General features: G+C 44.4%; 1 protein-coding gene and 1 pseudogene across 1 annotated transcript; both read left to right on the forward strand.

Moving 5' to 3' along the window:
* Positions 1–479, forward strand: part of LOC142445621 (olfactory receptor 10V1-like) — a 1,248-nt pseudogene extending 769 nt beyond the window's left edge.
* A 17,546-nt stretch (positions 480–18,025) lies between these two features.
* Positions 18,026–57,877, forward strand: PATL1 (PAT1 homolog 1, processing body mRNA decay factor). The gene is made up of 19 exons (XM_075545662.1): positions 18,026–18,223; positions 20,225–20,336; positions 32,890–33,107; positions 33,627–33,707; positions 34,275–34,469; positions 35,350–35,451; positions 36,327–36,416; positions 37,043–37,263; positions 38,075–38,164; positions 40,365–40,545; positions 42,092–42,215; positions 43,015–43,112; positions 43,641–43,700; positions 44,752–44,900; positions 47,591–47,750; positions 54,557–54,712; positions 55,507–55,598; positions 55,867–56,016; positions 56,271–57,877. Exons 1-19 carry the CDS (start codon positions 18,209–18,211, stop codon positions 56,290–56,292), a joined length of 2,316 nt encoding a protein of 771 aa, XP_075401777.1. The 5' UTR covers positions 18,026–18,208; the 3' UTR covers positions 56,293–57,877.
* The last annotated feature ends 14,212 nt before the right edge of the window (positions 57,878–72,089 follow it).

Below are 72,089 nucleotides of genomic sequence, written 5' to 3' on the forward strand. Positions count from 1 at the left end.
TCCAATATGGCTGTTGCAGCCTCATCTATTTACGCCCCAGTTCTAGCTACAACCCAGAAATGGGACGTGCGGTGTCTGTTGTCTACACCTTCGTTACGCCCCTCTTGAACCCTTTGATCTACAGTATGAGAAACAAGGAGCTGAAAGATGCACTCAACAAAGTAATGAAAAGATACACATTGATCTAGGAAACGGTGGCTGTGGTAGTTAGGTTTATTGTGCCAACCTGGCCAATAGAGATATGTGAGATGAATCAGGTCATAGTTGGATTGGAGGGCAAAGAGATAAATGGCTCTGCAAGGCCCATCCCCCTCTCTCTTGCCTCTGGTGATCAGAGCGTGTTGGAGCGTGCTGCTGCATTAGCTAGTTCTTTGCCTCAATCTGTGAGCCAATTAGCTGTGGGTCAGGCCAACCCATGGATCATGTTACTAGAGCTGGAGGCTCCTTCGAGACCCGCTTCACCGTGCTACATCACTTGAGCTTGAGGCTGGTCGATCCTGTCACCTTGCATTGCTTCCATTTGATATCCCAACCAGGTCTGCTTTGCTAAGCTCCCGAGCTTCTGACTGTTGATGATGCACCCTCTGTTTGCTGCCTGTGGGCAGACTGTGCTTGGCTTGCCCAAGGGAGGACTCTGCTATCTGCTTCCTTGACCTTGGACCTGGCAGCCCACAGGAGTTGAAGGACTTCCAGTATGTGAACTGTTCCATTAAAGTGAGTTGAGCTGAGCCCTCTGCGCTGCTGTGTGGACTAATTAGCTGTTATATTCCTTCTCGCTGTATAAACCTTTCCTCGTAATCTACATAAAATAGTACATGTCCTGGCTTCCTTTCTCTAGAGAACCCTGCCTAAGACAGAGGGATTTCTGGACCTGTGGAAATGGTCAGAAATAATTCTTTAGAACATGACAAACTCAGGGATTATAAGGCCTAAATATTTAGGGAACTGGAATTTCTACTTTATCAAACCCAAATTCCTATTTCTAGCTCTCAATTGAAGTGTAAGTTCCTGAAAGGTTGATTTTTTTATCATTTAAAATGAGTGAGTAAAAGTTTAACCTGCAGATTCTCTTTAGGTTGTTTTTTGAGATCCCCTCCCCAACTATTTTGTTCACTAATCCACTCCCAAAGCCTAGAGCTAAGGTAGATAATCAGTATATATTTATCAATTATGCACAAATTCATTCATTCAGGTGAAAAAGAACTTTCCTATTTTTTGATGGAGCGGTTCTCAACTTATGAGCCACGACCCCTTTGGAGGTTGAATGATCCTTTCACAGGGTCACCCAATTCATAACAGCAGCAAAATTACAATTATGAAGTAGCAATGAAAATAATTTTATGGTTGGGGGGTTTTCCACAACATAAGGAACTCTATTAAAGGGTCACAGCATTAGGAAGGTTGAGAACCACTGCTTTGATGCCTTCTCGTAGTATGGTGTCAAGCAAGTGTGGGGATTCACAGCATCTAAGGCTCGTGGAATCATCAAAACCAACTAACATCACACCAGAGAAGCAGTTCCATGTGGTAAGAGTTGGGGGTGCAGCCCCCCACCACTAATCACAGGTTCATTATGCACAATTGTACAGTTGAGATATGAAAGTATATTATATTAAAGTCATTGAGCGCAGGAGAGATGAGATATTGCAATAATGGAGGCAGACACATTTCATAGTAGCATGCTCACCTCAGCCCCGCTTGGTGGTCCACATAGAGAGAGAAGGGAAGGATGAGGGGAAAGGGAAACGAGAGGAGAGGGAACAGGGTGGGGGTTGAGGGGGGAGAGAAACCAGCGAGAGAGGCTCTATTCCTAACCCAGGCTTATATACCTTTGGGGGGCGTGCAAGCTCACTAATTACAGGTAAAGACATATGTCACAAGAAGGGGTTGCACTATAGAGAATACAGTAATGGGAGGGGGTGATCTAGGGGTATCCACGCAATAAGAGGAGGGATTGGGGGTATACATGTGGCAAGATGGGTGGATCCTAGATTTCGAATGGCATCCATCTTAACTTTGGATGTCACAGAGCAGGTTTGACTGGTTCCCTGGCTCAACTGATAGAGACCATTATTCCTGCAGGGTGTGAACTCCACCTACAGGAACCAAGCTCATGGTCACAAGCCTCAGGGAGAAATAGTTCATTGTCCCCAGCAGTAGGGAGCGGGTCCTACCCTGTAGTCTGGTGACTAACTGCCTTCAGGGAGGTTGTCTGTAAGCAGCTGACCTGCCCCAACAGTTCCAATCTTCACATTAGGGCTAAATGAATTCAGTGTTTGACTAATATGGCCCCAAATGTTATAAATAACCAAATAGTCCTTGGCAGAAAATAAAGCTCCCCACCCCCTTTAAAAATTACTATTATTCGAGAGCATCCTGGGCGTCCAGTAAGTCCTCATAGAGGAACTGTGAGAGTGGCCCTGTAAGAGTCCTAATGATTCTTCAGATTCCCACTCAGAAACGTTTCTTTTTCTCCCCCCTATTGACTAAGCCTTGGGAATTGTTTGTCAGACTGAGCAGCGTTAAGAAGTTGTAAAGCCATAATACACAAGTATCTGGTATAGTCTGTTATTTTCAAAAGTGGAGTTGGTAAGACTTCAATGTCTGCACTAGTTTCTTCTCATTAATTATGGGAAATCGCAATAAAGACTGAAGAGGTTAAATGATTGTTTACCAGAAGTGATAGGAGAACTTCCTTTCTCCTTTCTTCCAGCAAGTGTGTTTCTGCTTTTTAAATGGCAACAATTTTCCATTAATCAATATCCTACACATCCATTACAGAAAAACTGGAAAATATCAAAGTAGACAGAAAAAGGCTTTTAAAAAGCATCTCTAATACCATCAATTAAAAGGAGCCTCAGATAATAATTGATTTGGGCTCTTTATATTTTATGTATAATATATTATGAAGTCTTTTTTTCCCCCAAAACCACTTTATTGGGCGGTAATACAGATATCATACCATTCCACAGTTCAATCACATCAAACAGTATTGTACCATTGCTACCACAATCAGTTTCCAAATACTTTCTTCCTTCTTGAACTCCTTGATATCAGCTCCCCTTTACCTCATCCCCACCTTCCCGACTGTACTCTCCAGGAACCCTGATTCTACTTATTGTTTCTATAGGTTCATCAATCCTGAGTTCCATATACCAAGAAACATAAAAACACCTAGCAAAGTTCAAAAAGGCTACCCACAATGACAAAACACAGAATAAACCCCAATAGGAACACACAGAGAGAGAGAGAGAGAGAGAGAGAGAGAGAGAGAGAGAGAGAGAGAGAGAGAATATTGAAAAGCAGATTAGACCCAAAGGGTATTAGAGAGGGGGAATCAAGTGACAAGGTTTTAACCATTCAAGTCAGGTTTATCATTTTAATCTCCTATCCTGCGTCATTATCTAACTTGTAACACAAACATTTGCCATGAAGAAGTAGCCTTCTAAAACATAATTTTGCCATCATGTACTTATTTCCCTTTATTGGCATTTCCATAGGGACTCATTTTTCTCTACTGTAAGCATGACTGTGATCCTTGCGTATGATTCACTGCATGTAGTCCGCTGACTTCATTAGAGTTGGAATATTTTAGACCCACTCCTAGGGACCCGCTCCCTGTTAGTATTTCAAAGAGACTACTTGCTTAAACTCACACAAATATTCATGGAAGCATTCACCGTATAAGAGCATCACCAGCGCTGCCATTCCGTCTTTCTTTCCCTTCTCTTCGTCCTGCTTGCTCTTGTTTCTCTCTTCTCGCTCATCAATTTGATGATTTCACCATGGCACCTCTTGGCCTTAATTGACATTGCTAAGTCCACCTTGCTACAGATTTCATAGCCTTTTAGAAACTATTTTATTAATTTTTCTAAAATCATTAAAGAATTTTAAAATTGGTTTTAAAGTCTTTGTATTTTATGCCAACATTTTCTCTGCAATGTGTGGGAGATATTCTGATGGTTAATGATTTTATGCATATACATTTGTTGTTATATATTTTTATTATGTAATTCAGTATTCAAATTTTTTCCTTTGTGACTTGCTCATTAAAAAAACAATTTTATTGGAGGCTCTTACACTTCTTAGTATAATCCATACATCATTTTCAAAATACTTTGTTTCTACTTGAGCCCTTGGTATCAGCTCATTTTCCCCCCTCACCCTCCCTCCCTCATGAAAACTTGATAATTTTTTTTTCATGTCTACCACCACCGTTATCTCTTTTCATTCACCGACTGGTCTGTTGTTCATCCACTGGGAGGAGGTAATATGTCGATCATTGTGATCGGTTTCCCCTTTCTCCCCCCACCTTCTCCTTCCCCTCTTGGTATCACTACTTTCATTACTGATCCTGAGGGCTTTTTCTGTCCTGGATTCACTGTGTTGCAAGCTCTTAGCTGTACCCACGTACATGCTCTGATCTAGCCCGGTTTGTAAGGTAGAATTTGGGTCACAAGAGTGAGGGGAGAGGAAGCATTAAAGAACTACAGGAACGTTATGTGTTTCATTGGTGCGACACTGCACCGACTGGCTCGTCTCTTCCTTATGACCCTTCTGTAAAGGGATATCCAACTGTCTACAGATGGGCTTTGGGTCTCCACTTCACACACACCCTTATTCACATTGATATGATTTGTTCTGGGTCTTTGATGCCTGATACTTGATCCCATCGACACCTCATGATTACACAGGCTGGTGTGCTTCTTCCATGTGGGCTTTGTTGTTTCTGAACTAGATGGCCGTTTGTTTATCTTCAAGCCTTTAAGACCCCAGACGCTATATCTTTTGATAGCCAGGCACCCATCAAATTTCTTCACCACATTTGCTTATGCACCCATTTGTCTTCAGTGATCATGTCAGGGGAGGGGGAACTTTCTCATTGTTATAGCAAATAAGTTCTAAATATTTATCCTAAAATCATATACATTTTCATCTACCGTCTTGTTCCTGCTGTTTTGATTATTTAAATTTTCACATGCAATAAATTTATCACTCAGAAATTTATTCTATGGATTTTCTTTAACTTTCTTCCAAAGTGGAGAGCCTATTGCCTCAGGATAACTAAACAAATCTTATTTCTTTATGTTGAACTGAGATATATTACTAAATGTACATTTATGGTAAAGTCTGTTTCCTAACAGTTTACTCGGTTCCATAAATTAGAGTCTATATCCCTTCACCAAACAACATCATTTGCATCATAGGTATTTTATAATACATCACATCAGAGTCTATTTATTTTCCTAGGAAATTTTTCAAAGTGAGAACATCTATAATTTTCCTTTAAATAGGCTATTGAGTTAGGTGGCAGTGTTAGGTGTCACCAGGTCAGTTCAGATAGCAACCCTAGCTACAACCAAAAGAAACATTGCCCAGTCCTCTACCATCATCACAATTGTTATTTTTGAGACCATTGTTGCAGCCACTGTGTCCATCCATCTCATTGAGAGACTTACTTCTTTACCAAGCATGATATCATTTCCCAGGGATTGGTCTCTCTCAATAACATGTCCAAAGGCTACTTGCTTCCAAGGAGCATTCTCATTGTTCTTCTTCCAAGAGAGATAAGTTTGTTCTTTTGGCAGTCCACATTACTACCACCATTCTTCGCCAACACCATAATTCAAATGCATCAATTCTTCTATCTTCTGTATAGATATTTCTAAAATGTAAGTATGTCCACACATTCTTTGATACACCTATCTTCATGAGAGGAAAGTTGGTTCCCCTTGTTTGGAGAGTGGGCCAAAGTGAGTGTTAGGGGTTGAGTTATGGCCCCCCCAAAATATGTTAAAGTCCTGTGAAGACAACTACCAAATTTCATTTCACACCCAGGGAATCCCTGAGTAGTACAATAGTTAAATGTCATTTTACAAACTGAAAGGCTGGTGGTTGGAGTCCACCCAGAGATGTCTTGATACAGGCCTGATAATCTGCTTCTGAAAGGTCACAACTTTGAAATGGAGGAGTTCCAGACTGCGCACACCAGAATTCACTTGGTGCCAAACAATAATCTGCACATATCACATGGGGAAGGTTGAAATGATCCCCCCAAAGATGTCCATGTTCTAATCCCTAGCACCTGGAATTCAGGATAAAGGGGACTTTGCAGGTATGGCTAATTTAAAGATCTTGAGATGGGGATATTATCCTGGATTATCAGTGTAGGCCCAGTGTAATCACAAGGGTCTTTAGAAGGAGGAGGCAGAATAATCAGAATGAACAATACGACAGAGGAAGCAGAGAGAGACTAAAAGCCACTCGACTGCTGGCTTTGGAGATGGAGGATGGGGCCACAAAACAAAGAAGCAGATAGCTCCTACTGATGATGAATTAACTCCATCCCTGTGTGAAACTACCCACTGGGATTCCTACGCAATCTTTATGGAAGCAAATCACCAGATCTCTTCTTAGGTGGTTTATGGAAGCTAGAAAAGGCAATCAACGGAATTCTTCCCCAGAGTCTCCAAAAGAAATGCAGCCCTGCAATGTTTGTCATATTTGACTTCCAAACATATCCCGACTCACTACCATGAAGTCCATTTGATTCACAGCATCCAGAACTAAAAGAGAAAAAAATGTTCATTGCTTGAAACTAGTCATTTTATGGTAATTTGTTAGATCAGCAATTTCAAATTCCAAAATTTCACTGCCATCAAGTCAATTCTGACTCATAGCGACCCTATAGGGCAGGATTGAACTCCCCCTGTGGGTTTTCAAGATGTGCTCACTAGTACTCCTAGTGATCCACTTGCAGCATTTTTGCTTCCTGTCCCAGCAACCCTATGTGCTTCAGGCCTGGAGATCTTAGTCCCAAAGGAAGGAACTCTCCCAACTGGAAACACAGCACAGATTCCACTGAACTGCCAACTGAGAATGCCTCCTGGCCATTTGGGGCTTCTCATGCCTTTGGATCAACTGGTTAGGAAGGGTGTCACTGTCCTGATTGGTGCTATCGATCCTGATTACCAAGGAGAAATTGGACTGGTGTTACATAATGGAGGTAAAGAATATGTCTGGAATCCAGGAGATCCCATAGGCCAACTCTTAGTGCTAACATGTCCTGTGGTTAAAGTAAATGGTAAGTTACAGCAACCCACTCCTGGCAGGACATATAATGACCCTGATCCCTCAGGAATGAAGGTCTGTGTCACTCCAACACGCAAAAAAAACACAGCCAACTGAGTTGCTTGCCAAGGGCAAAGGTAAAACAGAATGGGTAGTAGAAGGTAGTTCTATCTAACAGTTATGACCACGTGATCAGTTGCAAATTTTACAATTTATTTTCTTTATATGTGCTTCTTGAATATCTTTCCTTTGTTCATGGATGATGTATGATACCATTGGGCTGTGTTTTCATTTATATGTATGATAGATGTTTGATGTTGAGTATAAGTGTGATTTCATTAATGTCTGGAAATTATGTACGGCCTAAGAATTGTGTACAGGTGCCAAGTTGGCAAGGGGTGGATTGCGATAGGTTTGTTGTGCCAACATGGTCAATGAACACGTGAGGTTAATTGAAGGGCAGAGATAAATGGCTCAGCAAGCCTCCTTTCTTGTCTCTTGTTCCTGGATGATCGGACCAGCGTGCAGCTGCCTTAGCTTGTTCTCTGCCTCAATTTGCTAGCTGCACTCCCTGTGGGACACCTAACCCCTGGACTGTGTCACTGTAATTTGAGGTTCCTTCAAGATCTGCTTAACCATGCTACTGAAGTATACATCACTTGAGCTGGGACTGTCGGACCCTGTCATCTGGCTATTGGTGACCTGCCTTGCAGTTTGCTGCCTGTGGCCAGATAGCCTGAATTGCTCTACAGAGGACTACCCAGCAGCTCTCAAGACCTGAAGGACTACCAGTGTATTAATATACTTGGTCAGTTGACCTACATCTTGACCCAACCTGATTTTACTTTAGGTTCAAATATTTCTTGCTTGTTCCATGACAGAGATTTCTTCTCTGGCTTTTAAAATATTTTTTATACTTTTCTCACTCTTACTCTTTAATTTTATCTTGTTAATTTAAATTTATTAATTTAATTATTTTTGTTTCCTTTTTGTTTTTTATTGTTTCTGCTTTCCAGTTTATGAAGCACAGAAGGATGGATACACAGAGACAATAACTGATGCAATGGTTTATGGGGGACAGTGGGTAGAGAAGGTGAGGAGAACTGGGGAGAGGATAGAGAGGGTGAGGGGAAAATGAATGCAGGAGGGAGAGGGAGCATTAGAGCTTATTATGATTATGTTTATGAAATTCTTTTTAAAAGTGATTTAACCACTGAAGTGTATGATAGATCAATATTACACCAAGAAAACTACTGGTGGAAAAAAGGAAACCAAACTTGACCTATGGTTACCATGGGTATTTGTTTGGGGGCATTAAGTTGATGTTAATGGTGGTGGAATAATTTGTAAAAGGAGATCAATATTGGTTCTATTCTATAAAATGAAGTGTATAATCAATGATATGGAAATATATGTACAGAAGTTTTCAATTGGAAAATGTTTTGTTCTGCATATTTTGCCACAATTAAAAAATAATTATATCAAAAAATGAGTACAAAAAAAGAAAATGTTCTAAAATTGATTGTGGTAATGATTGTACAACTTTTCTTGAAATGAGTGAACTACTAAATTGTATGATGTGAATGAAGTGCCAATAAAACTTTTGGGGTTTTTAAAATCATATTATTGGGGGCTCATACAGCTCTTATCACAATACATACATACATAAAACACATTTGTACATTTGTCATCATCATTTGCAATACATTTTCTTTCTACTTGAGCTCTTGGTATCAGCTCCTCATTTTTCCCCCTCCTTCACTACCCTCCCTCCTTAACAAACCCTTGATAATTTATAGTTTTTCATGTCTTACACAGACTGATGTCTCCCTTCACCCATTTTTCTGTCCCCCACAGAGGGAGTTATGTATAGATAACTATGATCGGTTCCCCCTTCCCTGCTCCACCTTCCTCGTCCCCTCCTGGTAGCACTACTGTCCTGGATTCCCTGTGTTTCCAGCTCTTATCTGTACCCGTGTACATGCTCTGGTCTAACTGGATTTGTAAGATAGAATTGGGGTCATGATAGAGGGGGGTAGGAATCATTAAAGAATTAGAGGAAAGTTGCATGTTTCATCGGTGCTATACTGCATCCTGACTGGTTCATCTCTTCCATGTGACCCTTCTGTAAGGGGATGTCCAATTGTCTACAGGTGGGCTTTGGGTCTCCACTCTGCACTCCCCCTCATTCACACTGATATGATTTTTTGTTCTGGGTATTTGATGCCTGATACGTGATCCCATCGACACCTCATGATCACATAGGCTAGTGTGCTTCTTCCATGTGGGCTTTGTTGCTTCTGAGCTAGATGGCTGCTTGTTTGTTTTCAAGCCTTTAAGATCCCAGACACTATATCTTTTGATAGCCAGGCACCATCAGCTTTCTGTTTTTAAAACTGCTTTTAAAATTTTGCTTTAAAAGAATGCCATCAGCTGAATTAGAATCTCTGGGTTGGGGTCTAACAGTTTGCATTTTTAAAAAACCTCTTGCTATTTCTGATAGAGGTTGTAGTTTTAGAAGGGTACACTAGTAACCATGATATTGAGTCAATTGCACTCATACAGACCCAATGGGGGGAGAGTAGAGCCGCTCGTTTCTGAGGCTATAAATCTGTACCGAAGGAGACAGACTCATCTTAATCCAGAAAGGCAGCTGGGTTCAGGCTACCAACCTTTCAGTTAACAGCTCAACATGTAACCCACTGCACCACCAGGTCTCCTCAAGATGCACATTACTTAGAAATTCTTGTCTCACAAGAATTCAGAGCCTGTAAATAATACTGTTACAGCTTCTGGGAAAATGGCATACCAAAATAATGACAAATAAAGCTTGGTGTGCTGATTTTTTCTAATAGCTTCTCTTAGTTATCTAAAGCCTCTTCCAGCTCCTGGCATTTAATACAGGGCACTCCTTTACCACCCACTCAAACATTGCTCTCAGCAAAGGCATTTTTATTTCTAAAGAATCTCGTGTCCTCTCTATCTTAATAATGGGCCCAGTGCGCAGATTCCCAAAAATTATTCTCTTAAAGAGAATTTCACAATCTCCCTCATTAACATGTATTTATGAGAGAAAATGGGAATTTTGGTTGAACCATCTAAAGACGACTGTGGCTGTTGTGTTCTTTTTTGTCATCTTGTCTTACTATGCCTTGTTTTTTGTGCGTATGATTATTATCTCTGCAGGTCTATCTAGATAAGACAGGTTGGAAGAACAGTTTGGATGAGGAAATGAGACTGATGGTTCCGGAGGGACATGGGAGATGGGGATGTGGGGGTTGACCAGCCCAGGGACAAGGGAACAACAAGTGATCCAAAATTAGTGAAAGGAGGGTGTGAGAGACCTGGTAGGGATTCATCAAGGGCAATGTAACCTAGAGAAATTACTGAAACCCAAATGAAGGCTGAGCATGATAGTAGGACAATAAGAAAGTAAAAGGAAATAGAGGAAAGAACTAGGAGGCAAAGGGTATTTACAGAGGTCTAAATACAGGCGTGTACATATGTAAATATATTTATATAGGATGATGGAGAAATAGATCTATGTGCATATATAGGTTTAGTATTAAGACAGCAGATGGACATTTAACCTCCACTCAAGTACTTCCTCAATGCAAGAACACTTAGTTCTATTAAATTGGTATTCCATGATGCACACCTTCCCCACACAATCGCTGAAGACAAATGTGTGCATAAGCAAATGTGATGAAAAAAAGCTAATGATGCCCGGCTATCAAAAGATATATCATGTGGGGTCTTAAAGGCTTGCAGGTAAACAAGCAGCCATCTAGCTCAGAAGCAACAAAGACCACATGGAAGAACACCAGCTTGTGTGACCAGTGTCGAAGGTATCAGGTATCAAAGAACAAAAAAATCATATCATTGCAAATGAGGGGGGAGTGCAGAGTGGAGACCCAAAGCCCATCTATAGAAGGATCATGAGATGAGCCAGTCACCATGCAGTATAGCAAAAATGAAACAAACAACTTTCCTCTAGTTCCTAAATGCTTCCTCCCTCCCACTATCATGATCCCCATTCTACCTTACAAATCTGGCTAGACCAGAGGATTTACACTGGTACAGATAGGAAGTGGAAACACAAGGAATCCAGGACAGATGATACCGGAGGGTGGAGGGAAGGTGGGTTAGAAAGGGGGAATCAGTTATAAGGCTCTACCTATAACCTTCTCCCTGGGTGACGGACAACAGAAAAGTGGGTGACAGGAGATATCGGACAGTGTAAGACATGACAAAATAATAATTTTTAAATTATCAAGGGTTCATGAGGAAGGGAACAGCAGGGAAGGGAGCGGGAAAATGAGCTGATACCAAGGGTTTATGTGGAGAGTAAATATTTGGAGAATGATGAGGGCAACAAAAGTACAAATGTGCTTGGCACAATGGATATATGTATGGATTGTGAATAAGAGTTGTATGAGCCCCTAATAAAATTATTTTTTTAACTTTTCTGGAGGAAAAAAAAGCATATCCATGTCTACTTTAAAGAAGAAAAAAAGAAGATGGCTGTGGCTTTGGGACTAGGGAAAGATTAATTAATAAGCTGCAATGAGCAGATGATACAGTCTTCCTTGCTGAAAGCCATGACTTGAAGCAATTACTGCTGCAAATGAGAGACTGATGCCTTCAGAATGGATTGTATCTCAATATAAAGAAAACAAAGAATCCTCACAAGTGGACCAATAAGGAACCTGAAGAGACATGGAGACATTGAATTTGTCAAAAAAAGTCCTTTTACTTGGATTCACAGTCAACAACCATGGAGGCAGCTGTCAGTCAAGAAATCAAATGACACGTTGCATTGGTTGAACCTGCTATGAAAGACCTCCTCTCCAAAACTGTTAGAAAAGAAAAACACAGATGTCATTTTGAGGACTAAGGTGCTTTGACCCAAGCCATGGTGTTTGCAATTGCTTCACATGCATCTGAAACTAGGACGATTCATATGGAAGACCTGAGAAGCTTTAGAATTTGTTGGCAGATAATACTGAAAATACCATGAACTGCCAGAACAAACAAATTTGTCTTGGAAGTACAGTCAGAATGCTTCCCAGAAGCATGAATGGTGAGATTTCATCTGGTTTACTTCGGATATGAGGTGTGGGATACAGAAGGATTTCTCCCAAGCTGTCTCCCCCCAAATATATTCCAAACTCAGCTGCTTGCGAATGACTATACATTTGGAGGTCAACAGAAGTAGGTCAGGGGTTATTCTCCCTAAGAGCTATCAGCCATCTAGAGCAAGCAGTCACCACTGTTTATCCCACAAGTAGGGCCCACTCCCTTCTGATAACGATAGTAGTTGTCTGTTTCCTTGTAGGAGACCCCAGAGAGGTCAAACCCGCCCAAGAGTGACCAAGGTTAGGCCGCCATCATGAATCCAGGGTCCGCCCTTGTTGTCACATGTATACCCCCAATCCCTCCTCTTCCTATTGAGTGTATGTCCCTTGACCACCCCCTCATTACTGTATTACCTATAGCACAGCCCCTTCCTGTGATGTATGTCCTCACCTGTAATTAGGGGGTTTGTATGTCCCCAGAGAAGATAAAAGCCTGGGCTAGCATTAAATCTCTCTCCCTCCACGTGGACCACCAAGCGGGGCTGAGGTGAGCATGCTACTATGAAATGTGTCTGACTCCTTTATTTCAATATTTCTCTTCTATCTCTCATGCTCTCTATACCTTTACTATGATCTTTACTTAATTTTCGCTGTACAACTGTGCCTACCGGACCCGTAATGATGTATTACGGGCTGGCTTCCCCTGACAAGAAGGGATGCTCCTTAAAGGAGAACTTCAGCAAAAAAAGAGGAAAACCCATTGTGAAATAGATTAATATAGTTGCTGCAACAATGGGCTGGCAGCTATGTACTACTGTGAGCATAGCATCTGTGGTAGTTACATAATTGGTTATCAACTTGAGACTATCGAGTGAAGGGGTGGAATTTTAGCTGTCAATCAGATGGCAGCTTAATGAACTCATTTGGAGATGCAATAAATAGCTCACTGGAGGCCAGATCCACACACCCTGTTGACAAGCCACATGGAGCTACACTGATGGAGCCAGAGTCCTGGAGCTGGAGAAGCCACGTGTAGACCCACACCAGTGCTGAGATGCTTCCACCACCACTGGATCCACAAGTCTTTCTACTCACTGACCTGTGATCTTCCTGCAGTCAGCATCATTGCATGTGTTCCATTGGTCTGAAGAGGAATTTATAGACTGGTATCAGACTTAAGGACTTGATCTGGACTGGAATGTTTTCTCAATATACAAGTGCTCTTTGATATAAAGCTTTCTTAGACACGAGTGTCTATGAATTTGTTTCTCTAGTCAACCCAGACTAACACAGCATCTAACAACTACAAAAGGGAATCTCAAGATCTCCCCCCATGCTTCTTGAAAGAAAACGGGAATTTTTGCTGATCCTCTATTTTACATCTTGTATACTCCTTTTGTCTTCATCCTTTTTGCAGTTTACACCAGAGGTATTATTTCTGTTGTTAAGGAGAATCGAGTTGGTTCCAATTCACAGCAACCCTATGTACAAAGAACAAAACACTGCCCGGGCCTGTGCCAGCCTCACAATTGTTATGTCTGAGCCCATTGATGCAGCCGCTGTGGAATCCATCTTGCTGGGAGTCTTTCTCTTTGTCAATGCCCCTCTATGTAAGCAAGCAGGTCTTATTTTTAGGCTTCTCTAATGACTGGTATAAATTGTTTTAGCTGTATTCTAAAGGTTATATTCTAAAGGTGTGTTGATCACTCATTTCAAAATATTTTTTTAACTTCTATTATGCTTTCTTCCCATTCCCAGTTCCACTCTCCTCAAGGCTGTCCATAGTTTGTTAAGGTGCACCAGAATACTTCATTATGATCAAGGGGAACCTGTACATGGATCAAGCAGTTGTGCAAACAGAACAAGGCAAAACTCCAAAGTTTATAAATAAAAAATGAAGTGTCAGGGTTGTGTCCTTTCACCTTACTTATTCACTCTGTATGATGAGCAAATTATCAGAGAAGCAGGATTATATGAAGAAGAATGTGGCTTCACGATTAGAGGAAGGCTTATTAACAACCTGTGACAGGCAGATGATACAATCTTGCTTGCTCAAAGTGAGGAAGATGTGAAGCTCTTCCTAATGAAGATCAAGGATTGTAGTCGTCCTCCAGTATGTGCTACAACTTGATGTAAAGAAAACAAAAATTCCTCACAACTAGACCACAACATGATAAAGGCAGACAAGATTGACATTTTAAAGGGTTACATCTTGCTTGGATCCACAATAAATGCTCAAGAGATCAAATGATGTATGTATTGCATTGGATAAATCTGCTACATAAGACTTATTTAGAGTGTTGAAAAGCAAGGATTCTTTGAGGATTAAGGTGAGCCTGGTCCAAGCCACGGCATTTTCAAGCACCTCACAAGCATATAAAAATTGGATATTGAATAAAGAGGACCAAAGAAGAATTGATGCATTTGAATTATGATGCTGGCGAAGAGTATTGAACGTCCCATGGACTGACAAAAGAAGAAACACATCTGTTTTGGAAGAAGTCCAGTCAGAATGATGCTTACATGCAAGGATGGCAAGACTTCATCTCCTGTACTTTGGACATGTTATCAGAAGAGACCAGTCCCTGGAAAAAGGCATCATGCTTGTAAAAGTGTGTGGGGGCAGATGGGGGGGGGGAGCAAAAAAGAGGAAGACCACAGATAAGGATGAATTGACACAGTGACTGCAGCAATGAGTTCAAACTAAGAACAATTGTGAGAATGGCACAGAACTGGGTGGTGTTCCATTCTATGAGGGGGTACCCCAAAAAAACCCGAAGTGCGATGGGCAGGGCAGAGCAGAGCTTTCATAGTTTGCATTTTCCCCGCTAGGTGAGTTAGTGCACCCACTGGTGTTGCCTGGGAAGACTCTCTCTGGTTTTGCTCAAACCTGGCTTTTTTTTTTTTTATGGCTGATTTAAAAGAACAGCATGCAACTGTGAAATTTTGTTTCCAGCTCAGGAAAAATTCTGCAGAAACTTGTCATGTTGAACACAGCTTTCAATATTGCCATGAAGTGTATGAGTAGTTTTCTTGTTTCAAAAAAGGTGAAATGTTGGTGACAAACCTCATTCTGAACATCGGTCACCTTCCTGAATGGATGAAAATGTGGACTAGGAGTTCATTTCGAGTTCATTCAACCCGGGCCAGACTGTTTATCAAGCTTTCTAGTTAGAGGTTCTGAAAAGAATGTATAACCATGTGCGACAAAAAAGGCCTAATGTGTGGCAGATGGGGGACTGGTTTTGACACCACGAAAATGCACCTGCTCACGCAGCCATCTCAGTGCACCAGTTTTTGGCAAAAAACAGCATGCCTCTCTTGCCGCATGCACCTGACTCACCTAGCCACACTCCACTCTGTGCGGTTTCTTTTTGCTTTCACAAATGAAGAGGGACATGAAAAGAGAGATTTGATGATGCAGAAGAGGTAAATAAAAAAAAAAGCAGATGAGTTTGAAAAATGTTTCCAAGAACAGAAGGGCGGATTTAACAAATGTATTCCTGGAGAGTACGTTGGAGGTGATAAGGGTCACTTAGAGTCAGGATCTGACTGGCGGGGAGGCTAACAGCAACAGCATTATGCTTCCTTAATTAACTCACGAGTTGGGACTTTTTTATATTACTGTTCTTAAAAGTATGGATATTTTTCCCCAATCGATTTTTCCAACTGATTTTTAAAATAAATGATGAGCAAATATGGTGCAGAAAATTAAGACTCAGAAAGGCTTATCTTAAAGGTCTAGATAACATTGTAAGCTTCTTTCAGGCAATAGGGTCTCCATTGAGGAAGTACCAGGGTTTTGAATTGGTTCATTTTCGCTTCCACTCCAGATAAGCTGAATCATAATCTACATTTTGAAAAGATTCCCAGGGGACTTTTATAGATTCCCCCAAATGACTATGTATATGTTAAGCACTCAGATCGTCCATTGCAGGGCTAAAGTGGGCAAAAGCCAGTATGTGAATCAATGAATGTGCCCTGACTTCCAATCAATCTTAACTTACTAAAGCAGGCAGGGGACCAGATTCAACCTGTGGGCCATCCCTAACCTCTAATCTATCTAACACGAATTCTTTGTAATTGTTGAGACATGCTATTACCTAGTACTGAGGGAACTTCAAAAATGTGTGGGGAAATTCCAACTGTCTACCTATTCCATTTTGCTGGGAACTGTGTGGAGCTCCCGCCTACGGGAAATTTTTTAACATCCCATGCATGCTTGAAAACCAGTGATGTTATCCCAGACCTGAAACACTTCTTTAAGACTGAGGTCAGGCCACCATAAATATTTACTTTTATCTGGACACACTGAACCACTGATGGGCTTTTGGAATCAGGTAAGATTGTCTCTTACCCAACTACCAACAGGTGACTTGGGGCAAATTACTTAACTTCTCTAATCCTTAATTTCCTCATTAAAAAATGGATAAGATAGCATCTATCTACCTCGTGGGACTGACATGAGCGATGAATTATGCAAAGCACCTTGCAGAGTGCCAGGTAGGCTTCAATCCCAGCCCCAAAGTATTAGGTGCAATCGGGTCATCGAATCACTACTGATCTCAAAAATCTCACTGCCATAGAGACGATTCGGACACAAAGCAACCCTGTCGGACAACTGGAACTACTCACGAGGTTGTTCAAGACCGTAAATCTTCAAAGGAACAGAAAGCTCCATCTTTCATCACGACCCTCCCTCCACCCCACCCCAAGTGGCGGGTGCATGAAAGTGGCTGACCACCTGGTGAGCAGTCCAACTCGAGACCCACTACCCCACCAGGGCTCCCACTACTTGCCCATCCCACCCCAGCCGCCAAAAACAGAAAACAAAACTCACGTACACACACAACTCACTGCCCTCCAGCCAATTCCAACGCAACCTTATAGGTCAGAGAGCTGCCCCAGTGGGTTGTCAGTCTAACAGGAGTAGAAAGTCTCATCCAACAATCAAAGCAACTGAGGTGTGCAGTTAATTTGCCCGAAAGTCTCCCACAACTCTGCCAGAGTCCATCCCGGCACCTAGCGACCCTACGGGTCTTAAAGCTTTGACTCTCTCCCCCTGAGCTAGTTACTACTGGATGCCAAGTTCCCCAGACTCGTTACCAGCAAGCGGGCACTGTGCTCTATGCCTTCCCTGGGCGAGGCTGCATTTTAAGGGACGCCTCGAGAGGGGGACGAGACCCTCAAGAACTGAGTTCCTCGTGGAAAGAGCTGGCTCGGTCAACTGCAACGGGCTCGCCACCCAGGCAAGTTCACTCCGGGGCCTCGGTGACCTTGCCGCCGCCTCCCCGGGAGGCGCCCTCTCCACGTGCCACAGGCGCCTAAAAATACCACCCTGCGCTTTCGGCACGACGAGCGCCGTCATCCTTCGGAACCACATAAATCACAGCCCAGGTTCGTTCGGAGGTGGACGCCGCTGATGGCGGCGGCGACGGATTACGCCCTTCCGACGAGCTGGAGTCTATTGTGAGCTTTCTCTGTCCGCTCTCTCAGGCCTCCGACCGGTGCTGACAGAAACGTGAGCCCCCCCGGTGCTAGAGACCCATTACTGGAGCTTACTTCTCCCGGCCCGGAGCCAACCCGGGACTCTTCCAAGCCATATCCTGTGACAGTCACACGGCTTTTCCCCGCCCCCCGCCCCAGTTGACGGAAAACTCGTGACCATCCTTCAGCGGGGCGGGCGCCGGGAAGCCGGGGGCGGGGCTCCCGGGCCAGCTCCCAGAGAAGCCCCCGACCGGCGGCGCCTGCGCAGTCGACCGCCGCGGGACCTCCTTCCCGCCGCCCAGACTCGGAAGCGGGACGCCCTATCGGCCCCTGCGTAGCCGCCGCCGCCGCCGCCGCCGCCGCCGCGGGGCGCCAAGCAGGGCGGCCGCCCGCCGCCAGGCGCGCCTGCGCACGTTCGCACGTACGCACGCACGCACGCACGCTCCGGCGTACGGCGGCGGCCAGGGGTCGCGAGCCGGTGGAGGACCCGCGCGCGGAGGACCCCGGAGAGTCAGCGCTTCTTTCCCTCCCTCCCCCACTCCCCTCCCCGATCCCTCCCCCCCTCCCCGAGAATGTTCCGCTACGAGGTGAGCTGTTGCGACCGGAAGTGACCCCTCCCTCCCCGCGCCCCTCTTCCTTTTGCACCCCGGGAGCGTCCGACCCACGCTCCTAGGAGTGAGGGGGGGGGGCCTAGACGGACGGAGTGAGCCGCGGGACCGCGGAGGACCACCGGCAGGAGTCATCCGTCTGTTGCGAGGGCTGTGAACTGGCTTGGGGCGGGTGCGGGGGGAGGCTGCCCCAACCTTGCCGCTGTGGAGAGCTGGCCTCCGTTTTGCTCCGGGGAGGGCCCGCTACCCGCGGTGACCAGGCCCCTCCGCCCCCGTCCCAGGACGAGACCTCTAGGGGAGCGCTTTGCACCGATCCCGCAGCCCTTCTTGAGGTAGCCCCCGGCATGCCCACAGATGCGTTTCCCGCCCCGGGATGTGCACCCCCGGTCTCCTCAGATTCACGCCGACCCGCACGCACTCAGTAGCCCACTCGAGGGACCATGGACCTGCCCCTTGACTTGGCTCCTAGCCTATGTGCTAATGGGGGGGGGCGCCTCCAATTTGGAAGGGGTGTGTCCAGCAGAAGTTTTCTGGACGAATGAAGGGTGGCTTGGGTCGGGTGCCGGGTGCCTGGAATGGAGCAACAGTCGTCGGAATTCTGACCCTGTTACTAACCCACGGTGTGACCTTGGGTGACCCCAGATCTCTGGGCCGAAGTGTCTGGGTTTGTAGAATCAAAGGGCATGTCTTTCCAATTCAAAACAAACGGTGATTTGGCTCAGTGGATCCCTGTCCTTTGGAAGGGTGTGTGTGACTGGAAGTTCCCTCTGATGTGGTGGACCTGAGTAGCTAGTGAGTTTGCTTTAAGAAAGTTTGTGAGGTCTTATGGCTGGATTGGATGACCTGCTAGCTTTGAACTCTTAGGAGTTGGTTTTTGCTCTGGGGGGTGACAGCCTTGCTAAGAGGGAGCCAGCCGGGCAAGGTTATCACCAAGCCTACCTCTTAAGAACTTGTGGCGCTCTGATCCTGAGCCTTTGGAAATTATAAGCAGATCTGCTTCATACTTAATAGGAGTTAAGACCAAACCACGCTTATGTAAACATGAAAGATGATGGGGTCCAGGGTGCAGAAACTGCCAAAAGAAAAAAAAACACGTGGAGATTCCGTTGAAAAGGATGATGTAAAAGGAGGAAAAGTTTAAAATTCAACATTTTAATGGAGATACCTATCATGTGTTCAAGTCAGTTACTGTTTTTGATGGCACCAACAACCAGGAACCCATCAAAGAAAGACTGTGACAGCTACATGGTTGCAAACTCCTGTAGGGTCCCCATGCAGCGACTCAATGGCTGTGAGCTTATTGTAGCTTTGGTTAGTGTACTCAGAACTACAGTTCAGGAGACTAAAGCTTAGAGCTTAGCACAGAGCCTGAAACATGATTGTTGCTCTATCAGAAAGAACGGGGCTTGTAAGAGGTGGAACCAGAACTTGAGTTTGCCATGTTACCACCACTTTCCCAGGATTCATTTACCGGTACTCGTTGAAAAATTAGCTTTCTGTTGTGTGACTAGAAATTGGACTTAAAGAAAGGGAAAGAGTGGGAAAATGAAGAGAAAGCTTTACAAGGGAGTAATCGTTTTTAAAACATGGCATGAATATGATAAGGAAGAGGAGAATTTTGTTGGAAAAGATAGATCAAAATCAAGCTAACTGATGTAGTATTTATTTTCATTCTGCTCCAACCTGTGGTGTAAAGGTAGTTGCAGGCCTACTTCCTTGATTTCATGAGGAAATGCTATTAGAGACTTGAAATATAGAACCAAAACACTTGGCAAAGAAGGATAAATGAAGGAACAGAAGATAGCAATTGAAAGAAAGGAAGATCCTGAAATATAGCAAATTGGGGAATGGAGAATCTGCCATCATTACAGGACATTATAATAAAACTATGTTCATTAGAGAAGAGAAAATGAACGTTTTTAAAATGAAGATGCGAGCTAATGAAAAGCTTAGCTCTTTCCTCTTTTTTCTTTCATACAGTCTTTAGAGGATTGCCCTCTAGACGAAGATGAAGATGCCTTTCAGGGCCTGGGAGAGGAAGATGAAGAGATTGACCAGTTCAATGATGATACCTTTGGGTCAGGAGCAGTCGGTAAGTGGCATTTTCTGTATTATCACCTGGGTCGGCACAATTATCTATTCCTGCTTTTAGAATAGTTGAATCTTCCCTAGAAACTTCTATGCTTCTAGACTCCTGTTTGACTCACCTAAAACACCAGGTATTAGCTCTGACCCTTTGAGCTATAGCTTAAGGCTGACAATATAAAGAATCCAGATGGTTACAAAAATAGGCACTTGGACAGGTTTTGAAATTTTTCTACAAGAGGAAGTCTTCAGTGTATAGGACACATCATTTAAGTAAAGGGAATTGGCTGATAACCTCAGTTCAAAACCACAAGCTGCTCCACAGGAAAAAGATGAGGTTTTCTACGTCTGTAAATAATTAGTCTCACGAACCCCCAAGGACAATTCTGTTCTGCCCTATAGGGTCAGAATTACTCTATGGTAGTGAGTAGTAGGGGGGCCTGTGGCTATGTGAGTTTCTGCTTAAAATCTGTCTTATCAATAGTATAATGAATGTGTTCTTAATCTGTCTTATCAATAGTATAGTGAATGACCCTGCTGTTGTCTTATAGTATCTGCAATACAAGTCTTTTATCCCAGAAGAATCCTGATGATAAGACTTGATGAGTTTTGTGCACAAATGAAGTTTTTCATTGCCTCAGAGAAAGTCGTAGAGGCCTGCTAAATATATAGGCAACGCTATAACAGTTGCTGCCATGGGGAATTTAGGGAGCAAGCATGTACGTATATGGTAAAGATTGAGAGCCTAAAGTGCATTGGTAAGGGCCAATGCAAATAGTTTTGCCTCTACTATTGATGTTGGGAAGCACCAATAAAAATGTTTGTGTTGGCTTGAGTGGAGAGGAGGACTCCCCCCCCCACCTCCTCACTGAGGAGGGATTCTGTGCCTTAGCCTCTGCCTTCATCTCTGAAGCTACTCCTCCCTCATCTTTATAGAGAATATTTTGCTGCCTTAATGATTCACCTCTTCCCCTCCTTTTGAGGCATATTCTTTCTACCTCCTCACACACACACCCCAATTTTCTTACCCCGAGGGGTATGTATTGTCTTCCCCTCTTACCTACTATACAGGAAAAAAACAAACAAAACAAGGAAGTATGGTTTTTTAAAAAAAAGAATGTGTTGGAATGCATAAATACGGGTAGCTATCTCTGCAGCTTGTACTTTCTGTTGATACAACCTAGTACACTTACATGTAAGGAAGGAAGGACATTTTAGCAGCAGTGAGTAATCATTCCCAAGATGCAAATGAGAAGTCTTAAAGTAACATAATGGTTACTCACTTTGCAGTCACACAGACAGCTTAAAGCTTTGATTGAATTGGCTGAACTAGCAAACATGGAAAAAGTGTCTTATTGTCCACCAGGTTTCCAGAATTCTTTAGAAACCTCAAGAAAAGGTTTTAAGATAAAGAAGCTGAACCCATTATGGCAGGCAGCCAAAGTCTTGGATTATAGCCATACCTAGGAGAGGAGACTGTCCAAGAGCATGACATGATCTAAGGCCCTGTCATCTCTCCTTGGAGATCACAGGGAAAGGGAAGTAGACTAGAATTACAAAGCAGGGAGCTGATGTGGACTGCAGATTGGATTTGGAAATTAGTTCAGTAATAACTTATGCAACAATGCAGAAATCACAAATATGCTGTACTCCTAGAACTCTCTGTGTTCAAATACTGTAACAAATGTTTCTTAGTTATCTAGTGACAAATACACAAAACATTAGGATTAGCATTACTTTCAGTTATTTAGAGAAGCCCTGGTGCTGTCGTGCATTGCTCACCACAAGGTGCACAGTTCAAAACCACCAGCCACTCTGTGGGAGCAAGACAGGGCTTTCTACTCCCATAGGGTCCCAGTCTCAAACCCACAGGGGCAGTTCCACCTTGTCCTATGAGTTAGAATTAACTCAATGCCAGTAATATTGGTTTTAGATTGCGTTTGTGTTCGTTACCTGCCTAGTCCTGCTGTATCAGAAATACAGTGCGTTTATGTAGAATTTATTCTCTCTCAGTTCTCTCTCCCAAATTCAAAATGCTAGCTCCAAGGGAAGGCTATCTGTCAGCTCTGGGGGAAGGTCCTGTTTCCTTTCAGCATCTATGGACCTGTCACTCCTTGGTTCTCTCCCTGTATGTTGCGATCAACCTTCCCTAGGGTCTAGGAGGAATATGAAGTTTGGAAAGCAGCTGAGTGCTCAAGTTCATTTCTTTCTGCTCACTTCTCCCTCCACTTAACTTTTATCTATCCTCTTATTTTCACACACCAGGGAAACGTCCTTGTGTGGGATCAGGGCTGGGCACTGTGAGTCGGAATGGTATCTTTGGCAGTGAGTTTAGTTTTTGGATCCCTCCCTAATCCACTTACAACTGATTGACTGATCACAGGGGATGATTACATAAATGCCTAACCACTGAGAAGCATCGCCTAGCCAAGGTCACGTGTGTTTTGGGTTTGTTTGTTTGGTTTAACTTTTTATCATGAGTTAGAGGCTTTGCAGATTGAATCATCATTTTTGTACTCAACAGTTTATCAGACCTCCCAATTACTCTACTCTGTTCCCATCATTTCCCCCCCCCATCTCCCTTTTATTGGATATTATCTTCCCCCGACCCTTTAGCCTATGGCTTCCCTTCTGGTAACCTTCATTCTGGTTCTTTTGGTATGGAAGACTTCTTGGTTTTATTTTATTTTTTTAGTAGTAATAGTGTCACAATACTCATCCATTTGTGATTGACTGATTGCACACAATAATGTCCTCCGCTTCCATCTATGTCGAGGTAGTTCACAGATTCACCATTATTCCACTGGGGTATGTGCCAGAGTATCCATTCTGCCATCGGTAGGCATTTAAGTTGTTTCCATTTTCTTGCTATTGTGAGTAGTGTTCTGATGAACATGGTAATTCAGTGGATTTATAGCTGTCGTAGTAAGAGGCAGCCACATAGTGATTGGGGTCAGTTTAGCACCTGCATGGAATGTTGACTTCCATAGTGCTACGGAAAGGCTTTTCCTGGGTTCTACGGCATTATTATGTCAATAGCAGTGGAATTGAAGGAAGACATACAAGCAGCACCATGTCATTGATGAAAACCAAGGTTCACGGAATTGATGGGATATCAGTTCTGGTGTTTCGGCAAACCAATGTAATATTGAAAGCAACTCACTCATCTGTATCTAGAAATTTGAAAGACAACTAACTCTGGCCAACTGACTGGAGAAGATCCCTATTTATACCCATTCAAAAGGGAAGCGATCCAGCAGAATGCAGGAAACCAGTTGCAGCAATACATAGTCAGAGAACTTTTGGAAACTTGATATGAATCTAGAAGAGAACATGGATTGAGGGTATTATTTTTAATGTCAGATATACCTTGGCTCAAAGAGAATACCAGGAAGATACTTTATTGGTTATGCAAAGGTGCCAGGCTGTGTAGATCATAACACAATATGGCTGACCTTGTAAACACAATACGGCCAGAGCTTAGATCAGTAGTGCAGACAAAATGAGTTCTTGTATGGTTTGAAATCAGGAGGTAGGGGCGAATGTTGCATCCTTCTGCCACACTTCATCTATGTACTGAGCAAATAAGCTGGAAAGGTGGCGTAGGTGGAGAAGAATGCAACATCAGCACCAAAGGAATACTCTTAACAGCCTGCAAAATGTAGATGGTACCACAACCCTGCTGAAAGCAAAGGGGACTTCCGGCACTTACCAATTAATGGATATCAAAGACTACTGCCTTCAGTATGGATTACACCCAAACACAAAACAAAAATCCCCACACCTTGACGAGTGGGAACATGGTACATGGTTATAGTTGGAGACATGGACAAGCTCAGTGGCTATAGTTGGAGACATGGACAAGCTCAGTGGCTATAGTTGGAGACATGGACAAGCTCAGTGGCTATCGTTGCAGACATGGACAAGCTCAGTGGCTATAGTTGCAGACATGGACAAGCTCAGTGGCTATAGTTGGAGACATGGACAAGCTCAGTGGCTATAATTGGAGACATGGACAAGCTCAGTGGCTATCGTTGCAGACATGGACAAGCTCAGTGGCTATCGTTGCAGACATGGACAAGCTCAGTGGCTATCGTTGCAGACATGGACAAGCTCAGTGGCTATCGTTGCAGACATGGACAAGATCATAGTTGTCGAGGAGTTCCTTGTACTTGGAGCCACGATCGACACATGGAAGCAACAGTCATGAGATAGTGAAGTGTTGCATCCAGTAAATCTGCATGAGTCCTATTTAAAGTGGTAAGATAGAGATGTCACTTCGAGGACTAAGATGATCCTGACCCAAGTCATGATCCTGTCATTCTCATCTGCATGTAGAAGCTGGACAGTGCGTAAGAAGGATTTATATTTATGCCTTTGTTATGATGTTAGATAAAAAGATTGAATAGACTATGGATTGTCAGAAGGAAACACAGACTGTCTTGGGAGAAGTACAATCAGAATATCCCCTAGAAACAAGGGTAGCAAGACGACGCCTCACTCCGGACACATTTTCAGGAAGGACCAGTGCCTGGAGGAGTACAGCAGACGTGGTAAAGTAGAAAAAGAGGAAGGCGATTGACGCTATGACTGCGGCAGAGGCTGGCACTGGACTGTGCATACTGGGTTACTATGAATCGGAAGCGACTCCACGACACCTAACAACAACGTGTCCTCACAAAGTGGGAATGATCATCCCTTAAAAAGATAGTCGAGTATGGAAGAGGAGGTTGGGGAGAAGAATTGTATGACAATAAAAGTGAAAAATTTAAAAACAGATCTTAGAGTGTGCAGAACTGTACTTCATAAGGCACGGGGAAAGAAAAGTACACCACATTGAAGTGCCTAGAAGCTGAAGAAATAGGTTGTAGGAAGTACAAAGGACTTCTAACAAAGGAAATTAAAAGATGGGAATTTCCCTACAAAGTTTCTTGAAGCCCCTTTGGGAAAGCAGTGAAAATCACATATATTTAGCCCATTTTTTAATCTTAGAGCTTTTACAAAGGTGATGAAAAGGACTTCATGGCCTGCAAACTTTATAATGGAGAAGAGTTTGGGGTTTTATTTTAGAGAAGAGTTTTCTAATGATTGAGAAAACTATAAGCTTGAGATGTGAAGTTAAAATTCAGAATTAAAATCTGAATTCTTCCTAACATCTTAGCATAAGTACTGTGACCGTTGCATATACAAGGGAACTTCAGAAAGTTCATCGAGAAGCTGAAGCGAAAGATTAGCATTTTCCCTGAACTTTCTGAAGCCCCCTTATATAGATAGGTATTATAACAACAACAAAACTCACTGACATTGAGTCGATGCTGACTCATAGTGACCCTATAGGATAAGGTAGAACTGTCCCTTTGAGTTTCCAAGACTTACCTGTTAATGGAAATAGAAAGCCGTCTTTCAACCTACATTTATATACAGACACCAAAAGCCACGGTCATCAAATTGATTCCAATTCAGAATGAAGCAGGGAACTAACAGAGGTCTGTGGGGCCAGCCCCCATCCCAGCTACATTGACCCCCCCCCCCTCCCCAGAATATTGAATTACAGAGGACAGAACTGAATAAACTGCCCAGGGAGATGGCGGGCTTGCCCAGACCACCTGGGAGCAAACTACGAGGGAAAGAGAAAAAATGGTCCGCATTGTGGCCCACCACACCCAAGGACGACACTCCTGCTTGGAGTGGCCAAGGCACAGAAAGGATCAAAGGGCCAGCCCCACCATGAGACATGACGTCCCCTCACTGACCCACAGCATTGGAGAGACAGTGCGGGAATTGTGCCCTGTCTCACACACACACACACACACACACACACACACACACACACACACACACCCCTCACCAGGGCAAAACAAGGGAGTGTAGCAGAGCAGCAAGGGGAACAAAGCAACAAAATCCCTGAGGAATCCTGAAAATAGACTTTAGACTCCAAGGGCAGGGTTTGGCACCTCCTCAGACTCAATTGGAAAACATACGTAAGGGTTAGCAGACAGACCTGGAGCTCTATTGATAGACCCTTTTTTTTCTTCCTTTTCACATCTATATAAGATAGGCAAGATATTTATCCCAAGGAGAAAACGGGACCAGCGGTTCCAGGAGGACGGAGGAGATGGGGAAAGGGAGCAGGAACCAACAAACCCAGGGACAAGGGAATAGCAAGCGATCTAAAATCAATGGCGAGGAGGGCACAGAATGCCTGTGGGGTTCAGCCAAGGGCAGTGTAGCCAAGAGGGATTATTGAGACCGAATAAAGATCAAACAAGATAGTGGGACAGGAGGAAAGTAAAAGGAAATAGAAAAGAACTGGGAGGCAAAAGACATATATAGGGATATAAATGTGGGTATGTACATATATAAATGTATTAACATATAAGCAATAGGGATATAGGCCCATGTACATTAATTATATGTTAAGTATTAAGGTAGTAAAGTGACATTGGGCCTCTAATCAAGTCCCTTTGTCTAATAACCTGGCATTCTGTGATGCTCACCTTCCTCACGATCACTGAAGTCAAAATAGGTACATAGCTTGACACAATGGATGCACGTATGGATTGTGATCAGAGTTGCACAAACCCCCAATAAAATGATTTTTTTAAGTGGGTACATAAGCAAATATGGTGAAGAAAGATGCTGGTGCCCGGCTATTAGCAGATAAAGCGTGTGGGTTCTTAAAGGCTTGAAGTGGTCGTCTAGCAGGGAAGCAACAAAGCCCACATGGAAGAATCATACCACCCGGTGTGATCACGAGGTATCAACAGGATCAGGTATAAGGCTTCAGAAGACCCTAAAGAAGCAATCATTTATGTGAACAAGGAGATCCAGAGTGGAGACTCAAAACCCATCTGTAGACAATGAATGGGACATCCTCACAGAATGGTCACAAGAAAGGGATGAGCCAGCCACGGTGCAATAAAACACCAACAAAACACAATATTCCTCTAGTTCTTTAATGCTTCCACCCTGCCACTATCATGACCCCAGCTCTACCTGACAAATATGGCTAGACCAGAGCAGGTACACTGGTACAGACAAAGAGCTTGAAACACACAGAATCTGGGACAGGTAAGCCTTGCAGAAACAATAATGGGAGTAGCGATACCATGAGGGGAGGGGGAAGGTAGGGGGAGAAAGGGGGAACTCATTGCAATGATCAATGTATAATACCCCCCCTCCCCCAGGGGGACACAACAGAAATGTGGGTGAAGGGAGATTTATCAAGGGTTCATGAGGGTGGGGAAGAGAGGGAAAATAGAGGAGCTAATAGCAAGGGCTCCAGTAGAAAGAACAAATTTGGGAAATGATGTCAGCATATGTATCAGTGTGCTTGATGTAATTGATGGTTGGATTGTTGTAAGAGCCCCCAATAAAATGAGTTATTTAAAAAAAAATTTTTTTCCAACTCATATCAACTCTAGGGCAGGAGTAGAAGTGCCCCAGTGGGTTTCCAGGACTTAGCTGTTAGCGGAAATAGAAAGCCCTGCCTTTCTCCCTTGATTTATGTACGTACAGCAAAACCCACTGCCATCAAACTGATTCTGAGTCATAGCAACTCTGTCAGGCCTGGGTAGAACTGCCTCTGTAAATTTCCAAGGCATCAGATCTTCAAGAGAGCTAGACGCCTCATCTTTCTCACTCAGTGACCAGTGGACTCAAACTGCTGACCCTGTGGTTAGTAGCCCGATGCCTAACTCACTATGTCACCACGACTCCTACAAACACACGCATACACAAGTTACACGTACACATTTCCAAAACAGTACATATAGATGATGATACAGATGCAAAGAGAGAATTGCTTTCTAGACCAACCTATGACTTGTTTGATACACCTCTGATAGTTTTTCATTCAAGGATTGAATGCCTTAAATAACACCTGTTAGTACAGAAGCTTTGATTATGGGTTGGGTTTATATTTTTTGTTTTGATTGCAGTTACTAGCTACAGATGGTGTGGATCATCTTTCCCTAGTCACTATCTTCATGACTTGGCATCATCATTGCCATTCTCTAATAATAAAAACTTCGGTTTATGTGATTTTTTAAAATCATTTTATTGTGGGCTCTTACAGTTCTTATCACAATCCATACATACATCCATTGTGTCAAGCACATTTGTACATATATTTCCATAGTTTTCAAAACATTTTCTTTCTACTTGAACCCTTGGTATCAGCTTGCTTTTCCCCTTCCCCCACCCTCCTTCTCCCATGAACATTTTTTTTCATGTCTTGATCATTTTTTTTATGTCTTACACCGAAAGCTGTCTCCCTTCACCCACTTTTCTGTTGTCTGTCTCCCAGGAAGGGGGATTATACATCGACCATTGTGTTCGGTTTTCCCCTGCTCCCCCACCCTTGCCCTTCCTCTCCGGTATCACTACTCTCATTATTGTTCCTTGGAGGGGAGGGGGGGGTTATCTGTCCTGGGTTCCCTGTGTGTCAAGCTCTTATCTGTACCAGTGTATGTGCTCTGGTCTAGTGGATTTGTAAAGTAGAATTGGGGTCGTGATAGTGGGAGGGAGGAAGCATTAAGGAGCTAGAGGAAAGTTGTATGTTTCATCTGTGCTCACTGCACCCTGACTGGCTCCCCTCTTCCTTGTGACCCTTATGTGAGGGGATATCCAATTGTGTACAAATGGGCTTTTTGTCACCACTCTGCCTTCCCCCTCATTCACATCGATAAAATGTTATGTTCTGGGTCTTTGATGCCTGATACTTGATCCCATGGATACCTCATGGTCACACAGGGCTTGAAGGTAAACAAGCAGCCATCTAGCTGAGAAGCAGCAAAGCCTGCGATGTTGGTTTTATGCTGGTCACCATCCGAACAGTTTCATATATGAGGGGACGTCAAAGAGTTGTTGAGAAAATAGACTTGAAAGATAGAAACATTTTAATAAACTTTTTAAAGATTTGAGTATATTCTCCCAGCGGCCCTAAGTCCGAGATACTATTGTTTTTATCCTTATTTTACAGATGAGGAATTGAAAGGTTAAGTGACTGTAAATACAATCGATGGAAATAACCACTTAGGTTAAAACCATCCTAGGGGAATTTTTTGAAACTTCTGCCTTGATTTGAAAGGGCTGCCCATTCGTTCTGTATCCCTTTTATCAATAACTCCTTTAGGAACTTGAAAGTGCCTAGATATACTTTTTATTCTGTTTTAAAATAGCCTTCAAAGAGGTCTCAGATTTTTTTACAGCAAGTGGAATGGTGGAAGGGGTCAGAGATTCAGTCCGAGTGCAGGGTTATCAGATGGAGGAAACCACCCCTCCACCCTTCATTTCTCTTGGTGTTCCTTTGCCCCGCCCACTGTCCTGTGGAGGCATGTGGACTGAGTTCAGTCGTTAACATATTTAAGGAATCGTATTTTTCGGTCTTTAGGAAAGGGTACATGATGAAGTCTGCTGTAGGGAAGGCATAAGATCTCTGACACACCACCTCAGTTGGTTTTTCACAAAAGCAAGATAGAGAAAATATTCAAGTTGACAAGGATTTTTGTCTTGCTTAGATACACAACCAGTACTCTTGACACATTGCATTGGATAAATCTGCACAAAACTTCTTGAAAGTGTTGGAAAGCAAGGGTTTTTCTTTGAGAACTGAGGTGCACCTGACCCAAACCATGGAGTTTTCAGTTGCTTCATATGTTTGTCAAAGTGGGACATTGAATAAGGAAGACCAAAGTAGAATGATGTGTTGGAATTGTGCTGGCAAAGAATTTTGAAATTACCACAGACTGCTAAAAGGACAAAGAACTCTCTCTTGCAAGAAGGACAGCCAAAAGTGCTCCGTAGAGGCCAGGGTGGCGAGACAAGCATACTTTGGACATGGCAGGAGAGGCCAGTCCCTGGAGAAGACCATCACGCTTGATGGAGTAGAGTAGTAGCAAACCAGAGGAAGACCCCTGGTGAGATGGATTGACACCGTGGCTGCTGCAACACTAGGCTCAAGCATCAACCTGATGGTGAAGATGTTGCAGGACTAGGCAGTGCTTCCGTTCTGTTGTACACAGGGTCACTGTCCATCGGAACTGACTCAGTGGCACCTGACAGCAACATTAAAAATTGCTATTAATCCATAGGCTCGCCTGTGAGGGGAAAAATCCAATTACTTACAAATAAAACTGAACACATATATATTTAGCGTATATTCACATATTTTTTTAATGAGCTAAAGGGCATATGTACCTGGTGAAAAGCTGCATGATATACTGTCTCCGAAACCCCTCTCAGTGGCAGTGGGTTTGGTATTTTGGATTGGTACACGCATGGAAAGATGTACAAAATTGTTAAAGTCGAAAGAAAGCAAGTGAAATTTGATAGGCTGCATTTTTTTTTAAAACTTCACTGACAGCTGATAGAATTATAGGGAACTTTCTATGCCACATATTTCTTTAACACATGTATTTGAACGCAGAAAGAATGAATAAAGATAGTTTATAGGGTGTGTACACATGAGTCTCAGGAAAACATAGTTCCCGTTTATTACACCTTTACTATGTACCAGGCACCCTGGGGCTTGTTTTTTTTCCTCTCCATGTAGTGGTATCTCTTACTCTTTCTTCCACTTGATTCTCTGCGGTATTTAGATTGAAGGCATTGTCCTCAAGGACAGTTTTCAGAATTCTCTTTCTATTAGTTATGAAGGGGATTATGTGTTATTCCTCTCGAATTTTATAAGACACAGAAAACAACTACGAGCGAACCATGTAGCATACACGGACGACCACCTTCTTTGTGAGGTAGAAAATATTATGTGTTTAGATTGAAGTGGAGAGAATGAAATGGGAGGATGGTTTGGGGGAAGCTTCAGCGGAGTGGGAGGGGCGTGAGAGCTTGTCTGATGGAGAATGGATTGATCAGATTGGGAACCCTGGAATGAGAGACATGATCAAAGTAAGATGGTCTACTGATGGAAACACCGACCGAAGCTTCTGAAGATTTCCCATCTGTGCTATAGGGACTCAAAAATAATGCAGTGCCATCCTAATCAGAAAGAAAATAACTCAGCCCTCTTGGCAGGGCTGCAGATTGTACAGTAGTGAACAGATAGAACAAAGACAGAGGGCACGAGCCTGGTGCAAGTCACCACCCCCTTCTCCCCAAGTTACAGAAGACACCTGACAAGCCTCCATGACAAAATTGACAGCCCGATTTTCAACACAGCAGCCTGCATGTCCCTTTTAAGAAAAGTAGCCACGGGAGGGGGCTGGGGAATGAGGAGCTGATACCAAGGGCTCAATAGAAAGTAAATGTCTGGAAATGAATGAAGGCAACATATGTACAAACATGCCTGATGCAATCAATGCATGGATTGTAACAAGAGTTGTCAGAGTCCCCAATAAAACTATCTTTTAATAAAAGTAAGTAAAACAACAAAGAAATGTTTTTTAAAAAGCACCCATTGTATAATGCTAAATGTAAATATATTAAATAAATATGCCTTTACTGCTTTTGTTTTTGTGATTCACATGTAACTATGTACAGATTAAAGTAAACTTTGATTTTAAAAAGCAAAAAGGAAAGGAGCCACATCAAGATCTCTAATGATGCCCCATTTAAACCGGAGTACCCCACGAGGGCCTGTATGAGCTCCTACCGCCTGCCTCTTTGATCAAAACTTCTCTGTCTGTCTTGCTCATTCCACTCCTTGCTGTTCCTTAAACGCACCACTCTGATTCACACCTCACGATCTCTGTGCGGACAATCCCTCTGCCTGGGATGCTCCTTTCGCAGGTGTCCACAATCAACTTTTCTATGCCTGCTGCATTGTCATCTTGTGCTGTGTTGCTTAAAATCAGGAAGGCTGCGTGTCAGGCTGTATCCTCTCGTACTTACGTGCTGAGCATATGGCTCCAGGAAATGGGCTGTGTGACAAGGACCACAGCATCAAGATCCACGGAAGGCTTGTGAGAATCGGAGACTGCCGCCCTTGGTGGGGATTGCAACTCAGTGTGAAGAAAACAAGTGCAGGGACTCCAGTGCCCGAGACAAGCTTCTTTACTAGTGGTGGTAGATCCCTCTACTCTCTGCGTTTACCTCTCGCAAGGTAAAATGTGTTGCAAGCCACGCCCCAGGGAAACTCCTTATATTGGATCAAGGGTATGACGAGAGCAAGGATGTTGCATCCCAAACCTAATCTTCCGTTGGTGTCTACTTTTGACCACTCCGTGAGGATGATTGCGGAGCTGCCCGTTTACATGCTCACATACCTGAGAATCACGGCCCATCCAGATCGACACACATTTGCGGGGAGCACAATTTAATCTATCACGGTTTCCAAATACAGCTTGAACTCCCTTGATAATGTACTGAGTAATTAATCTAAGCATTCAGATATTATCCCAGGTACAATATTAATTTGTTCCTACTGGTGAGAAGCCCACTTAAATGTGTCCCTTATGATGAGCCTCATTTCACATCTCTAAGTAGAAACTTGGCTTTCTACTCATTCTCCGGAGTTGGATTTGTTCATCTGGCTAACTGAAGAATTTCATAAAACTTTGGTGCTGGTCTGAACGGTGTCTGTTTTTCCTGGTTTCCTGTAGATGATGATTGGCAGGAAGCACATGAGCGCCTGGCCGAATTGGAAGAGAAGGTGCCGGTGACAGTTCCTGAACAAACAGGCAATGGGGAAAGGGATGAGATGGACTTGCTGGGTGACCATGAGGAGAACCTGGCAGAAAGGCTGAGTAAAATGGTCATCGAAAATGAACTAGAAGACCCTGCTATCATGAGAGCCGTGCAGACCAGACCAGTTTTGCAAGTAAGTTTGATCTGACTTGACAATCACAGCAGTTGGCATTTGTGCAGAGGGGTGTTGAGCTTTGCCATTTTATGCCCTCTACTGTAATGAAAGAAGGGCCCGTGGTGGGGTGCTGATTATGAGTTGGATCGTGAACAGCTGTGATCAGCCAGGTCAGCAGTTCAAACCCACCAGCTGCCTGGGGAAATGGATGGGGTTCTCTACTATCATGAGTAGTAGTCTCAGAAACCCACAGGACAGTGCTACCCTGTCCTGTAGGGTTGCTATGAGTTGGCATCAACTCGATGGCAAGGGGTTCATAATGAAAGAATTACCTTTGGAAAGTAGACTGATAAAACACTTCCTAGAGGAGCAGATTCAAAGATGAAGCTAGGAGCACCTTGTGATTGAGAGCACGATCAGTGTTTTATTCTCCAGCAGTGGAGGCTCTTTTGGATCCTCATGTTCTACAGCAGCATCTCAGTCAGAGTTCTCACATTTAGACTTTATGTGTGTGTGTGTTTGTTTTTATTTTGTTAGCCCCAACCAGGAAGTCTCAATTCCAGCATCTGGGATGGATCTGAAGTTCTGAGGCGAATTCGAGGACCACTGCTTGCTCAGGTATTAAACATTTCCTCCTTCTCTAGCATTCCTAACATGCGAACATTTCATGCTGGCTCCTCAGATCACGGTTTTCTCCGTGAAAGAGTGGATACGTGTACCTCAGTTGCCAATAGTCTGTTGACTGCTGCATCCAGCACCTAACAGCTGTACCTGCTGATGCCCCTGCCTCACCCTCCTCAGCAGTGCTCATTTGCTCTATTGTGAGAAGGGGAATCAGGAGCCAACTAAAATTTGTCAGTTTGCGGTGTAAATTACTTGAAAAGTCATTTACAGGCACAAGAACAGATGGGTGGCTGGCGGTGGTCGGAGGGGTTGACTACAAAGGAATTTGAGGGAGGAATGGAACTTCTAAACCTGGATTAGAGTGGCTGATCACAGATCATGTTTGTACCAAAATTTAGAGAGCTAGGCACTACTAGAGAGAGTGCCTTTACTACACGTAAATTTAAAAGTAAAACATAAAAAGTGTAAGATATTTGGGCATTTGAAGAGATTGCTAAAATTTTTCCAATTTGCTAATTTCTGTTTTCTGGAGTTTTATGTTTTAACCACTTCTCCCGTTAGGAAATGCCTACCGTGTCTGTACTAGAATATGCCTTGCCCCAGAGGCCCCCACAGGGCCCAGAAGATGATCGGGATCTTTCTGAGCGTGCATTACCCAGGAGGTCCACTTCCCCGATCATTGGGAGCCCCCCCGTGAGAGCTGTTCCCATAGGCACCCCACCTAAACAGATGGCAGTGCCCAGCTTCAACCAGCAGGTACCTCTCATTAACAGGCACTCAGCCCAGGCTATTGGGAATCTGGACCCAATCGTTTGGGAAATGGGTGATGCTGGGCGGGAGGAGGATTGGCAGTGTTGGGTAGGCATTAGATTAGAAAGAAAACTAGCCAAGTAGAGGAGACACCAGTGCAAATCAGAGACACATTCCCTAGCACCTTTTCTTGCTGCTGCTGTTGTTGGCTTTTAATTGGGGGAGAAGGGTCGCTCACCACACGGAGCGTGAATGTCCTGTGTCAAGTGTCTTGGAGGCTGCCCAAACATGCAGAGAGAACTAAAAGCTGGTGGGAGTTGGGAGCACACGGCATGGTCCACATCCCTTTTTACCTTTAAGATATCCCTGCTTTCCCTAGAGCCTGTGCAGTCCTGTTCCATAGACTTCCCTCCACCTGAAACCAGCAGCTGAAAAGGAAGGCCAATTTGGAAGGTATGGGGGGAGGGTGGTGTTGGTATGGCCTAGTCAGGCTCGCTGTCCGATGGAGTCACGTGTGTATCAGGAAAGCGCTGAGCATGGCGGCCATCTCACAGCTCCTCAGAAAAGGACTTAGTTAATCCTCCAGCTTTCTTATTCCTTCCCCCTCGCTGCTACCAAGACCAATCCTCTTGGAGAGAATTTGCAAGTCAGAATATCTGCTGGTACCTCCCTCAGATAGCATGGAAGGGTGGGGTAACTGGAGAATTAGCTAACCCTTCCTCCGTGAGAACTCTGGAAAGAGGAAGTGACCCCTAGCCACAACAGTTTGTGTAGCTGCAGGGCTTGGCACGGAGCTGTGTCTCTGCCAGTACTTGAGGGGAGGGAGTGTAGGTGGAGGAAAAACTGACTTAATTGAATGTAGTTGTGTATATGCTTGTCCTGATAGATTCTGTGTCCGAAGCCAGTCCACGTCCGGCCTCCAATGCCATCACGTTACCCTGCTCCCTATGGTGAGAGAATGTCTCCAAACCAGCTCTGCGGTGTCCCGGTATGTCATTTTGCCGCTGGAGGAAATGGTGTACTTAAGTATTCCCAGACTGCCGCCTATGTGGGCACTACCAGTTAATATCGTTGGTTGCTGTCAAGTCGAATGTGACTCATGGAGACTCACCCTGTGTGTAACAGTCAAACTATTCCATAGAGTTTTTTCTTGGTTTCAGTTATAGCAGGGCAGGTCGCCAGGCCTTTCTTCCATGTTACTAGAAGAGTTCGAATTGCTGCCTTTTAGGTTAGCCGTCCAAGGCAAAACTGTTGACGGCACCCAAGGAGGGGCCTTTGTCAGTATATTCCATCTTCCTGGTTGGGTACCTTTTTTTATCCTCACACTTGATTATCTGGATCTGATGGTCCCCAAGCCCAGAATGTATGGCCCATCATGCTCAGTCGCCTCACACCTCATGTTCTTCTCATCTGTGCACAATAGGAATCCTCAGTGTGACTCTCTGGCCCCCTACTACTTCAGTACTGCACGCCTCATTCTCCTACTTGCTTTTTCGTGCCATGTGATCGGAGTACTTTATACGTCCTAGCACTGTTGAGTCTTATATTCCCTCTGGAAAGCTTGACGCTACAACATCAACTCCCAGACTTAGACTACTGCCTCCTTTTCAAGAAGCGGGGCGGGGGGAACGGTGCCTGCAGGCCATTGAAAATTTTAGTAGTATAGCTGGTCATCCAGGATAAAGGGTAGCTATCTGCTTTTGCCACTCCCTTGAGAGATCCCGTGCCCCCCAGGGAGCAACAGCCCCCAGTGTGGGAAATATTGCTCTATAGTTTTCAAGCTTTCACCTGCATTGTGGCTGAGTGCCCTTACTAGATTGATGTTTCATAGTATGAATATGACTTTCTTTCTTTTTTCCTTAGAACTCTTCCCTCTTAGGTCACCCTTTCCCTCCTAGTGTCCCTCCGGTTCTCAGCCCTCTCCAAAGAGCACAGCTTCTCGGAGGAGCTCAGGTAAGCCTAGGAAACACACCCCACCCCACCCCACCCCCACCCCCTCGCCCAGAGCTCCTAGGTTCTCAGAGGCCCAATAAAGAGTGCTACTGTTGTGGGCTGCCCTGTATTGCCCACACAGAGCTGCCCTGTGTGGGCCTTCGTAGGTTGTAGTCTTTGTGAAAACTGACTGTCAAGGCCGTTTGAACCTGGGGGTTCAAGCGGCTGACCTTCCAGTTACCAACCATGAGCTTGCCTGTTACACCACCACTGGGGCTCCATGCATTTGATGAAAATAGCCTCTTTTTTTTTGCTGTGGTGGGGGGGGAGCAGTTATTCATTCACTACTGCCTATTTTCTTTTTTTAACTTTTTGATGAAAAGCAAAGGGACTTGCTCCATAGGGTTTTCCCGGTTCTAATCTTTACAAAAACACAGCACTCAGCCTTTCTACCATGGGTGGGTGTGTGTGTGTGTGTGTGTGTGTGTGTGTGTGTGTGTGTGTGTGTGTGTGTGTAAGGGGGCGGCTGGGTGGGTTGTATAAAGTCCAACCTTTAGATGCAAAGCTCCGCACACACCATTGGCCCTGCCCTGGGACTTTAGGGGCTTACAGGCGAACTGAACCCAAGATCTGGTTCCTCTTTGTAGCTACAGCCTGGACGGATGTCTCCCAGCCAGTTTGCACGGGTCCCGGGATTTGTCAGTAGCCCACTAGCTGCCGTGAATTCCAAGCTGCTGCAAGGGCGAGTTGGGCAGATGCTTCCCCCCGCACCAGGCTTTCGTGCCTTCTTCAGTGCGCCCCGCCCCGCTACGCCACCTCCACCACCACAGCACCCTCCCGGCCCAGGACCTCACCTGCAAAACCTCAGGTATCCCAAGCGTAGCCTTCTTTCTTTTATCCGTTGTCAGCCAGGTGTCTAGGTCAATAATGCAGTACAGAAGTGGCTTTTGATACTTGCAAGCAGAGCAGTGTGTTTTGAGATTGGAGTGGATCAGATCAGATGATCCTCAAATCGCAAAACACAATAATGTTTTACCACTTCCCCCTCTCGTGAGTCACGCATTCCTCAAGAGCCATGTGTCTCCTGTACACAGTCTCACACTACAAGTTTCATCCATGCTTGTAACATTTATCCTAAAGTTTGTTGTGTCTCACTCCATTCCCTTTTTGCAAAGACACAGGAACACACAGTGCCAGTCGCTTGATAAGAATTTCCACAAACAGAAACAGATCTAGCTGCTGAGAAGTCCGCTCCGCTGGTGGCAACACGAGCTAAGCTGCTGTATTCCACCCTCTGGTTTTCCAAGAAGAGTTCAAGTTCCTGCTTCAGCAAAGTCACATTTTATTACATATTCTGCATACTGTGTCTTTCCCAGATAGTTGAAACAGCCTCTTTGGTCTATTGAAAGCCGTCTACTACCGGAGAAAAAAGAAAATTGTACTCGAGTGTAGCTAATTTGCTTGAATTTTTTTATGACCATTCTCTTAGGAATGGAGATGTGGGCCTTGTGGAAGATAGGTCAGAGAGTGGCATCTTCTTTAGAGCCGGTCTCCTTGGACTAGACATGAGTGTGTCCCTGAGTAAACCTGTGTGAAGTTGTGCTGTGTTGCTGTGTCCTTTGAACCATCAAATCTTGAGCCTCCTCACACAATTGCAACCCTTGACCCTTTTTTCTTAGATCTCAGGCCCCAATGTTTCGACCAGACACGACTCACCTTCACCCCCAGCACCGCCGGCTCTTGCATCAAAGACAGCAACAGAACAGAAAGTGAGTACCCAGCCACTCCTGTGTGTTCCTAACGCACACAGCTTTCGATTTGACAGCGTTAAGGGGGCGCTGCATCATATTTTACCGTTTTCAGCTATCTAATTAATTTTGCGATAACTTTGCTGGGAAAGTCAAATTACAGAAGCTACCATTTCATGTTGTTAATGCCCTCGCTTTTAAATATGAAGATAAAATGAACTGTTTTTCAAATTGTTAATGACCATGGTGATCATAAATCGCAGTGAAAATGTAGGTCTGAGTTTTAATCTTAGTGAACATTGTGTACTCACCCCGCACCAAGTTCTCGCTGTATGAGTACCCTTACTGCCTTTGGTTTGCCGTCCTTGCTCAGAGGTGATCTTGAAGCAGAGCCTAGCCTTGTCTGTGGGTGTTAACGTGAAGCCAGTGGCTATTCTTTCTTTCTGCTTCGAGTTAATTCATGCCTATTGGCTGGATGAGGATTCAATCATGATGGGCAAAAACAATGACTATGTAAACTGCACCCTGGTTGTGTGCCAGGCACTGTGACAGGTCTTAGAGATCAAAAGAACAAATTAGATAAAGCCACTGCTTTCTTGAATCTTAGCTGCCACCAAAATCCCATCTGTAAGAAATAAATTAACCATAACTGTGAGAAATCTCTTGATCCTCTGAATTTTCTGTCTCTGTGTAGTGTGCATAATTCCTTCTCCATGTCAGAAGCATTCTAGGATATTTTTTCACGAGAGAAAAAAAACCCAGTCTGAGCTATTAAGACTCAAAAAGTACAAACCATAAAGGGAAAGATGAGTATGTCTATATTATCTGCATACACTAATAGGCAGTTCCCGTGTGGCTCATAAACAAAAAAAAAAGTTCCAGCTCTCTCTTAATCGAGAAATTGTGAATTAAAAGGAGATAGCCATTTTTTACCATCAGCGAGGCACAATTTGAAATGCCTCGCTTCTGCCACGGGTGATTATGGACATACAGCCTCTTGAGGAGAAAAAAGGTGGCAGGAAGGAGGTCGGGAATGTAGACTCACCACATCCTAGCAGTTGGGCATGTGATCCGCATGGGTGAAATCTGAAAAACAGTGTTGAGTGCCAGAGCAAGAAGCATAAGAGAGAGAGCGTCAGCACGTTCATGGGAAAAAAGTAAATGCTTGGTCCACTATTATTGCTGGATAGCTGGAGGGCCCAGTAGCATAATATGATGATTTTTAAGGGTGCAGTATTTAAAGATGCGCACAGGAGCCATGAAGGTGTCAAACATTGCCCAGGTCAGGGAAAGACAGGGTGAGGGTGCCTCACAGCAGGACGAGCCTCCAGACTGGGACCAGGGCCAGAAGAGGGACTGCTAATAGGGACACTGTGTCACTTGAAGAGTCCTTTTTTTTTTTAAGCTGAGGCAAATTTGGCTATAAAAAAAGGTTTTGTTGTTAAATCCAGATGGTAGGTTAAGTGGATGTTTACTATAGTGTTTGCTGAATTATAATTTTGTAGATTATAAATCTCAGTAAAAATTGAGAAATCTTTGAATTCAGAAAATAGATTTTGAGATCTTACTGAAATATTTTATAATTTTTAGGGTTGGTTTTTTTTTAAGTATGTAGACTTTAGATTCAAATTGGCATATGTAAGTTCAAATGGCTTTTATTGTGCCACAGGATGTATGGACGACTTTGGACAAGTTGCTTGATCTCTCTTGGTCTCAGTGGCTAGTTTTAAGTGGAGAGCATTCAATGGCTTATTTTGGAGAGCTTAACAAAAAGTCTACTGGTGACAATACTAAGCACCTGATGGGCTCTCTGATCATGGCATTTATTTTAATTATGTATTGTGTAGCTCTGTCCACTTAAATTCTATTAAGACACAATTATTTTTATGCTCTTTTAACAAAAAAGGAGCCCTGGTAGTGTGGCTTCTTTTAGAGCTACTAACTACAAAGTCAGCGGTTTAAAATCACCCTCTCCTTCAAGGGGAAAAAATGAGGCTTTCTACACCCATAAAGATCTAGCGTCTCAGAAACACATGAGGCAGTTCTGTGCACTACAAGGTTGCTTGAGTTTGAAGTTGGCTTTTTTTTTTTTTTTTAACAAAAGCAAAGGGAACCTTTTTTTTAGTAGGTGTTGGGGTGGTGGTTTTAAGAATGATCTTGTTGTTATTCGCCATCCTGAATGTAACCACTTGGAGTGAATGTGGCCTTTGTTTGTTTTCAGTCAGCATCGGCATGTCAATGGTGCAGGAGATAGAGGAAGTCATCGAAGCAGTCATCAAGATCATCTTCGGAAGGATCCGTATGCGAGTCTCATGTTGCAGCGAGAAAAGGACTGGGTCTCCAAAATCCAGATGATGCAGCTACAAAGCACAGACCCCTATCTGGATGACTTCTACTACCAGGTAAGTGCTGTGTGCTGCTTCTGGCCACCGGAGTGTGTGTCAGCCATAAGAGAGATGCAAGTCAACCCCACCATTACACCCCCCCACACATGTACAGCAAAGGCTGGGGAAGATGTAGGGAAATTGGAATCTTTATCTACTACCACTGGTGGGAGTACAAAAGTGTTACAGCCCTGCTGGAAAACAATGTGACAGGTCCTCGAAAAACTAAGCATAGAACTGTCATTTGGCCCAGCATTTCTCCTCACTCTCTACCCAGCAGAGTTTACAAGCAGAGACTCAAAAGGAGACTTGTATGCGAGTCCAGTGCTACTCAGAGTAGCCCAGAGAGAGAAAGAACCTAAGTGCCTCTGAGGCACGTGCATGAACACACAAAGCGCGGTGCAGCCACGTCTTGGAAAGCTGCTCTGCCAGCAGGAGAGGTGGCTTCTTGCTGCTTGCTGTATCCTGTGCGGAGCCTGAAACCAGCACGCCGAGCCAAGTGAGCCAAACACAGAAGGCCACAGTGGCTGGTCTCACTTAAAACGATAAGACAAGGCAAATGTATAGCTTACCAGGAGCAGGAAGAAGAGAAGAAAAGGAGCCAACAGTGATGATAAAGTCGCCTTAATTAAGGGTAGAGGTGAATAGTCTATTATAACTACTGACAAGTCATGCACCTATAGAAAGTTGGGAACAGTTGTGTGATAGACATTTACATCCATGACACCCTACCCCACCCAGTAGCTGCTGAGGTGCTTAGAGATAACCAAGCACCTCAGGGATTTGCTTACTTGGCTTAGGGTCATGATTTCATGTTGCTGCTGCTGTTGGGTACCATGGAGTCAGGGGGTGGGGGGCGGGGTGGTCACATAACTGGAAGAATGCAATCAAGTGTCAGACCTGTTGAGCTGGTGTAGGTTTTAATGTGTGTTTTTAGCAAACCGATTAAGCCTATTTTATCCTCTCGAGCTAATGGTCTCTCTTGTTCAGTGAATAGTTTGCTTAAACGAGGGGGTTTCAGGAAGTTTATGAAAAAAAGGCCATTATCTTTTAATTCCATTTGTCTGTGAACTTTTTGAAGCCACCCCCCCCCACCTGCCATACGCATTCTCCTTTCACATAGAGGCTCTCAGATTGGCATCATAAATCTGTTTAACATCAGTTGAGGAGTTCAAAGCCACCAGCCAGCTCCGAAGGAAAAAGAAGAGGCTTTCTACTTCTCTAAAGAGTTAAGAGTCTCAGAAACTCGGGGCAGTTCTACCCTGCCCTATAGGGCCACTATGAGTTGGCATCGACTCTGGCAGTGAGTTTGGTGTCTTGGTTTGGGGCATCAGTAATCTGCTTCCTTCTGTTGGCAGTTAAAGAGATCACCACTGGTGACTAACTTGTTTACAAACTGGAATTCGTTGATAAAGTTGAGTTGACGGCAATCTAGCAAATTAAGAGTTCAGGGTATGTCATGGAGTTGGTCGTGTTATTGCTGCGAGTGTAGATCAGTTATTTAATGGTGACGTGCAGCCCTGTTGGATGTTTGCATTGCAAATCAAATCTTCTCATGTGGTAGAATTACTTTGAGAAACTGGAGAAACTATCAGCTGCTGAAGAAATGCAAGGTGATGGCCCGAAGAAGGAGCGCACCAAGCTCATCACCCCTCAGGTGGCCAAACTGGAGCACGCCTACAAGCCAGGTAGGGTCCTTGTGTCTGTGCCGTGATAAGAGACACTGGGGGTGCACTGCGGATATGCTAAAATAGAAGTAATGTATACAGGGCAGCGCTGGTTATGACTAAGAAATGGTCATGAGTGTGTCTCTGGTGACCGTGTGTAGTGAGTGAGAACAGGTGCCGGGGTCTTCGTTCGCCGACTGTCGGGTAAGACTGTGCTGCCAAAGCCCCTGTGATGCCGCAGATGAAGGTAATGGTGAATTTATTTAGAGGGGAGCTCGGGTCAGTCCGAGTGAAGGCGATTGTACCTAGTATTAAAGGGCAAGTAGGAATTGCTTTTCAGTCAGATGGATGGACATAGAGATGTCTGAAACCTTTTCTCGCGCATAGACCGAGTGCTTTGCAGATAACATTTTCTACTTTGGGTTCCATGATTTTTTAAACCTGTGAAAATGTCTAGTATCCCTAAATCAGTGGTTCTTAACCTTCTTGATGCCGTGACCGTTTAATAGAATTCCTCATGTGGTGGTGAACCCCAACCATAAAATCATTTTCATTGCTATTCCATCACTGTCATTTTGCTACTGTTATGAATCGGGAGACCCTTGTGAAAGGGTTGGTTGATGGGTCGCGACCCACAGGCTGAGCACTGCTGCCCTAAGTACGTTAGCTTGGGGGCAGGCGAAGTTTTAATAAGAGATTACATTGGGTAATTCTCCTATGGAGAATTGTTACAGACTGTGAGTAGCGAAGGTAAAGATGTTTGAAAGCTGCTGACTGCCTGGCTGAGTGTTTATCCTGTTGAACTTCTCTGTCCTTGTAGTGCAGTTCGAGGGCTCTCTGGGAAAGCTCACTGTCTCGAGTGTGAATAATCCCCGCAAAATGATTGATGCTGTTGTGACGTCTCGGAGCGAGGATGATGTAAGTCTTCGCAGAATTGGGCACTTGAAAGAGGGCGGTCCTTTCTGCCTGCGTGGGGTGGGAAGAAGGAGCCGCTTCCTTGACCAGCACCCTGGGGCCCACCTGCCATCCTGGTTTTGCCCAGCCAGGTCTCCCTGGCAAGCAGTCACGGGCTGGGCGCAGCAGGGCTCTGCTTGGGTAGCACCGCCTGCAGGCAGGCCTCCTTCTCACGCCCTTTGCTGTTTACACCTGTGGCCATTTCCGTGTTTGAAGGTTGCCCTGTGATGGCCCTCGCTGTGCTGCATTCTGTAATTACCTTTTGCCCGTCTGTGACTTCACCTCCGAAGCTTGCGTGTGGGTGGGTTGAATCATCTTTAGAATCTTGGGTCTACATTAGTGTAATTTTACATCATGAACTCCAAGAACATCGATATTCTCAAGAGTAATTTCAGAAGGGAGCCTACAGGTACACACTGAGTAAATTATTTTTAACTAGTAAAGACTTTGCATTGAATAGTCTTGCCTTTTTTTTCCTTTTCTTTTTTTAAGGAGACAAAAGAAAAACAGGTTCGGGACAAGAGACGAAAAACTCTTTTCATAATCGAGAAAGTAAGTTGCTATCTTTCGTTTCCAATGCATAGTTGTCAGATGTCTGTATACACGAGTGAACAGTGCATCGGTGTTCTGTGACTTTTAAATTAATGGCCAAGTTCTTACTATATCCCTGTTGTATCCAGAACACCCAGGAATGAGTGTGGTAAGAACACTGCACTTAGAAGTACGGCGGCTTCGTCCAGGCTTACTCACTCAGTAGCCCCATGTCTGAGCAGGTCACCTCTCTGTTGTTAATGCCATCGAGTCAGTTCCAACCCAAAAAGTACCCTCCGTACAACAGAACGAGACACTGCCCAGACCTGCGCCTTGCTCACAACTGTTGTTAGGTTGAACCCTTTGTTGCAGTCACGAGGCTCGTTCATCTCCCTGGGGGTCCTCCAGGTCCTGGGTGCTGGGCTGAGCTCTAAGAACAGTTAGGTCACACATAAGCAGGTGGCTGGTAGAGGACGCAAAACCCATGTATCGAGGCCCCAGAGCATGGCGGTTAAGGGCGCAGCATACAACCGTTTCTGACCACACCTACCTGAGGCAAGTGATTTTACCTTTCTGTGTGATCCCCACTTTTTTTCCGGGTAAGCGGAGTGGCAGTGAAGCCTTTCTCACCGGCCTGTGGTGACCAGTCAGGGAATCCATACCAAGTGTTTTGAACAGAGCCTGTCACCTAGTAAAGCGATGGATTTGTGATGATCAATTTTTAGAAATACTTGTAGTAGTGTGATACGTAATTGTCTGTTAAACAGGATACTAACAATACATAAAAACAGTGCTGTGGTCGCTGCTGGGAACCTCGGAGAGCAGCATCCTCCCTTTCCTCGTTACCACAGCTTCTGGGTCAGAGGTGGAGGAGGGATGAGAGTGGTGGTGGAGGAACTCCTTACGTTCTTCTCACCGTGTTTCTGGGTTGAATGAGAACCGGTTTCCCCACCCCGTCTCAGCCTTTACACAAGGACTTTCCCCTTAGCTCGTCCTCCTCAACTGCAAGCATGCTTCTCCGTGTTCCTGACCTGCCCTGCCCTGCCCTCGGCTTGCTTTGTGTCTCCCTCAGACGTACAGTTTACTCCTTGAGGTGGAGGACTATGAGCGGCGCTATCTCCTCAGTCTGGAAGAAGAGCGGCCGGCCCTGGTGGCTGAAAGGAAGCATAACATCTGTAGCATGTATGACAACTTAAGGGGGAAATTGCCTGGACAAGAGAGGTAGGAACCGTGCACTTTGAAGGAAACAGACCAGCCAAATTGAGTGTACACATTTCAGCCTTTGTATTTTGTTATTATTATCTGTTTGGGGGGTGGGGGGGTGGGAGGGGATTATTTTTAAATTACTAGATTATTCTTTTAGGTTTAAAAACAAAGTACAGAGAGCTCCCAGCACACAGTTTGCCATTTTAAGAGCAGCTTGCACTAGTGTGGCCCACGTGTTATAACTGATGGATCCGTGTGGATACTATTAGCTAAGCCGGATGGTTTCCATAATTACATTTTGAGGAAAGTCGCAGGGCAAGGTGGTTTTTCTGTCCCCTGTGAATACACATTTAGTTTCATGACATTGGCTACAGTCCCCTCAATGTGACAGCACTCTTCCCACTTCCTCCCTGCTTTCTGTTGGTCTTTCTTTTCTTCCCCTTCTGACTTGTGAACTTGGCATTGGGGCAAGCAATGCCCTCTTGGTTTCATGGTTGATTGTACTGTGAGTTTGTTAAGGGTGTGCCCGAATTTTCCACCTCAGTGTGTGTTGCTTTAGGTGGGTAGTCACTTCAGTCCTTTTGGATACTACCCATCCCTGTCACCTCTGTCAACTCAGATTTATCCCTTTGTCTCAACTCACATGCCACTTCATATAAAACTTCTCATAATCCTCCCAGATAGGAAAATAAACGTGTCTCTTTATTCTGGCTAGCTATGCAAACCAAAGCCAAACTGACTGCCGCCGAGTTGAAGCTGACTCATAGTGACCCTGTATGTAGGACAGAGTAGAACTGCCCCGGTCACTTTCCAAGACGAACTTTTTCTGGGAGTAGAAAGAGCCAACCTTCTCCTGAGGGGCCGCTGGTGGTTTCAAACAGCTGACCTTGCTGACAGCAGCCCAACACATAGCCCTCTGTCCCCAGGGCTCCTGCTGAGCCCTCCTTCCCAAACACAGAACTGAATCCCCTGCCATCAAGGCAATTCCAACCCCTAACGAACCTGTGGACATTTCCTGGGGCTATAAGTCTTTGTGAAAGGAGTCAGCCTTAACTTTCTCAGGCAGGGTGGCTGGTGGTTTGTCCCCTGAGATTCGGGTTAGCAGTTAATTTCACAATGCAACCCCAGCTCTGACTTAAAGCCATCAAGTCCATTCTGACTCAGAGCAAACCTGTGTCTATCACACACAACAAAACCGCAAGCTCACCACCATCAAGGCGATTCTGACCTAGAGTGCCCCTGCTGAACAGCGTAGAATTGCCCTTGTGTACTCAGGAGACGCTTTAGTGGTCTTGAACTGCTGACAGCAGCTGAGCATGTCAACTACCCTGAGAGCAGGGCCCCATATCTAGTATTCATTTATTCATAAGCTGCCTGCTTGGCACTCTGCAAGTTACTAAAGATACAGTCAGGAATATCATTTTGTTTCTATCTATGCAGTTATTGGGTTTATTTGACTTATGACTAGTAGCATCTTCAACCTACTAAGGTAGCACTTAGAAAGTGTCATACCCCACGGGGTTTCCTTAGGAGCTCTGGTGGCACTTTGTGTTAAGCATTGGGCTGCTCCCAGGTTCAAACCCATCAACTGCACCAGAGAAGAAAGTTGGAGACACGGTTTTTTCTGTGAGGATAGACAGTCTTGGAAACGGGCTTTATGTGTGATCACTGTGACTCGGTAGCGTGTTTGAGATGTCCAACAATATTCGTGTTGATCTTCCAATGGAGACTAGGTTTTGTTTCCTGTGTTTTTTTGTAAAGACTATGTTTTTCTCTGTTTCTCTGTTGTCTCCTGACTACTCAATCTCTGAAACAAACTCTTGCTAATGGTAATTGCTTTGTAAATCACAAATACTTACTTTGACAAATGCAAGAAAATTGTCTCCTAGTAACTACCTTACCCCTTGCCCATTCAAGAAAAATTACTGATTCTTTTATTTCAGAGCGCACACACATATAAAACAAAACACAAGAGCAAGACTTTTCTGGAGTTGGGTTGACCATAGGGGACTGGCCGAAGAAGTGTTGTGTATCCATAGATTGGAATGTTGTCCAGCCATTAAAATGTAATTTAATAGTACCTATTAATATGTGAACGTGGTCATGGTACATTGTTGAGTGACGAAAATGGAGTTACAAATGACAAAGCCACATGAATTCTGTGGGCCAAATTGTGTGTGTTGATAGAACATTTGCTATTTTAACCATCTTCACATGTGTAATAAGTGACATCAAATACATTCTTGTTGTACTGTTCTTACATTTTCCCATCACACTTTAGGCACATTTATGAAGGAAAGAATATGTACAATGCACAGCAAAGAGGTCCTTTCAAATTAGTAGATTGAATAAATCATCTCTGAGGTTATGAATATTCTTATTTTTTCCTTTATGCTGATTTCCAGATTTGGCTACATTAAACTTGCATTGTTCTTAATGAAATTACTTAGAATTAAGAATGTAAGTTGAAGCATAAAGTTTGTCCAAATTCCTGAGCTTACAGCTTGTGAAATGGTGCTTTCCTATATTGGTGATAGTTGAGAGGTAGTCTTCTTATTCAGTTGAGAGTTGGAGAAGTAGTTCCAACCAGTGTGTCTTTGAGCTGGTTCGAGAGTAAAAGCCAGTGCAGTCACATCTTCAGACAGGGAAACGAGGGCTTCGCACTGCGCTTGCTGACCCGGGTTGGCGCTTTTCTTCCCCTGCAGACCAAGTGATGACCACTTTGTACAGATCATGTGTATCCGGAAAGGGAAGAGAATGGTTGCCCGTATTCTCCCTTTCCTCTCCACAGAGCAAGCAGCGGACATTCTCATGACAACAGCCAGGAACCTCCCTTTCCTCATCAAGAAGGACGCACAGGATGAGGTGATTCTCACACACAGGCCTCTCACCTTGGGGTCATCGCCAATAACATCTCTAGAATCCAACCTTCTTGTCCTCTCCCTCGCCCCTTCTCGTTTTATCTAACCTGTGGCAATGTGATTTGCTTGTTTAAAGCAATACCTTACCTGTTTCAGGCCTCCCTTTGATTTGATTTTCGTTGCATGGGCTCTGTCCACTAAACATGAGTAAAGCAGCAGTCCTGTCCTACGTAACGTAGCCAGAATCTAACAGCTACTAGAGAACTACTTGGGAAGCTTGTAGTTCAGCCCACCCCAAACCTGCTGGGTCAGGATTTTCTAAGGAATGATTGGGGCTCCTGCAGCTTTAAAAAGGTTCTCCTCCGAATCTGACGCTCACGGAAGTTTGGACACTGAGCCTCAGTTATTTTTGCTGGTGGGTTGTTCTCAGTCACTTAGTAATGCCCTGTGGAAATATTTCAGTGGTGTTCCACAGGAATTGGGGCAGCAGTTTTTAAACAATTCGTACCGTGCTTTAAGTTGGAATTTGGAACATGACTATTCCGTGTGCAAAATAACTTCTTGATTAAAGTTGCTATCTACTTAGCTAAATTTAAAATGGTTTGGAAAGTCCAAAGCAATGAAATGATAAGGATACTACCCAAGCTCACTCTCCTTGAGTTGATTCTGATTCATAGCTACTCTTTCATCATGTTTCCGAGGCTGTAAATCTTAATGGGAGCAGCTAATCTCACCTACCTAAGAGCTCCTGGTAGGTTTGAACCACTGACCTTGGCATTAGCAACCTAATGTTTACCTGATAGCACCACCTGGGCTCCTGAAGGATATGACAAGGGAGATCACATTAGAGTGAGATTCAGAATACTAAGAGCTATTTGAGAGGAGCTGAGAGCTCTGTTAGACTACAGCTGGAGTAAGTGGCTTTGTGGTGGTGTTGGTAGTGGTGGTTAAGGGCCATCAAGTCAGTTCTAATTCATAGTGACTCGATGTACAGCAGAAAGAAACAGTACCTAGTCCTGCACCATCTCACAATTGTTAGGTCTGAGTCGCTGTGCCAACCACTGTGCCAGTCCATCTCTTTGAGGGTCTTGCTGTTTTTCGCTGACTTTCTACTTTGTGAGCCATGTTTTTTTTTCCAGGAATTGGTCCCTCCTGGAAACATACACAAAGTACATTAGATGCCAGCCTTGCTGCTAGGGGGCATTCTGGTTGAACTTTTTCTAAGACAGATGTATTGATTCCTTAGGCAGTCCGTGGTCTTCTCAACATTCTTTACCAATACTATAGTTCAAATGCATTGCTTCTTCTCTGGTCTCTCTTTTGTGCAGTTGTACATGCATATGAGTCGATTGAAAATACCACATTTGGGTCAGATGCAGCAAGTTTGCCCAGTGCAACACATTGAGTTATTTCTTGCTGCTTCTATGACTTGGAGCCAAATATAAGGGGTACCCCAAAAAACTGGAGTTGCACTGGACAGAGCGGAGCTTTCTTAGTATGCATTTTTCCCACTGGGCAAGCATCGAGCAACTCACTCTGCATTAGTGCACCCAGTGGCATCACCTGGGAAGGTTCTCTCTGGTCACAGTGAATTTTTTTCATAAAAGCAGTTTCACTGGAACCTCATTTTTTGTGATGGCCGATTTCTGAGAACAGCATGCAGCTGTGAAATCGTGTTTCCTGCTTGGGAAAAATGCCACAGAAACTGTTGTGATGTTGGACACAGCTTACAAGGACAGCACTGTGGGAAAAACTCAAGTGTACAGAGTGATTTTCTTGGTTCAAAAAGGTGAAATGTCGATTGATGACAAACCTCGTTCTGGACATCCATCAACTTCTGGAACGGATGAAAATGTCGAATCATAGCACATTTGGAGTTCATTCCATGAGCCATGAGGTCAGACTGTTATTCAAGCTTTCTATTTAGAGGTTTTGAAATGATTGTGTAACAGTGTGCAACAGAAAAGGCCTGATGTAGCATCAAAGAACTAAAAATCTTATCAGTGGGTGCCCACCCTCCTGATACGATCACTGAAGACAAACGTGTGCATAAGCAAATGTGGTGAAGAAAGCTGATGGTGCCCAGCTATCAAAAGATATAGCATCTGGGATCTTAAAGGCTGGAAGGTAAACAAGTGGCCATCTAGCTCAGAAGCAACAAAGTCCTCATGGAAGAAACACACCATCCTGTGTGACCACGAGCTGTCGAAGGGATCAGGTATCAAGCATTAAGGAACAAAAAATCATATCATTGTAAATGTGGGTGAGTGCAGAATGGAGACACAAAACCCAGTGGAAGTCAACCGGACACCCCTTACTGAAGGGTTGTGGGGAGGAGATGAACCAGTCAGGGTGCAGGGTAGCAACGATGAAACACATAACTTTCCTCTAGTTCTTAAATTCTTCTCCCCCACTCCCCACCCCAATCTCTTGATCCCAATTCTACCTTACAATCCTGGCTAGACCAGAACATGTACATAGGTACAGAGAGCAACTGGAAACAGGGAATCCAGGACATAGGACTCCTCCAGGATCAGTGGTGAAAGTAGCGATGCCTGGAGGGTGGAGAGAATGTGGGGTAGAAAGGGGGAACTGATTACAAGAATCTATATATAGCTTCCTCCTCCCTGGGAGCGGGACAGCAGAGAAGAAGGCAGGGGGAGACGTCGGACAATGTAGTATATGACAAAATAATAATTTATGGATGATGAAGGGTTCATGAGGTAGGGGGGAGAGGGGAAATGAGTAGCATATATTAAGGGCTCAAGTAGAAGGCAAATGTTTTGAGAATGATGATGGCAACAAATGTGCTTGACACAATGGATGTATGTATGGATTGTGATAAGAATTGTACGAGCCCCCAATAAAATGATTTTTTTTTTTTTTTAAAGAAAAGGCCATGATTTATGGCAGGCAGTGGATTGGTTTTGCTACTAGGACAATGCGCCTGCTCACACAACCATCTCAGTGCACGAGTTTTTGGCAAAAAGCCACATGCCATGCACCTTACTGACCTTGCTCCGTGCAACTCCTTTGTGTTGCTTTGAATGAAGAGGGCCATGAACAGACCGTGACTTGGTGGTGTAGAGGAGGTGAACAAAAAAACAAGGGAGGTGCTGTCAGCCATCCAAACAGACTAGTTTTAAAAATGTGTCCAAGAATGGAATAGCAGATTTGATTAAAATGTATTAAGTGTAATGGAGAGTACTTTAAAGGTGAGGTTGTTTTGTAAAACAATGTAAATACATGGCTTTCGGGGCGGGGGGGGGGGGCACATCGCAGGTGACACAGTCCCAGGTTTTCTGCTGTGGCCTTCAGGTAGCCCAAATAATCTTGGGTTATTTGCTCACCATACAGATTAAATAAGTCTGGTGAAAAGATACGAGCTTAATGCACATCTTTCCTGATTTTAAACTATTCAGTATCCACTTGTTCTGTTCAAAAAACTGCTTCTTGGTCTGTTTGCAAGTTCCACAAGAACACAATAAAGCATTCTGGAATGAATTCTCATTTTTCTGTAGATTGCTAATTAATCGCACAGTAAAATGCCCTCTTTTAAAAAAAATCATTTTATTGGGGGTTCTCACAGCTCTTAGAACACTCCATACTGGTGGCAACAAATGTGCTCGACACAATCAACACATAGAATGTTTTTTCCACACTAATACAAACGTTAATAGTGTCTTTTTTTTAAATCATTTATTGGGGGCTGGTACAACTCTTGTCACAATCCATACATGATTGTGAGTCCCCAATAAAATGATTTTTCAAAAAATGACACTAATAAAGTTGGTATTAATGTGAAGAAGAAAAATATTCCATATGTTAATTGTGTCAAGCATATTTGTACATATGTTGCCATCATCATTTCCAAAACAGTTTCTACTTGTGCCCTTGGTATCAGCTCCTCTTTTTTCCCCACCCTGGTGAATCCTTGATCAATTATACATTGTTATTATTTCGTATCTCACACTGTCCAAAGTGCTCTCTCTCCATCCACATGTCTGTCATTCGTTCCCTTGGGGGGGAGGGGGAAGCGGCTGTTAATATATTTAACCTTGTGATCAGTTCCCTCTTTCTCCCCTTCCCACTCACCGACCATCCCCCACCCTCCTGATATTGCTCCTTCTGTTCCTGAGGGGTTTCTTAAGATGTCTTTTTATAATGAGCAACACAAACGTTCTTTTGGTATTTGTGCTTTAAGCCACAGTCCATCTGACAGCAGCAATGATATCCCTGTTATACATTTTCTGAATCCCTTTGAATTGCTGGCAGCTCCTTGCTGCCACCCTTTTTGAATTTTACTTCCATGTAAAAACAATGTTATTGTTTGTTAATTTCCACATTCTGTTGGGTCACCTTTCTTTTAATTGCCACAAATGTTAATCTCTCTCAGCTTGGCCAAGTAGCTATCTTCCACATTTCTTGGCATGGACTAGTGAGTGCTCTCAGCACTGCATGAGTTTGTTGAAAGCGTTCACTTGGTGCTCCCATCGATTCCAGAGCCTTGTTTTCACCAGTGCCTTCCGTGCAGCTTGGCCTTCTTCCTCTAGGACTGTCTGCTCTCAATCATACGCAACCTCTTGAAGTGGTTGAATGCTGACCACTTTTGTTACAGTGACTTGGTATGTCCCGCCCGTCTTCCTTTGGCGCTCAGAAACCTTTCAATGTTTTGCTCATAGATTCATTCAGTATTGCAGGTGGAAATTTTTTTTCTAGTACTGTCCCTTTTTGGTTTCTAACTCCCACATCTTTGCACATTTCATTATGATGCTGTACTTCTTGTCCAGCTTCCCTTTGAAGTTTTCTCTTCAGCTCTTCTCCTTCATTACTTCTTCTAATCACTGTACGCTCATCAGCAAGTTTCAGTCTCTTCTGACATTCAGTTAGGGATTTTTTTAATCCGTATCTTTTTCTCCTGCTTCTAAAACTAATGTGTACCTTTTCAGAAGTTTCATTGGCACTTCATCCACATGTCATGCATATACAAATCAGTCGTTCAATCGTACCAAGAAGAGCTTTACAGTCATTACCACAGTTTTAGAACATCTTCCTTATACTCAGTTATTATTGTAGTTTTTTTAATCGTGGTGAAAATATGCAGAACAGAACATTCTCCAGTTCAACAACTTCTTACATATATGAGGTGGTGCCATTGATTAAACTCATGTTGTGAAACCATTATTGATATCCTTTTCCAAATTAATCCACCACCATTGACATAAGCTCAGTGTCCCCTAGGCAAAAATTCTTCCTCCTTCACCCATGGTAACCTTTGGTCAGCTTTGTTTTTTGTTTTCAGTAGTTCTCTTGGTCGAGCCGACACATGTCATCACGTCCATGGTCAATTGCGTTTAAAAGGCCTTGGCTCTACATCATCACAGTCAGTTCTAATGTCGGCAGTGAAGACTCTCTAGGGCAGACCGCAGAAAGCGTGTCTGCGTTTTCTTCAAAACCAATGACCACTGTTGAGAGTGTGGTCGTTGAGTGCCTGGAAGCCCTTTGGATTTATTCTCCTGGGTTCAAACCAACTTAGCTCTGTTGTAACTTCCCAGTCGGGATCACACAATAGCAAGAAATGAAGGCTAGAATTCAAGTCATCGGGTTTGGTTTTCTTGTTGTTAGGCCCCGTCAAGTCAGCTCCAGTTCACTGCGATCCTGTGTGCAACAGAACTAAATATACTGGGTCCCGTGTCATCCTCACAGTTGTTACGTGTGAGCCCATTGTTGCAACCCCTCTGGCAGTCCATCTTGCCAAGAGCCTTCCTTTTTTTCACTGCCATGCTGCCTTACCAAGCATGATGCCCTTCTCCAGGGACTGGTCTCTCTTGCTAACATGCCCAAAGCACCTGAGATGAAGTCTCGCCATCATTGCCTCTTAAGGAGCACTCTGGTCTTACTCTTTAAGACCGATGTGTTTGTTCTTTTGGCAGCCCACGGTACTCTCAGTGTTCCTTGCCAGTCCTGGCTCTAGCTATGTGCTGTGATACTCAGCACTTCCTTTAGCTTCCCCAATCAGCTGCAGAGTTAGGTAATAATTCACCCATTTTTTCTTAATCTCAGTGAGCCTTTATGAAGACAAAATAGGATATAATTTCCATACAAATACTGATTTTATCCATAGCACTCTGAACTGACCTAAGAGAACGTATCGCAGGACAGAGAACCCCTGGGGACGAGTAGTCATGTTCTGGGCAGCTAGCCACAAGGTCAGCAGTTTAAAACCACCAGCCATCCTGTGGGAGAAAGCTTTCTACTCCCGTAAACAGTCACAGTTTCCGGAACTCACGGGGACACTGTACCCTGTGCTATGGAGTTGCGCTGTGAGTCAGCATCGACTTAATGGCAGTGAGTATTTCTGCATTTTTATCATAATATCGTGACGTTTCCCGGTTGCCTGTGTCTTCCTCACCACACTTTAGATCCCTGAGGGTCTGTGTCTTGTTTACTGTTGGTTTGCGGCCTGTAGCACCTGACACCTTGTAGGCATGTGAATATTTTTTGGTGTGTAAATAAAAATACTGGTGTTGTGTTACGGTACAAGTTTGGCTCTGTGCTGTGGCAGTGACTTCACACCCTCGATGGGCTGGGTCATGAGGTTTCCAGAGGAGATGGAGATGACAGCGTTCTCAGTAGCTATTCTAGAATCTCGTCAAGACAGTAGTAGTATCTGCCAAACCTGCCGCCCCTTTTTGGTCAGCCTTGCCCAGGTAGTTGCAAATGCAGCTGCTCATTCTCCCTTCCTTGCCCCAGGGAGGGGGTATTGTTTTCAGACGTAGCAGGTGTAATATGTTCCTGTTTTCCTTGCAGGTGCTGCCATGCTTACTGAGTCCCTTCTCCCTCCTCCTCTATCACCTTCCATCAGTGACCGTCACCAGCCTTCTGCAACAGCTAATGAACCTACCTCAGAGTGCAGCTGCACCAGCACCCGCCAACCCTCACCTCGCTGCTGTCCTCCAGAATAAGGTTGGCTTGTGCTGCCGTGTCCCTGACGCTGCAAGGTTGTAGAATGGATAGTGGCTGCCCATGGCCAATAAGGACTTGTGGGTAGGGCTTCTGACAGTCGGGTGGTGCAATACTGCTAGTGTCCGGATTTTCTGGCTCCCGTGAGAAATAAACCTAGTCTCGTGGCTTCACAGTGTCACCTGGGATCCACACTTCTTCGCTTTTTCTTCTCTGCCATGTGTAGCAGAGGCTGCCATGCATGATCCCTTGTGGTCCAAGTTGAATGTAGACTGAAGTTTCTCTTTCCGTCAGGAAAAAAGGGTGGGTGCATGGTATGGGTTGGCCATTTCTCCTCTCAACCTGGAGCTCTCCCAAAAGTTACAACCAACAGCTTCTCCATCTCCGTCTCAATGGCCAGGACTTGGTGCCGTGATCTTCCCTAAGTGCAGGGAAGCCTGCAGAATGACTGTTCTTTTCAATCCATTTCGGTGCCCGTACATAGAGGCGTAACCCCATGTTATCTGTGGCTGCAAAACTTGCTTCTTCGCCTCAGCTTGGGGTGGGGAAAGGCAGAGGGGACAATGGACATGGCCACTTACTGTCATTATCGGTTACATTTGGTCGGTCATGACTTACTGTACCCATAGGGAAGTCAGGGAACAGATGCACCCCCTCTGTCTCTGACTGCCTCCCTCCATAGAGCGTGCAGCCTCAAAGGGGTCCATTTGCTTTGGTGCTATCCCCCATTTAGTGCGGGGTCCCCGCAAGGGGTTCAGTGCAGTGTTAAGTTTGTTCTTTTCTGTCTCCTCTTGTAGTTTGGCTTGTCACTGCTCCTCGTCATCCTGAGCCGTGGGGAAGACCTACAGAGTTCAGACCCTGCTATGGAATCAACACAAAACAGCCAGTGGTCAGTCTGGGCTGGGCTGCTTCTCTTATTTTACGTCCTTTTATGTAATTTGTAACGGGCACCAACGGCGTGGGTCACACATGGATCTGCTGACAAAAAGGTCAGCAGTTTGAATGCACCATTTGTTCTTCGGGAGAAAGATGAGGCTGCCTGCTCCTTTGAAGATTTGAAAAGACATGGGAACCCGACGGGAACAGTTCCCCATTGTCCTGGAGGGTGCTGTGAATGGGCAAACATGGGGTCATTTGTTCTTGGTTTTCCTCCCCAGGACAGAGGTGATGCTCGTGGCAACCCGAGAGCTGCTGCAGATTCCCCAGGCAGCCCTGGCCAAGCCCATCTCCGCACCCAGCAACCTAGTGTCCCTCTTCTCACGTTACGTCGATCGGCAGAAACTGAACTTGCTAGAGACGAAGCTGCAGTAAGTCGGAAACAAGAACACACGCAGCTAATGATGAGCAGAGGGTGTGGGGAGGAGTGAAACTGAATTTGGTGGAAAAGATTAAAATCAACTCAGATATAAATGCTGGCCTGAGTCAGTAGTCTCAGAAGCGGACGAATTGCTCAGGGAGAGAGCAAGATCATCGTGGGTATTTGGTTATGATGATTCTTACAAGAATCTGTCTCGATTTATTTTTTCAAACATTTCCTTTCTCTTTTTCTTTATACCCTTAGGCTTGTTCAGGGGATCCGATAAAGATCCTCAAATGTGTCACGTACCTCCTGTCGCTGCCACCTGCACTGCTGTCACCACCAATGGAGTGTTTTGAATGTGGGAGGGAAGGTAGCTTTGTGCCCAAAGCAAAAGCCTCGTGAGATCGATCCCGGCTCACAGGCATTCTCTCTCTCTGCCAGGCGTCTCCCTGCTGCTCTGTGACATTTGGCTGGGTGACATTTCTGCTGGTTTCTGCCTCACCTTCTGTGTTACAATTCTGCATGCCCTGCCTTTACTCCGTTCTCTCATGTTTGCATTTTCTTTGCCCTAGAGATACAAATACGGCCTCCCAGCACTGCTACTCCAGTTCAGAGTAGGTTGTAGCCTGCCAAAGGATCCCCCCTCATCCTACTGAAGTCTTTCCTCATGGCCCGTAGTAATGTGATAGGAGAGCCAATTAAGTAGAAATTGACATATATCTACACACACACTCAACACTCCCCAAACAAGCATTTCTGTGATCTCCAAAGGGTCCTTAGAGATGAGTGTTGGCTTAGAAAAAGTATTTGGTGACACGCCCCTCCTCTAATTGCAGGTTGTTGTGTTTTTTTAATTACCACATTTTTAATCTCTCTTCCATCTCGTAATTAATTTGGTGAGTTCTACTTGTTTCAGTAGAATTCAGAGATAAGCAGTACGTCTCATTGGAACTCTGTATTAGCTGGGGCCCAAATGCAGGCTGAGGAGCCCTTCGTCTCGTCCCCACTTGTATTCTCGCGTGTCTGCGCACCTCGGGAGAAAGGGCACGCACATCTCTCCAGGACATGCAGGCGCCAGGCATGGTCCTCACTTGGAGCCCACTTCTGCGGTGTGGTATTTCGCACACTTACCTTGTCTTCCTGAGACGACTTCAGCAAGCCATCTGGGGGCTTACTTCGCTGTACCCCGCTTTTATTTGCTGCCGTGGGCAGAAACTCCAAATGAAAACATGGACTGCTAAGTCTGGCGTGCTTTGCCCCCCACCCACCCCATGAACAAAACAACTGTCCCTGATACTCCATCTCACTCAAGTCCTGTTCCCAGCAGCCAGGGGACCTGGGGTTGAACCCTAGCAGGGCAGCCTGCCATGAGCCTGTTCATTGACCCGCTCCCATTCACCAATCAACCAGGAAAAGGGGCTCTGCACCCCCATGATTAGAGTCCTCAAGAAAATGAAATCTCCATTAATGTTGCCTGACAGTCCAACTCACCCTGTGCTGTTCCCGCCTTTTGGGATATAGTGGGGAGGACAGGTTATGATACTTAAAGAGAATACACATTTTGCACATGACTATGTTGTACAACAGTAATATCCTCTGTTAGAACTGCTGTCTTTGTTCTCCATGCTCGCTCTCCTCTGTCTCCGTTGCCCTCCCACTGTGTAGCCCCTGCCCCCACCAGCCATGCCCCTGTGGCCTGACCCAGCTTCTCTCTCCCATCATCTGCGGACTCTCCTTCACAGCTGATCAAGTGACTACTTGATGATTTTTTCTCCTTCTCTGTGCTCTCCTGTTCGGTTCCAATTAATGAAAATAAAAGTTTCTAAATTTACATTTTTATAGGGTATTGTAAATAAAAACAAATTGTATACTTGAAAAAAAGTGCCTGCATTTCTACTTACTGCTTCAGCGCATGGTTTGGAATGCATTCTAATGTGTAGGGTTGGGGACTGGAAACAATGCCTCTGTCCAATGCCTTCCTCTATGATGTTGTTAAAAAGGAAGCAGAGATTGTGTGTTTACATGACTTGCCTTAAGGTGCCAAGAAAGCTATCAGTCCCTTCCATGTCTGTCCATCCACTCCTTCTGCCCCATCCTAATTGCACAACAGAATTGTTCTCCAAACGCCTGCCTGCTGTTTCTCAGCAGATGTGCATCCCTACCCTGACTTCCAACCAAACGAAAAACAAGCTCTGTGTCTGTAGGGGTCCATGCCCCCACTCAGTGACCCCTATAGGACAGGGTTTCCGAGACTATAAAGCCCCAGGCTTGCTTTCTCCTGCAGACCAGCTGGTGGTTTCAAACTGCTGAACTTGCAGATTGAAGCTTAACACGTAACCATTATGCCACCAGAGTCTTCCCCCTCTCCCCCCTGCTCCTCCCCAACTTACACAGGAGAAAATCTACCCACGAGCAACAGGCTTGGGAGGGATTTTGTTTGCTGATTTTCGACAGACATTTTTGTCTAGAACCGTTTTGCTTTTACTCCATTGACTGGATATACCATGGTTTGTGTATCCACTCAGCTGGTGAAGGAGGGCTTCACTGGTTACTTCCAGTGTGGGCCAGTTACGGGGGGAAAAGCTGCTATAAACATTTGAATGCAGGATTTATGGGGGAATACATTCTTAACTCATTTGGATAAATACCTAGAAACATAGCAGGATAGTAAAGTAAGTCTGTCTAGCTTTCTAAGAGACTATCAAACTCTTCTAAGCAAGCTGTATCATTTTGCATTCCCATGAGGGACGACAGTTCCCGTTGCTCCGCATTCTCTCTAGCAGGTGGTCATATCAGTGCTCTGGGTGTTAGCCGTTCAAATAGACATGGAACAGACCCCGAGAGATCTCGTCGATGTGCAGTTCTCTAATAACCTGTCAAGCATCTTTTCATAGGCTTCTTTGCCATCCACGTGCCTATAAGCTTTCTCTTGAGAGCTTTGGCCCCTGGTGTAATCCAGGCTGTTATTGTGCACTCTTAGGAGAGCTTTGTCTACTAGCCTGCAAATTCTTGATCTGAGATGTGTTTTGCGAACATCTCCCAGTCTGTGGCACGTCTTCTCATTCTCTTAATATCTGTCTTCCTCAGAGCAGAGGTTTTTACTTTTGATGAAGTCCAGCTTTTTTTTTCCCTTGAGAAATTTGCGTTTTGTCTCTAATGTGTACTGCCAGACCCCAGGCCAACCTAGACTTTCTCCTGTGACCTCCTAGAAGTTTTGTAGCTTTGACGTCTTGCGTTTAGGTCTGAGGCCCATTTGGAAGGCATTTTTGTAAAAGAGGTAGGCTCTGGGTCGCGATTGGTCCTTATGCATGCGCGTGTTTGGCTGCTGCAGCGCCGTTAGGTAAGAAGATTGTCCTTGTCCACAGAGGTCCTTTTGCTCCTTAGTCAAAGATCAGGTGACTTCCTTTGTGGGGGTCTGTTTGCGAACTTCATCTTCTGTTCCAACGATGAGTTTTCCCTCTGCCTCCTTCAATATGACCAGCTGCTTTGGGTCCCTGCAGTCCCCTGAGTGTTCTAAGAAACACCATGAGCCCAGGCTGGCATTTAGCTGCCCTCGTGATTCATACGTGCTTAGCTCCCTCTGGCACTTGATCATTTCATCTCTTCAAAGGAGACAAGCACAAGCTTGCCATTCTTTGAAGTAAGCCCATTTGGAAATCATTTTTGTAAATGAGCCTTGAGTATCAGTTTTACTCTTAAAATGTTGAAGATGTTACAACCAGCAAAAATGGGAAAAGGTTAGAAATGGGAATATGGAAAGGAAGATCTTTGTACCGATGAATGCAACACCATTCCTCCTGAATCTGTCTTTCTCACCATGGAAAACCATAGGATTTTCTGATTCAAAATGGCCATCAGCCCATTCCAGCTCACGAATGCCTAGTAGTTCGATCTTTCTGTGTTCCGTTTCACTTTTGACAGCTTCCGGTTTTCCTACATTCTTAGTCGATACATCCCAAGTTCCAATTAGTAATGGATGTTTACAGCTTTTTCTTCTCATTTTGCGCCCTGTCCCATCAGCAAATGCCAGTCCCCAAAGCTGTACTCCTGTTGGTTTTACGCCACCCACGTCGTTAGCATTAACTGGACTTTGAGAAGGCAGCTCTTCCTCAGTCACGTGAGCACCTTCCGGCCCAAAGGGCTCGGCTTCAGGACTCACTCTGACAGTGTTCTGCTGTTAATTGCCATGAGGTCTCTCATGGCTGACAGTGGTCCATGCTGTGTGTAAGGTTTTCAATGGCTAGTTCTTCAGAACTAGCCTGTGCCCTTCTTTGTAGTCTGTTCTTAGGAAGCTCTACTGAAACCTCTTCGCTTTGCATGCCCTCGCTGGTATTTGAACATATAAGCGACAGCACTTCCAGCATCACAGCAACACACAAGTCACCACAGTCTGACAAACTGACAGACTGCAGTAAGAATAAAATAACCTTCTGGCAGAAGATGTATCCTCTCATAACAGGAAAGAAATCCTAGATAGCTCAAGTTCATTTGGGTGGAACTGTCCCCAGGGTTGCCCTTCTAGCCTCAGAAGGCTAGCTTCACAATGTCTGAGGGAAGAACGCCAAAGACCATGCAGTGCAGCCTTGAAATTTAAGATGCAAGGAAACGGCAGCTCTGAGAAGGCAGTGAGGCTGAAAGACCCATGCCTGGTTACCTGTAAGGCTCAAAAGGAACTCAAGTTATGTGCTCCCTTGGACTGCAGCTTGAGTAGTATCAGCCCTTGTCCCGAAGTGTTACCTGTGAGGAAAAGACATCGCAGCTCCCTAGGTACATTCTTTGATTCCGACTGTAGCAATAGCTTACAGTACCAACCGATCTTTTGGGTCCTGGAGTATCGGATACTGTTCTAGCACTCCAAAGGTCATTTTGAATGCTGGGCGGAACCACTGAGGGCAATGTGAACAACTTCCCAGCTGATAGGGATTTAAAGTAATCAAATTAGGTGACACAGTAATCTACAACAACGTGGCAGAGTTAAACATTAACGTATGTAATATCTCTAAAGAAAAAGGAAACCTCGCAGTGATCATTGTATAACACACACGCTCCAGGGACGCGAACAACAAATGTGGGTGAAGGGAGACAGTGGATGGTGTAAGATAGGAAAATTATAATTTATCAAGGGGTCACGAGGGTGGGGTTGGGGGTGGGGAAGGAACTGATACCAAGGGATCAAGTAGAAGGAAAATGTTTTGAACATGATGACAGCAGCATATATATAAATGTGCTTGATACAATTGATGTATGGATCATTATAAGAGCCCCCAATTAAGTGATTTATAAAAAAAGTAAACCTTGACAAATGATCCACAAGTGATGGGTGAGTATTAAATAGGCACTTTTTTTCCTCCCCTTTTTTAATAAATCATTTTATTGGGGGCTCATACAACTCATCACAATCCATACATACATCCCTTGTGTAAAGCACATTTGTACATTTGTTGCCATCATTCTCAAAACATTTTCTACTTGAGCCCTTAGTATCAGCTCCTCATTTTTCCCCTGCCTCCCCCTCCAACTCTCCCCATGAATCCTTGATAATTTACAAATTATCAGTTTTCTATGTCTTACACTGATTGATGTCTCCCTTCACCCACTTTTCTTTTGTCCATCCATCAAGGAGGGGTTATATGGTGATCGGTTCCTGGATCGCTACTCATCATTGGTCCTGAGGGGTCTATCTGTCCTGGATTCCCTGTGTTTCCAGCTTTCATCTGTACCCATGTACTTGGTCTGGTCTAGCCAGATTTGTAAGGTAGAATTGGGATCATGATAGTGGGGGGGGAAGCAGCATTAAAGAACTAGAGGAGAGTTGTATGTTTCATTGATGCTACACTGCACCCTGACTGGCTGGTCTCCCTGCGACCCTTCTGTAAGGGGATGTCCAGTTGCCTACAGATGGGCTTTGGGTCTCCACTCCACACTCCCCTCATTCACAATGATTTGATTTTTTTTGTTCTCTGATACCTGATCCTTAGATAGGCACTTATGAATAATACTTGGTTTTTAAAAAAATAAAAGCTGCACAAATTGACAACAGCAACTTGAAAGCGCCGATAGGAAACTTGGGGAGCAGTGGTTTTGTGTTGCTGGGGAGGACGACCAGGAAAAGGAGCGTGAGAGCGGTTGCACCTTCAAAGAATATGATCAGCGCCACCAGACGGTACGTGTGGAAATGACAGGTGTGTATATCGGCTGTGTCTATTCTCAACAGTAAAGTTGAATACAAAAATGCAAGTGAACAGTAATAACCCGTTTACCCCCACTACTAATCAGAACACTACACAAACAAAATACAGGTGGTTTACCATGGACCATTCAGGCAGTCCATGAACAAATGAAACCCTCACGATCACTAGCCATCTGAGAGATGCAAACCTACATAGTGATGAGAAACCACCTCACCCTAACATTAATAGTCAAGTTCAAAAACTCAGGAAACAACAAATGTTGACAGGGTGTGAAGAGACTGGAACGCTCATTCATTGTTGCTGGAACTAAAACAGTAATCCCACTGTGGAAAGTAGTATGGTGCTTCCTCACACATTGGGAATAGATACAACGTATGACCCAACAATAGTACTATTTGGTGTATATCCCCTACAGAAATAAATAGCATAGCACAAACACATGCATACACACCCATGTTCATCACATCATTATTCACAATAACAAGAAGATGGAAACCACTTAAACGCTCCTCAGTGGAAGAATGGATAAATAAACTGGTAGAGAACAATGAAAAATCAAGAAAAAGTTTTATACCCAAAGAAACACACTGGTGACTACAAGGAAACCTAGTTTGGAGGCAAGAGAAAGCAACGTACTAGAGCAGGGGTCCTCAAACTTTTTCAACAGGGGGCCAGTTCACTCTCCCTCAGACTCGTTGGAGGGCCGGATTATAGTTGTTTTTTTTAAAAAAAACAAACATGAACAAATTCCTATGCACACTGCACATATCTTATTTTGAAGTAAAAGACAAATGGGGCAAAAACATCCAGTGGACCAGATAAATGTCCTCGGAGGGCTGCATGTTTTCGGGGGAGACCAGCCCCTGGAAAAGGTAATCATGCTAGGTTAAGTACAGGGGGCTGGGGGGAAGGAGGGGGAAGGCCCTTGACAAGATGGATTGACATGGTGGCTGCAACAATGGGTTCAAACATAAGAACAATTGCAAGGATGGCAGTAGGACCAGGCAGTGTTATCAAGAGGCAGTTGCGCGAACAAAACAATGGAATATTCATATTCAAAATCAGGAAAGGTGCGTGTCAAAGTTGTATCTCTCACTATACCTATTCAATCTGCACGCTGAGCAAATCATCACAGAAGCTGGATTATATGAAGAAGAATGAAGCATCAGGATTGGAGGAAGGCACTATGCAGATGGCACACCTTGTTTGCTGAAAGACTTGAAGTACTTGTTAATGAAGATCAAAGACTGCAGCCTAATCGGTATAGATTACAACTCAATGTAAAGAAACAAAAATCCTCACAATTGGGCCAATAGGGAACATCAGGATAAACTAAACAAGGTGAACGTTGTCAAGGATTTCATCTTGTTTGGATCCACAATCAATGCAACTGAAAGCAGCAGTCAAGAGATCCAAGGACACATTCCCTGGGGTTAATCTGTTGCACAAGCCCTTAAACCATTAATTGTATCCCAAAATTACTTTAAAAAATAAATTATAAAATTACTTTATATATAACGATAGAGAAATAAATCTATATACATATATGGTATCAAGGTAGCAAATGGACATTGGGGCTCTACTCAAGTACTCCCCCAATGCAAGAGCACTTTGTTCTAATAACAAGGCATTCTGTGATGCTCACCTTCCCGATAAGATCGCTGAAGACAAAGTGGGTGCATAAGCAAATGTGAAGAAAGCTGATGGTGACCGGCTATCAAAAAATACAGCATCTGGGGTCTTACAGGCTTGAAGATAAACAAGTGGCCATATAGCTGAGAAGCCTCAAAGCCCACATGGAAGAAGTACACCAACCTGTTTTGAAAATTATGATGGCAACAAATGTACAAATGTGCTGAACCTAATGGATGGATGGATTGTGATAAGAGCTGTATGAGCCCCAATAAATGATTTTAAAAATACATTAAAAATTTTGTTTCTTTTTATGGCTGAGTAATACTGTCATGTGTATATACACCACATGTTGCTAATCCATTTAGCTGCATTAATGAACACGTGGATTTCCCACTGTGAGCTATCTGAAATGATGCTGTAGTAGACATTGGTTTCTACGTCTTTGTGTGAGTCCCGGCTTTCAAGGTTTTTGGATCGATGCCAAGGAAGGAAACTGCTGGGTTATGTGGTAAATCTGTGCTTCACTATTTGAGGAACTTCCAAACAGTTTTTCAGACAATCTGCTCCGTTTCATATTCCCACTCGCAGTGCGGTAGGGTTCCAGCTCCTCCACATCCCTGCTGATGCTTGCTTTTGTTGTTGTATCTTTTTTCCTGATGACAAGCATCCAAGTAAGTATACACTTAGACCTCTACTAGAAGGCCATGGCAGGAATTTTCTTTGGACAGGCAACTATTCAAGGCCTTTGCCCATTTCATAATCAGGTTGCTAAGGGTTTTTTTTTTGTTATTGAGTTGTAGGACTTGTTTACATATGTCAAATACTAAGTTTTTTATCAGCTATAGCAGTGGTTCTCAACCTTCCTCATGCCACGACCCTTTCATACAGTTCCTCATGTTATGGTGCCCCTCCAACTGTGAAATTATTTTCACTGCTACTTCATCACTGTAATTTTGCTACTTTCATGAATTGGGCGAACCCTGTGAAAGGGCCGTTTGACACACACACACACACCCTCAAAAGGGGCCGCGACCCACAGTTTGAGAACTGCTGAGCTATAGGGTTCCCAAACACTTCTCCCATTCTACAGGCTGTCACCAGGTTTTTGATAAAACCTTTGCTGGGCGATGAAGATATAATGAAAGCTGGTTGGCGTTCTTTTGCTGCCCATGCTTTTTCTGTTATACCTAGCAACTTTACATTTTGACTCAACATCCAGTGTCCTGGCTGGAAGAAGGTTCATATTCATGGACCTTGGTTTTCATGTGCAAAGAACCAAAAAGCTAAAAATCCTGAAGGACACATGTATTAACTCCTCTCATTGAATGTGACTACTTTCGTGCTCAATAGGAAAGTTGAACGGTTGTCTCTGAGTCAGCTCAAAAATAATTTTGTTTGATAATTTCTGCATTCCATTTGGGTTGCCCTTCTTTGGAACGGACACGTGACATCATGGCTCTCTTCTAAGCCACTGGCCAGCTGCAAAATAGCTCTTTAAAAGTTTTTAAAAGTTCAGAAGGCACCTTGAGGATGAACGTGCACTTGAGCTAGGCCACAGTGTTTTCAATCCCCTCCTGAGCATGCGAAACTGAGACAATGGGAAAGGAAGGCCTAAGAAAGATGAATTCACTTGAATTACAGTGTTGGATGAGAATGTCGACTCTACCAAAGAACTGATCAATTTGTCTTGGAATAAGAACAGCTAGAATGCTCTTTAGAGGTGAGGCTGTATGTTGGACATGTTATCAGGAAGGAGCAGTCCCTGAAGAGGGACATCGCACTTGGTCATATAGAAGCTTAGCCAACCGAGACACAAAAAGGAAGACGCTCAACAAGATGAATGTCCACAGTGGCCACAACAACAAGCTCAAACATAGCAGCGCTGGTGGATGTGGTGCAGGACCATGCAGTAATTACTTCTGTTGTCCATAGGCTTGCTGTGTGAAATGAAATGCTAAAATACGGCTCTTCGATCCAGTTGTCTGTCAATGTCACCAATTGATAGGATGGGGCCGAGCAAACAAGTCATAGAGGATTCTAATTTGAAAATTAGTCAATTTGGCCATTTCTCCATGTTTAAGAGAATCATCTCTGAAGCAGGAAGAGAAAAAAAAAACCTGGGACCATCAAGAAAGTACAGCCACCACCAAATCATGTAGGAGTTCCTTGTCTGAGGTTGTAGAGGCAGCAGAGGCCACAGCACAGAGACCATGAGCTGCTGAAACCGTGAAACAGTAAGGCAACACGAGGAAGGTGGGCTTCTGGGGCCATGGCAGAAGAGGAAGAGGCCCATTGACTGAGAGGTTGAGGACCTGGGAGAGACTTGGCTACTTCCCGTCTGCAAAGGGGTGCTGTTATGGACCAAAGATCACACCCTTTCTGTTTCCTGACCCTGTCTTGTAGTAACCTATCAACTTTCCTAATAAGCACCCATAATAGTGAGTACCGTCTGTGAATTCTGTACATTGCACCCAGCATGTAAATAGAGTGTCATGATAGGAATGGCGATATCAGAATAGGGTTTTTAAAACTGTACAGATGGAGGGTGGCGCCGTGTCGGAACTCTGTCTTGGGGTAATTGCCTTGGTCTAGTGTGGAGATGGATTCTCCTTTCCCACTTCAGCCAAAGGATGTCAGACATGGCCCTTGTGCCATAATTTTCCATTGGTATGTGTCGGAAGCAACTCAGTGGCACCTAGTGACAACATGACCAAGAAAGAATTCAAGCTGTAACTATTGGGATCGCCATGCAAAGACCCAGGGCTACCAAGCCAAATGAAGAAAGTAGTCAAGGCCTGAACATGAACATGTGCTTAAGTCATTCAAATGAAAGTACCATGGACTGCCAATCGGATAGAAATATAATGACCGTGCTCCTTAAAAGCATCATGTCAGGTGAGACTGGTGCCTGGAGAAGGACACTGTGCTGAGTCCAGCCGAGAGGCAGTAAAAATGAGGAAGGCTTGTAAGAAGATGAATTGACACAGTGACTGCAACCATAAGAACAATTGTGAGGATGGTGCGGGACCATGCGATGTTTCATTCTATTGTGCATGAGGTTGCTATGGGTTGGAACGGACTCAATGGCACCTAACAACAACAATTCAATTAGCCAATAGCACCACACACATCATCCCATTGCACAAACCTGAAGAAAGAAGATTAAATGGCCTGGAGAGAGCCCTTGTCTAGGAAGAAAGACTTAGACAACAAGTGAGGGAAGCTCCGCTGCAGACTCTGCAGACTACAGGTTCAAAGTACATCAGATGAAGCCTCACCCTCCTTGCCTCTTAGAAACATTCTGCCTGTACTCGCTCAAGACAGATTGGTTTGTTCTTTTGGCAGTCCGTGGTGTTTTTAAAATTTTCTATTTCATTGGAGGCTCTTACAGCTCTTATCACAATTCACCCATCCATCCATTGTGTCCAACACACCTGTATGTATGTTGTCATCATCTTTTTCAAAACATTTTCTTTTTACTTGAGCTTTTTTCCTCCCTTCCTCACTCTTCCTCCCCCATGTCCCCTTAATAATTTATCATTTTTTCCCCTGGAGGCACCAGCCATTGTCTCCCTTCACCACTTTTCTGCCGTCCGTCCTGCTGGGATGATTATGATGATGATGATGATCAGTTCCCCCTTAACATCCCTCCTCCTCCTCCCCTTACCCTCCTAGTATTGCTGCTTCGTATTGGTCCTGGGGAGTTTATCTGTCCTGGATTCCCTGTGTTGCGAGGTCTTATCTGTACCAGTATACATGCTCTGGTCTAGCCAGGTTTGTAAGATAGAATTGGGATCATGATAATGGGGGGGGGGGCGGTGAAGAAGCATTAAAGAACTAGAGGAAGGTTGTGTGTTTCTCCGGTGCTACACTGCACTCTGATTGGCTTGCCTCTTCCTTGTGGGCCTTCTGACAGGGGATGCTCCATTGACTACTGATGGGCTTTGGGTCTCCACTCTGCCATTCCCCTCATTCCCACTGATATGATTTTTGTTTTTTTTTGTGTGTGTCTTTGATGCCTGATACCTGATCCCATCAATACCTTATGATCACACAGGCTGGTGTGCTTCCTCCATGTGGACTTTGTTGTTTCTCAGCTAGATGGCCATTTGTTTATCTTCAAGCCTTTAAGACCCCAGATGCTATATCTTTTGATAGCTGAGCACCATCAGCTTTCTTCATTACATTTGCTTATGCTCCCATTTTGTCTTCAGCGATCATGTCAGGGAAGGTGAGCATCACAGAGTGCCGTGTTAGTAGAACAAAGTTTTCTTACATTGAGGGAATACTTGAGTGGAGACCCAATGTCCATCTGCTGCCGTAATACTTTATAAATAAATATACCTACATAGGTTTATTCCCCTATCATTATATATAAATGTGTTTACATATATACATGCCTGTATTTATACCTCTATAAATGTCCTTTGCCTCCCAGGTCTTTCCTCTGTTTCCTTTTACTTTCCTCCTGTCTCACGGTCATGTTCAGCCTTCATTCAGGTTTTGGTAATTCCTCTCAGCTACATTGCCCTTGATCGACCACCCCCCCCCCACCCCCGGCATCCTATGTCCTCCTTGCCATCAATATTAGATCACTTATTCTTCCCTTGTTCCTGGGTTTCTTTGCACCCTCCTTCCTTTCCTCCACCTCCCCCACTCCTGTGTCCCCCCGTTTTCTCCTCCGTTTGTTCATCCCGCCTATCTTGTACAGAAAGACATGCAGAGACAATAATACACACAAAAACAAAGCAACATGAAACATAACAAAATAATAATTTTAAAAAACAGCAAAAAAAAAAAAACCAAAAGACCTCTAACAGTTCCAGGTCTGTCCCTTGACCTTTATGAGTGTTTTCCAGTTGAGTCTGCTGGAGTGCCACGCCCTGGTCCCAAAGTCCACCTTTGGCATTCCTCAGGACTTTGCTGCTTGGCTCCCCTTGCTGATCTGGTGCATGCCGTTAAGTGTTTCACCCCGGGCAGTGGGGTCAGATTGGGCACATCTCCCGCACCTTGTCCCCAGTGCTGTCCGCCATAGTTCTATGGGTCAGTGAGGGACGTTGTGTCTCGTGTTGGATCTTCTCTGGGCATTGGCTGCTCTGAGCTGGAATATTGTCCTCAGGGCTTGATGGACCATGATGTGTTCCACTCTCTCTCCTTGCCTCTGCGTTTGCTCCTGATCAGATGTGGCCCTCTTCCTGAGCTGCAGCTTCAGTGCTGTCTTCTGAAGGGCATTCCTCTGGGGTAAGGGGTAGGGGTGCCCACGTAGTTGGGACTGGGGCCAGCCCTGCAGGCTTTTTTATTGGTTCCCTGCTTCGTGCCTATATGTTGCATTCATGTCTTGGCACATCAGGTTTAAGTTGGGTCCCTTTCCCACCCTCCTGTGGAGATATGGAGATATAAACAACACCCTCCCTTGGGAGGGTTAGTGCCCTGTTACCTTGCAACACCCCCCCCCTTTTAGTTGGCTGCCAAACATAACCCTAGGTTGGGTTTGGCACCTGCCATAATACCTGGCCCTCACCCCGGGAATGTATGTATATAGTAGTAGCTTTTCCCATGTGCCCCTTTTTGCTTACCTCAGTGGACTCCTGCTGTACTTGTCCTTTGGGGCTTGGCTTACTTCACTTAGCATAATTTCCTCCAGTTCTTCCCATGCGGCGATATGCTTCATGTGTTCATCGCTGCTTTTTAGGGATGCATAGTACTCCATTGTATGTATGTACCACAGTTTTTTAATCCACTCATCCCATGACGGAAATTTGGGTGATTCCCAACTCCTTGCAATTGTGAACTGTACCGCTATGAACAGTGGAGCACAGATGTCTGGCAGTGGTTTGTTTCTTGCCTATTCTGGGTATATGTCTTGTTGAGGGATTGCTGGGTCATATGGTAGCTCAAATCGATTTCCATAGTGCCTGAACATTCCTACCGTTCCACCAGCAGTAGTTGAGAGTTCCTGTCTCCCCACAGCCCCTCCAACATTTGTTACTTTCTGGCTTTTTGACTTGGGCTATCTTTGAGGGTGTTAGGTAGTATCTCATAATTGTTTTAATTTGCATTTCTCCTATGGCTCATGATCGGGAACATTTTCTCATATGTTTATTGGCCATTCAGATTTCTGTCCTTGTGAAACTTCTGTTCAGGTCCTTTGCCCACCTCCTCAGTGGGTAATTGGTTTTTCTCTTGTTGTAAGTTAGCAGAGTATTGTAGATTTTAGTAATACGGTCTTTGTCTAACATGTCATTGCTAAAGATGTTTTCTCAGTATTTGGGCTCTCTTGCCACTCTTATTCCTTTCTTGGCAAGTTCTTTCCATGGACACAGGTGTTTGACCTTCAGTATATCCCACTTGTCGATTTGTGCCTCCTCGGTGTTTGTGTCCTTCCCTATCTCTGACAGCCTGTGTGTTCCCTGAGCCAAAGTTCTCAGGTTGGTCCCAGTTCCCTCAGTGATGGCCCTAATAGTTTGGGATTTTACCTCGAGGTCTGTGATCCACCTTGAGTTTATTCTTGTGCGTGGAGTAAGGTAAGGCTATTGCTTCATTTTTCTGCAGGTAGATGTCCATTTTCCCCAGCACTTCTTGGTGAAGAGGGCACCCACTTCCCATTGGATATATTTTGCCATTGTGCTTTTTAATATCCTTCCCCAGCCGCACTATTCAAATGTGTTGCTTACTCTTTGGTCTTCCGTATTCAAAGCTAATTTTATAAAATGACAGCTTTATGAAATTGATATTTTGATTGTCTCAGGAAGTCATTCCCTTGTCCCTATATCTAATCCATAACCCAAAGTGGGTTATCTTTCTTTTTTTCTTTTCTTTTCATTTTTAATGTTGTTGTTTTTAAATCATTTTATTGAGGGCTCTTACGACTCGTATCACAATCCATCCATTATGTCAAGCATATTTGTACATTTGTTGCCACTTTCTTTTTCCTTTAAGTAATATTCTATTGTGTTCTGGGTGAAAGTTTACACAGTTAATTAGGTTCCCATGTGTCCGTTTCTATTCAAATTGCGCAGTAACTGGGTTATCTTTTTATGAAACCTTTTCTTTACTAGAGCAAAAAACTTAAATTAAAATGAAAACTAGTCTATTTACCTTCCAGATAAATAGAACAGCTGCCAGTTCTCATGTACTACCATCAAGTCCCTCCTGACTCAGCACAACCCTGGAGGACAGGGTAGAGCTGTTCCCGTGGGCTTCCAGGACCGTAACTCTCATGGCAGTAGAGGGCCTCACTTTTCTCCCCGCAATGAGGTGTTCGTGGAACAGCTCGAGGTTTCCAACTGCTCATCTTTTGATTAACTGCCAGAAAGATTTTCCTGAAATCGTCTTTTTCGTAGTTAGGGGATGAAGTCCAAGAACTTCATGTTGTCATCTAAACACTAACCTTATTTTCCTATCCGGTCTTTTACTGCCCTGCTCAATCCGTCTGGTTAGCTGCTGAACTCCAAGACCGTGGACATTCTCTCTCCAGTGCTCCCCACCCCTCGCGTTATCCTCCACGGTGGCATGGGCTCTCGCTGCACACTGTCGCCATGCTTCCAATGGTGCAATTTGGATTTAACACAGGTATTTGCCGCCCATGTTTGTCCCTAATTGCATTTGTATAATCCATTAAAAAACAAACAAACAAACAAAAAACCCTTGTGTCCAGGGATGATGGGAGTATCTTCCGTAAGGGAAAAAAGGCAGAGATTTGCATTTGTCTTAGGCCAGATTCCCCCAGAAGTTCATAAGGAAGTGCTCTCAGGAATAGTGAGAGAGAGAGTCAGACAGAGAGAGAGAGAGAGAGAGAGAGAGAGAGAGAGAGAGAGAGAGAGAGAGAGAGAGGAGGCACGGATGGTGAGGGGAAGAGGAGGCACTGAGTCTGAGAAGGGCTTGCCCAGAAGCCTCAGCTGGGGGAGATCTGGAGTTGAGCTGGGTCATCCAGGCATTTCACTTCAAGGCAAGGTGGTCAGCGATTGAACAAGTTGTACTTATGCCATCTGTTGATTCTTGCCTGGGGGTTATGTTCATAGAAGTGGCTTTTTAGGGATGCTTTCTAGGGAAACCTAAGTCATGTCCCCTGGGCAGGGAGAAGGCAATTCCCTGAGGAAGAGAGGTTCAAATATGACTCATCAGCCACCAACGCCTTCAGCTGCCAGGTAGAAGCACCTGATCCTAGCGAGGGCGCTTGGCAACCCTTCAGAACATCTACAACACTGCTGTTCGGTGCCATCCAGGGGCTCCCAGCTCACATGTCCAGCAGAAC

This window comes from Tenrec ecaudatus, chromosome 4 (assembly GCF_050624435.1).
Source record: "Tenrec ecaudatus isolate mTenEca1 chromosome 4, mTenEca1.hap1, whole genome shotgun sequence".
NCBI classification, from domain to species: Eukaryota; Metazoa; Chordata; class Mammalia; order Afrosoricida; family Tenrecidae; genus Tenrec; species Tenrec ecaudatus.

Bases quoted from the DNA above. Each gene is read 5' to 3' on its own strand.
- PATL1 (XM_075545662.1), top strand. The intron at 34,470-35,349 runs GTACCTCTCATT...TTGTCCTGATAG, and splicing joins TGCCCAGCTTCAACCAGCAG to ATTCTGTGTCCGAAGCCAGT. The intron at 47,751-54,556 runs GTGATTCTCACA...TTTTCCTTGCAG, and splicing joins AGAAGGACGCACAGGATGAG to GTGCTGCCATGCTTACTGAG.